Source organism: Leuciscus leuciscus (genome assembly GCF_965113295.1).
Source record: "Leuciscus leuciscus genome assembly, chromosome: 1".
NCBI lineage: Eukaryota > Metazoa > Chordata > Actinopteri > Cypriniformes > Leuciscidae > Leuciscus > Leuciscus leuciscus.
Genome location: NC_138725.1, coordinates 7116318 through 7173127, shown reverse-complemented (window position 1 = coordinate 7173127; position 56810 = coordinate 7116318). Strand labels below are relative to the sequence as shown.

The window sequence follows — 56810 nt, the reverse complement described above, 5'->3', positions numbered from 1 at the left end:
AGTGCAGCCAAACACTATACACAACCCTCACTGAGATAACACACACTGTCACTCAGAACACACTGAGAGTAAAAACACTACACACAACCCTCACTGAGATAACACACACTGTCACTCAGAACACACTGAGAGTAAAAACACTAGCATCAAACACCAATACAGAAAATACAAACTTTTCATCTTTACAGTTTGAACAATTTCAGTGACTTCATACAAAGTAATATTTTCTTCAAAGAAAAGAGTGACATTCTTTCACATGATTTATTTAAAATTTTAGAACATAATTCTTTAAGGTAAATGAAAACTAGCAGTTTGCTTCAATAGTCTGTAGTAATTTACGGAATTACAGTAATGAGAAAAAAAAGGTAGAAACTGAAAGTACATACTGTAATTCGAACAAATAATTGAGGGGCTAATCCTGCCTCTCTCTAGCATCAGGCCACAGGTTTTCATCAACATCACATCTAATGTTCTCTCTTGCCATGCACCTGTGGAAGAACCACTCGTGTCCTCACAGCCGGCACGCATGGCTTCCAAAAGAGACATTTGGTCATGTGGGTGGTGACCAAACACTTTCCACCTCCACCCATACAGAAAAAAAAATATATATATATTGAAATATATTTTACGTAAAGTGTTGAAAATATATGTGGCATATATTCCAAATACATTGAAGTATATTTGCATTGTTGGTCACTTATATTTATCATTTTGAAATATATTCTGAAATATAACAAAAATATATGATGTTACAGTAAGTGTGAAATATATTTACATATATTTAACTAAAATATATTTATTGGGCCAATTTCGAATATTTGCTTATATTCCAAAAATATATTTCAAATATATTTATTTTGTGTATGGGAGCCTTTCAGCTGAAATTGCAGTCATCAGTGTTTAAAAGGCACAAGGCTGAAACCTATTCTGTTTTGAATGTGTGGTTCACAGTTTTGACAGCAGTGTGTTAGCATTTGAACAAAGTGCTGTAAATCCACAGTGTTGTGCAGGTTGTGGTTTCACGAGTTCACACTTACAAATGATCAGAGAATAAATAGTTATGCGTATTTGGCGTGCTGTCCGGGGGGAGGGCTCCGAGCTCGGAAATTGGGCCCGAACCCAGAGTACTCCCCCCGTATCTCTTGGTTAGGAAGATAACCAGGTAAGTGTGAGGAGATGGGGTGGTGGAGGGATGCTGAAAACTGTCAAGGATAATGGGTGAGTCGACTGTGAGTATTTATAGGCCTTTAATCATGCTGATTGAGTGGACCTGTTCAGAGCCATAGAGAGAGAGAGTTGCGACACTCTTTGATGTCGCCGCTATGGCTGTCACGTGGTTCATGTAAGCCCCAATAGTTCCAAAACGTACGCTGGCTGTCATGTTCTTCTATGGGACAGACAGCAGCGATTGCATTATTGAACGGTAAATATAAAATAAAACACACACCCAAGTACTTTTTCAGCTGTTATAGCATTATTGCATTTTGTTAATGTCAGTTTTGCATTTGGAGATACGTTTTAGGCTATATTTTTGGAGGGAAAAGCTTATAGTGTTCATGTTCGCATGGGTAGTAGCACTGGCTTTAGCGGCTCTAACTTAACTTTTCCATATCATTCATCTGATGATGGACGTCTCATGATATTTATTTTAGCACAACTGGGCTGTATTAGGCTATTGATTCCCGTGATTTTGCTTATAAATTTTGATTCAGCCATTAGCCTACCTTCGTGATCACGCAAAGAGGTCTGCCGTGGCGGTCCGTTCAGAATTCGCTTAGAAGCTAGCTCACTTCTTCTGATGAAAGTGGCCACCCCCAGGACCACAACGTGACACATGATCATGTTAAGACTAAGAATATTATTTTAAGATTAAGCCATACACATTATCAAAACTATAACAGATTAAAAACGAATTTAAGCATGGCTGATACAAATGAAGGTTTTCAAATAAAATATTTTTTATTAAACAATGACAGATGTAACCCATGTTAAAATGACATAAATAAGAATAAATAGTTTAAAAGCTGCATAAATAAGTTTGAAAGTTAAGTGATTCATTTAATGTAAGTTTATTCATCAGAGTTAAAAATGTTAATACAACAATTTAATGTTTAAGATTAAAAGTATGCGGTCAGAAAATTCATGTCACTGCCCCTTTAAGGGACTAGTGACGTTAGACGCAGTACTTCAGTGACGCTGCAGCAGAGGCCTGAGGGAGAGAGCAGAGGAGAGATCGGAGAGAACGAACTGTGTTTAATAAGCAGAGAAAAGAGTGAAAAAGTTGATTTTGCAGTTGAAAAACATAACTTACCTGGTCGGGAACTGACAGGGATTTTATGAGAACTAAGCCACACTGGTTTTGGTGAGTTTGTGTTGTTTTCTTGCATTTTACCGTGTTGTATTTTTTTTCCTTCTCTGGCGGAGAGCTAACATTAAAAACGTAGCTGTTTACAAGGAAATGCTTCGCCATAAACTGTCTACCAGTTAATATTTGGGGTTTATGAAAACTGTGAATGTTATAAAAGTGAATGTATGCTTTGTAAATGAAAGATGTGTGCGGTAGTTGTGTGGAAACGGAGCCGTGAGTTAAAAGAGACCGCTCCGCCGCCATTTTAGAGGTGAAAAAGCACTGTAACAGTAACGTTACAACTCAGAGACTGTGAAACATTTATTTGTGTGATTTGAGGATTTAAAAACTGATTTATTGTGCTTATGACCTGTTACACAGGTCAGGTTTTTTTGCTTGGTTTGAGGCTCGGTCGGAGCGAGGATTGGCCTGCAGTGTGCGGGTGTGCACATGCACAGACGGGATTCAAGATGGCGAGCCAGACCCAGACTTTCAACTCATCTTCTCCATCGCATCAGTGAGGAAATCTGCTGCGTATGGTGACTCGCTGCCAGAGTGGTAGGAGTATCAGAAATTGTTTTTGAACTGAACTGGAAACCGATTGAACTATTATTTTTGGACTGAATCGAACTGAACAATTGAACTCACATTTGGACTTGAACTTGAGTTTAAGGTTTCACACTTTTATTTTCATATTGAGTTCATTTGTTTGAATGTTACTTGAAATGCTTGTGGTCCACTTTGATTTGGTTGTGTAAATTGAAGGTATTTTCTTACCTGTAAAAGAAAGGAAAAAGAGTTAACTCAGGAAGAAAAATAGGAATTCTAAAATAGATACAACCTAGGAAAAGACCGGTCTAACTTAGATTAGTCTGACTAAAATAACTTAGGTGAACTAAAGAACAAAAAGAGAGTGAAATACCTTTTCATTTATTATACAGAACCTGCAGGGTATTCTTTTTGTTTTGCATTCTGTTTATTCTATGTGTGTTTTGCATTCAGTAAATTGCCGGCCTTTTGTATTTAAAGCAACGGTCTCTGGTGTAATTATTTTTTGCTCCCCACTCCTTAGAACCTAGAACTGGTCCAGTGGCGCAGTAAGTGGTGTGATACCGGTGCTACAACTTGGCGAGCCAGCCAGGAGTGGCTTAAAGCATTTAAAACTAGAAACCAGAGACCGTATAGTACTGTTATCAGTGATTCATTATGGATGTTATTCAAACGAGTAGTGTGAAAATCCCTAACTCAGTCATAGTTAGTGGTATAGCCGGTACAGAAACTGATGAAGAACTGTATGATTTCCTGAAACAATATGGTTCCATTCAAAGGGTAATCCCAGTAGATTTCGCTGAGCCAGCGTCAGACAAACAGGTCGTAGTAGAGTATGTGTATGGTACAGCTATGCAGTCTCTCTTACCTTCATTGCCACACAGACTCAACAGTAAGACTCAGACTGATGTCATTTATCACATTAGAGCCTTAGCCAGTGTCTACACACCTGTAGCTAGCAAAACAGCTACACAGACTTACCTTTCAGAGTTAAAGGACATTGCAAAACTGACTGGCAAAGACTTTGCAGCTGTCCTTAGAGAAGAGCTCTCCGTCATCAGTGAGAGTGTTGATCTAGATCAATCAGAAACCCAAGATGAAGATATGGAACAGAACTCACCTGATGCTCCAGGGCAATATGGCCCTGAAAATGCTGCACAGGTAAGCCCCCTGCCCAGTACGGCCCCGGGGCAGCATGTTCAACATCATTGGTCTCCACCACCATCTAAAGAAAAGACACAGCCTGCTCTGAAACTTTCTGACGTCAACCCACCTGACATACAAAAAGTAATAGTCGAGCACATAGTGAGAAATGAAGATTCTGCTTTGCAGGTGCACACTTCTTTGAGACTCAGACCCTTCTCTGGGCGTTTCCCCCGATCCAACAATGAAGTGGATTATGAGACATGGCGTTCCAATGTGGAACTTCTCCTTAAAGACACTACGCAGTCTAATCTTTACAAGTCACGAAAGCTTCTTGAAAGTCTCTTATCACCTGCCATCGATATTGTGAAGCACCTGACACCTGAATCTCCCCTTAATGCGTACTTAGAGATCTTGGACTCCGCTTTCGGCACTGTCGAGGATGGAGATGACCTTTTCGCAAAGTATCTTAACACAATGCAAGATAACGGTGAGAAACCCTCAGCTTATCTACAACGGCTACAGGTGATGCTGAACACCACCCTCAGGAGGGGAGGTGTAACCGCAAGTGACCTTGACCGGCATCTTCTCAGACAGTTTGTCAGAGGCTGCTGGGACAACATCTTAATAGCTGAACTCCAGCTAGAACAAAAGAAACAGAACCCACCTACCTTTGCTGAACTTCTCCTGTTACTCCGCATAGCAGAAGATAAGCGTACTTCCAAAGCATCCCGCATGAAACGGCACCTCAATATTGCGAAGCCAAGAGTGTCTTCTTATTATCAAGGTATTTATGTGCAGAGTGAAGAAGACTGCAACCCATCTCAGCCAGCTCTTGATCACAGGTCCGAAATCCAAGACCTAAAGAAACAAATAGCTGATTTACAGTCCCAGCTCACACGTATCACACAGAAAGACAGTAGAAAGGCTAAACAAGCTGCCAGACCAGTAGCTCCCCAAACAGCGATCACTCCAACATCTCAAAGGCCGCACCACAGCCGAGATGTAAACAACAACACAAGCAATAGACCAAGGCCCTGGTATTGCTTTAGATGTGGAGAGGACGGACACATTAAGCCTCAGTGTGAAAGTGAGCCGAACCCATCTCTTGTAGCTGAGAAGAGGAAGCAGCTAAGAGAAAAGCAGTTAACGTGGGACATTGAAAATGGTGCTTCAAAGCCTGACCATTTAAACTAGACCCAGTTCCGGTTGTGGGACAAACGGGGACTGGAACACAGACAAAGTGTCCCAAAAAGAAGCTGCACAGAGCCCGTGTGTACTCTCACACACAAAAACAGACAGTGACCCTGCCAAAAGGGCTGATTGGAGCCAAGTGCACTGCACAAGTGACCATTGGTAACAAAGACTGCAGATGCTTGTTGGATTCAGGCTCTCAAGTAACAACGATCCCCAACTCTTTCTATTTAGAGAACCTTTCTCACTTACCTATGAATTCCTTGAATGACCTGCTTGAAGTGGAAGGAGCCAACGGCCAAAGCGTCCCTTACCTTGGCTATGTTGAGGCCACCATCAGATTCCCAAAGAGCTTGCTTGGAGCGGACATTGAGGTGCCCACACTGGTTTTGGTTGTACCTGACATGCGCTCCACCTTGTCATCAGTGCTTATAGGCACAAATACTTTGGATGTTCTCTATGAAAAGTATGCAGATATCGCACCTCAGAACTATGAGTCTCTTCCTTACGGATACAAAGTTGTCTTAAAGACCCTTGAAATCAGGAAAAGACAGTCTGTTGATTCCAGTCTAGGAGAGGTGAGGCTTCATAGTAGGGACTTTGAGACTATTGCAGCTGGACAGACCAAAGTCCTTGAAGGATCAGTGAGCCGCAGGACAACTGATGTTGGAAAGTGGGTGATTGTAGAGTCACCAAAGTCATCTTCCCTGCCAGGTGGCATTCTGGTGACCGATAGCTTGGTAAGCCTGCCACCGAAACTACCACGCTGCATACCAGTCATGCTCAAGAATGAGTCACATCATGACATCACCCTATCTCCAAAGGCTGTAATAGCAGAGATACACGCTGTCAAGAGTGTTTAATCAATTAAGACCCCTGACTCAGACCTTCCCACCAAACCTGACCAAAAATTAAATCTCAACCTTGACTTCACTGACTCTCCTGTACCCAATGAGTGGAAAGAGAGGATAATTGAGAAATTAAGTTCCATGCCGGAGGTGTTTGCACTGCACGAGCTTGATTTTGGTCGCACTGACAAAATAAAACACCACATAACCCTCAGTGACGAGACAACATTCAAACATAGACCAAGACCTATACACCCCCAAGATATAGAGGCTGTGCGTAACCATCTCCAGCAACTCCTTGATGCAGAAGTCATCCGTGAATCGGAGTCGCCCTTCTCCTCGCCGATTGTCGTCGTCAGGAAAAAGAATGGCGATGTCAGACTCTGCATAGACTACAGAAAATTGAACACCCAAACAGTAAAAGATTCATATGCCTTACCTAATCTTGAGGAGTCATTCTCAGCGTTGACCGGGTCCAGGTGGTTCTCAGTGCTCGATCTCAAATCAGGCTTCTATCAAATAGAGATGGAGGAAGCAGACAAACACAAAACCGCATTCGTCTGTCCACTAGGATTCTTCGAGTTCAACAGGATGCCTCAGGGGATAACTAACGCCCCTAGTACGTTCCAGAGGCTTATGGAGCGCTGTATGGGAGAGTTGAACTTGAAGCAAGCCCTAGTTTTTCTTGATGACCTCATCATCTTCTCCTCGACACTGGAGGAACACGAGGAAAGGTTGATGCGCGTGCTCAACCAATTGAAAGAGTTTGGCTTGAAACTGTCACCAGGGAAGTGCAAGTTCTTCCAAACTTCTGTAAAGTACCTCGGCCACATCGTGTCTGAAAGGGGCATCGAAACTGATCCAGACAAAGTAGCAGCATTAAAAACCTGGCCAAAACCAAACAACCTGAAAGAGCTAAGAACCTTCCTGGGTTTCTGCGGTTATTACCGCCGGTTCGTAAAAGACTACTCAAAGATTGTGAAGCCGCTCAACGAGCTCACTGCTGGCTATCCGCCGCTGAGAAAGCGCACTAAAACCACAGAGAACCCTGAGAAATACTACAACCCAAAGGACCTCTTTGGTGACAGATGGACGCCTGCTTGCCAGGCAGCGTTCGACACCATAATCGAAAAACTGACAACAGCACCCATCCTCGGGTTTGCTGACCCCAAGCTCCCCTACATCTTACACACAGATGCGAGCACCTCAGGACTCGGTGCTGCCCTTTACCAGGAGCAACAGGGACGGAAACGAGTGGTTGCCTATGCAAGTCGAGGTCTGTCGAAATGTGAGTCCAGGTATCCTGCGCACAAATTAGAATTTCTTGCCCTTAAATGGGCAGTGACAGAGAAATTCCAGGACTACCTATACGGGAATACGTTCCTTGCTGTCACCGATAGCAACCCATTAACATATATTCTTACCTCTGCTAAACTCGACGCCACGAGCTACAGATGGTTAGCCGCTCTGTCGACATTTGATTTCCAGCTACAATACAGAGCCGGTAAGCAAAATCAAGACGCGGACGGGCTGTCCAGGCGTCCCCACGGCAGATTACCTGATGACACATCATCACAAAAAGAGTTGGAGAGGATACAACAATTCACAAAAAGACACTTGTCAGAGACTGATTATCCACACCTGGGTGAAAACACCATCAAAGCTATCTGTGAGAAGCACTTGGTTCGCCAAGTGATCGACAATCACTCTGGGGAAACATCACCCGGCACCACCTTGGTTGTGTCACTTGCCCATCATCCAAAGGCTCTCCCACAAAGCTTTGAAGAAGAGGATCAGCTTGGTGGCTTACCTGTCATCCCTTCATTAGCACCAGCTGAATTAAGAGACAAGCAAAATGCTGATCCCTGCATCCGTGAAGTACTCAGGCAAGTGGAGTTAGAAGAGAAACCCCCACCATCCTTGAGGAAGGAACTTCCTGAGCTTGGTCTCTTATTAAGAGAGTGGGACAAACTTACTGTCTTAAATGGTGTCTTGTATCGCAAGCGGCAAGAGGGTGCTCAGACTCACTACCAGCTTGTGCTCCCCGAAGTCCTGAGATCATTAGTCCTAAAGAGCCTCCATGACCACATGGGCCACATGGGCGTAGAGCGCACTCTAGATCTCGTCCGGAAGCGTTTCTATTGGCCCAAAATGTCAGCTGAGGTGGAAGCTAAGGTCAAAACCTGCGACCGCTGCATACGACGTAAGGCTATGACTGAGAAAGCCGCACCACTCGTCAACATCATCGCTACAAGACCACTCGAACTTGTATGCATGGATTTTCTCAGTGTGGAGCCGGACTCCAGTAACACCAAAGACATTCTGGTCATTACCGACCATTTTACAAAATATGCAGTGGCCGTCCCCACCCCGAATCAGAAAGCCAGGACAGTGGCCAAGAGCCTGTGGGACCACTTTTTCGTCCATTATGGCATCCCTGAAAAACTCCACAGTGACCAAGGTCCCGACTTTGAGTCCCGAACAATAAAAGAACTGTGTGAGCTCATTGGCACTCAAAAGATAAGAACCACCCCTTACCATCCGAGAGGGAACCCTGTAGAACGCTTCAACAGGACCCTGCTCAACATGTTGGGAACCCTCGAGAATCAGAAAAAGAGTCACTGGCGGGATTACGTCAAACCTTTAGTACACGCTTATAATTGTACTAAAAACGAGACAACTGGTTTTACCCCTTACGAGTTAATGTTCGGGCGTCAGCCAAGATTACCAGTTGACCTAGCCTTTGGCCTACCAGTCAATCACCAGCCAGGCTCACACTCGCAATATGTTCGCAACCTGAAATCCCAACTCGAAGACAGTTACAAAGTAGCAACTGAGAATGCTAAAAAGACAGCCAGTCGCAACAAAGCGAGGTTTGACAAGCATGTTGTTGACTCCACCTTGAAGGAAGGCGACAGAGTCTTGGTCCGAAACGTCCGCCTTAGAGGCAAGCACAAGTTGGCCGACAAGTGGGAGTCCGATGTGTATATTGTCCAGAGACAGTCTGGAGACGTCCCAGTGTATGTTGTGAGGCCTGAGACAAAAGATGGTCCACAAAGAACTCTTCATCGTGACCTCCTGCTGCCATGCGGTTTCCTTCCTGTGACTTCAATCGAAAGTGAAACTAACCCGTCAATGGCAGTGAGACGACCAAGAACTCGACAACATCCTAAAAATGACAGTTCAGATGGAGTTGATGGGGATGAATCCCAATCTGACTCTGAGGAATATCACTATGATGGACACAGAAACCTAAGAGTGGAAATACTAGGGTTTGACCCGACACCTGAACCCATAGAACACTTACCAGAAAGGATTGAACCGGAGCCCTCCAAAGAGTTGACTGCTGTTAAGCAAGGTCCTTCAAACGTAGCCAAAGCTCTTCCTGAGGATGTTCCAGTAGAGACTTGTGACCTGAACTTACCTGATCCTGTAGACTATGACTTACCTGATCCTGCAGACTATGACTTACCTGACCCTGGAAACTATGACTTACCTGACCCTGGAAACAATGACTTACCTGATCCTGAAGAGAGCAGCTCAACCGTTGGACAGGAAACTGGAAACCTACCTGAGGAAGACCTGGATAATGTCCATCCTCCTACTCAACCTGCTCAGGAGGGCAAAGAAAACACAAGTGTTATGGACCAAACTGACATCCAGACAGAAGGTGACTGTTCTAGAAGACCTATCAGAGACAGAAAAGCGGCTAAAAGACTGACTTACCCTGAGCTAGGGAACCCGTTGGTTACAATAGTTCAGTCTTTATTTCAAACCTTGAGTGATGTGTTTACAGATTCCCTTAAAGAGCCTAGCTTTCCAAAAACCCCTAGAGTTATGACAGTATAGATTCAGAATGCACAGGGACGTGCATTAGGTAAAGAGGGGAGGATGTAACCCATGTTAAAATGACATAAATAAGAATAAATAGTTTAAAAGCTGCATAAATAAGTTTGAAAGTTAAGTGATTCATTTAATGTAAGTTTATTCATCAGAGTTAAAAATGTTAATACAACAATTTAATGTTTAAGATTAAAAGTATGCGGTCAGAAAATTCATGTCACTGCCCCTTTAAGGGACTAGTGACGTTAGACGCAGTACTTCAGTGACGCTGCAGCAGAGGCCTGAGGGAGAGAGCAGAGGAGAGATCGGAGAGAACGAACTGTGTTTAATAAGCAGAGAAAAGAGTGAAAAAGTTGATTTTGCAGTTGAAAAACATAACTTACCTGGTCGGGAACTGACAGGGATTTTATGAGAACTAAGCCACACTGGTTTTGGTGAGTTTGTGTTGTTTTCTTGCATTTTACCGTGTTGTATTTTTTTTCCTTCTCTGGCGGAGAGCTAACATTAAAAACGTAGCTGTTTACAAGGAAATGCTTCGCCATAAACTGTCTACCAGTTAATATTTGGGGTTTATGAAAACTGTGAATGTTATAAAAGTGAATGTATGCTTTGTAAATGAAAGATGTGTGCGGTAGTTGTGTGGAAACGGAGCCGTGAGTTAAAAGAGACCGCTCCGCCGCCATTTTAGAGGTGAAAAAGCACTGTAACAGTAACGTTACAACTCAGAGACTGTGAAACATTTATTTGTGTGATTTGAGGATTTAAAAACTGATTTATTGTGCTTATGACCTGTTACACAGGTCAGGTTTTTTTGCTTGGTTTGAGGCTCGGTCGGAGCGAGGATTGGCCTGCAGTGTGCGGGTGTGCACATGCACAGACGGGATTCAAGATGGCGAGCCAGACCCAGACTTTCAACTCATCTTCTCCATCGCATCAGTGAGGAAATCTGCTGCGTATGGTGACTCGCTGCCAGAGTGGTAGGAGTATCAGAAATTGTTTTTGAACTGAACTGGAAACCGATTGAACTATTATTTTTGGACTGAATCGAACTGAACAATTGAACTCACATTTGGACTTGAACTTGAGTTTAAGGTTTCACACTTTTATTTTCATATTGAGTTCATTTGTTTGAATGTTACTTGAAATGCTTGTGGTCCACTTTGATTTGGTTGTGTAAATTGAAGGTATTTTCTTACCTGTAAAAGAAAGGAAAAAGAGTTAACTCAGGAAGAAAAATAGGAATTCTAAAATAGATACAACCTAGGAAAAGACCGGTCTAACTTAGATTAGTCTGACTAAAATAACTTAGGTGAACTAAAGAACAAAAAGAGAGTGAAATACCTTTTCATTTATTATACAGAACCTGCAGGGTATTCTTTTTGTTTTGCATTCTGTTTATTCTATGTGTGTTTTGCATTCAGTAAATTGCCGGCCTTTTGTATTTAAAGCAACGGTCTCTGGTGTAATTATTTTTTGCTCCCCACTCCTTAGAACCTAGAACTGGTCCAGTGGCGCAGTAAGTGGTGTGATACCGGTGCTACACAGACAACAAAAATGTGTGCTTGTGTGTGTGAACAAGAAAAACAAAAACCAGGGGCAGGTGATCCATGAAACAGACAGGACTGGTGATGGCCATAACAATCCTAAAGGTCCAGCATTGTTCTCACAAGCCGCTTCACACAAGACAATAATAACATAATGAAAAGTTAGTATATCCCAAAAAATTAAATTAAATAAAAGTTGCTATAAAGGTGGTAGCGATTCATTACCGAACTCTTAGCTGACGAAGTCGCGCTAGCTAACTAACGTTAGCTAGCAGGCAGTGCTTGAAAATTGGTTGAAACAACCAACATAAAATATAAATAATTACGCTGTGCATGTACAAATGAAGACCAGTATAAGCATCGCAAAGGGCCTCTGATACAATATAGACAGTTGACAATTCAAAAGAGGTCGATATTTCGGCAACTTAACTCTGGAACAACTCGACGCGCAGCAATGTAAGTGAATGGTGTCCAACGCCCAAATGACAGTGTTTGGAACTATTCCGATCTTCATATCCCGGAAGTAGGCGGTTAAAAGCGCCGCCATTATTTACAACGGAGGTCTATGGGAGTGTCGCAACTCTCTCTCTCTATGGCACTGGACCTGTTGATTACTGATTGCTGACAGCTGGTTGGAATGACTTGATTGTTTGATCATTAGAACGTGTTCCTCCCGAACTTTGTTAATAAAACATCATTAAAGTCATGGGATAAGTGTGTAGAGTTTTGAAAACTGTGTTCAAGCAATGAAAAACGAACTAGAGTTTGGTCCACATGAACTGCTGCTGTGCAGACTGTTAGAGTTTTGCACATGTGACTCCAGTTGTGCCCACTGTCGTTTAGCAATCGAAAAAAACTGTAATAACACACAGCTGACACGGATGAACTAATAATGACTGTGACCAGAGATAGATGAGTGGGGGAATCTGAACAAAGACATGTGACAAATGACAAGAACCTGAAAGTCCATGAAAACAACACTAAACCGCACATAATGTGACAATATTGTTCACCACACTGGCTCAAACACACTTACGCTCAACGCTTCAGACTGAACACGATGAACAGGCTCTACTTTTGCACACGAGAGTATTTCTGTTAGTTCCACTTTCTTATTTTAGAGTTTCCTGCATGCAGTTCAATTCTATAAATAACATCATTAAATTATTAGTGATAAAATTGGTTTACTACTGAAACGTTATCCACTATCCATGACTCCTCAATTCTTAAACAGTTTTTAAAGTGTTTGCACATGATATTAAATGTCTTCTGGAAGAGTTTCTCCACATGGATTATAACGTTCTGCTTTACTCTCTCCAGCCCTGAGAAATATATCCGATCCAGACTCCTTTATTAACACACAAACACCGGTTCATTACTTGCCCTGAGCTTCTTGACACATTTCACATTTAAATAATGTGGCTTGCTAATTTCAATGTGCTGACGTTGCCTATAGTTCCTAGCCTGGAAATCCAGACCTAAATCTAAAAGATTAATGGTCTGGGGTCGACTGATGAAAATCGGCCAGCTCGAGGGGCGGCACCAAGCGTGCGTTTGAACATCTCACTGCAGGCAATAGGAGAACACTACGACCAATCACAACAATGAACCTAGGGATGGGGAAATGAAGCCTGGGCTGCGTTCAGCCCCGGCAAAACGTTGCACAACGTTTTTTAAACAGAAACGGTGATGCGTTGAACACACTGTTCTGATGACCCAAGAGTTGCAACTATGGCAGCTGAGAAGGCTCATTCTTTGTGTTCTTTGTGAAGAATTTTCTGAGCCTGATGAAGTCGGTATAAATATGTGTTTAATACTACAAAATATGCTCGATGTTACAGTTACTGCACTTGCCGCCCAGAACAAAAGAGAACATCCCAATCGAGTGAAGGGATTGCTGAAACTGAAATGGAAGCACACATCTTACCTAATTCAGACTAAAATACATCTATTTAGCCTCACATACTGACTTTATTTGTAGGTCATACTGTTTTAATACCCTGTATTTTCTTTCTCATTTTTAGGAAAAGCACTTAATTACCATTGTTTATTTCTATACCAAATGTCATACACTTGCAATGAAGCTAAAAATATAAACAACTACATCATTATGTTGATATCCTATATTTTTACAATAAAACTTACGACAAACATGTCTTCTAATATCCTCAGTTGTTGCGTATACCGAGCTGCATCGAACACATTTGTAAATTACTTTCCTTGAACCCATTGTGCGAGTTCACTTTAATACCCCGTGTTTTATATACATGTTGCTGCTGATTGGACTGCAGTTCTGACACACCCACCAAACAAGAGAAAACGTATCTCAAACCCCGTTGCACACCGGTGCACGCCGTTTCCAGGAAACATGACGTTCAACCCGGAAACCGTAGCAAAACGTTACGCACCGTTTTGAACTTGAACATGCCCCTGGTGAATCACTGAGGCTTTCCCCTGACTGTGGAGGACAGCGCCATCTGGTGCTTATTTAACACACAGCAGCCAGAAGCCTGTGTTAGAAGCTCTGGCAGATGAAGAACCACAACACACTCCATAGTTTCAGTGTTATGTGTACAAATAAAAGACTTACATGTTTGTGTTTGTTCATTAAATAAATTCAATTTCCCATTAAAGTGTAACAATAAAATATAATATAAGCTTATATGATTCAATAAGATTTGATGTAGGCCTTTTCTCTCTCTCTCTCTCTCTCTCTCTCTCTCTCTCTCTCTCTCTCTCTCTCTCTCTCTCCATGCACACACATAATGAATAAGGACATTGTCTGATAGAATCATCTGTTATTAAATGTGCTTATGACAAAGACACAGTTCTTGTTTTGAGGGGGGCATGTGTATCCAGAAGGCAGTGAAGAGAATAGTTGTAGTGTTCGCCCGATTTGTTGACTGATGGATGGTTGACTGAGGCCAGCAGTTTGAGATCAGAGTACAAGATGGCAGGGTTGATGTTTGTTATATTGCGAAAATGAATATCACGTTTAGGCTTGGGGAGGTGGGACGGGCAGGAATCGTCCATGGAGATGATGCTGTGATCAGAAACGCCCAGGTCATACACCAACAGGTTTTTGATGGAAGGAGAGTCAGAAATGACCAGGTCTAAAGTGCGCCCCCTGGTGTGAGTAGGAGCATCAACATGCTGTGTGAGGTTGAGACAGTCCAGTACATTTAGAAATTCAGCTGCCAACGGGGAGGAGGGATTTTCAATGTGAATGTTCATATGGCCAAGTATGATAGTATTGGAAGATGGAGAGCAGAGGGAGGTGAAGAGGTCATGAGTCTCTGCGATAACGGATGGGTGAGGTTTGGGCGGCCGGTAGATCAGTACTGTGTTTATCTTGGAGGGGAGGTTTGATTTGAAAGCCAGATATTCAAAAGAGGACACATCAGGTAGAGACAGAGGAGAAATCAATCAGATTGTTTATCGGTGTATACTGGAGAGATGTTTGCAATAATTATGGCAATAAGGTGGATTAGGGAAGCTAAAATATCCAAGGCAGTAATATGTTCAGATTGTAGTTCAGCTCTAATAAGTTTGAAGGAGATGAAGTCAGAAACAAGACAGGATATGGTAATAGAGATAATTCAAGAATTATATTCTTTGGACCTAGATGCCGACGCTATTGGACCTATATAGATGCCGACCAGCATCTCGCTCTGTTAAACTCTGCTTGGCTGAATGCCCTAAATGAAACTGCTCCGCTTAAGCCTTATAAACCTAAACCTAAATCTGAACCTTGGCTCAACGTGGATATTCGTCAACTAAGACAAGTTAGCAGAAAGGCTGAGCGCAAATGGAAAAAGGACAAGCTACATATTTCACTCCAGCTGTTTAAAGCCAGTTTGTCGACCTACCAGAATGCTGTAAAGTCGGCTAAAGCCACATACTTCTCTGACATGATTATGGCAAACCACTCTAGACCCAAGGTTTTATTCTCTGTTATCAACTCTGTTTTAAATCATCCGGTGAATACATTGCTTGGTGCTTCTGATGAGCTATGTGAAAGCTTCTTGAGATTTTTCATCGACAAAATATCCACTCTGAGATGCAAAGCTAGTCCCTCTCATACCGAACACTCTAGTCAGTTGTTGAATTCTGTTACCTGGGATACTTTTGAGCCTATCACTCTGAATCTCCTCAAAGAAATTATAGCAAATATGAAACCTTCGTCCTGCTCTCTCGACATCATTTCTCCTAAGTTTCTTAAATTAATTGTTGATTCAGTAGGGCCAGGTTTAGTGTAATTTGTAAATAAGTGCCTCCTCATCGGCTCCATCCCTACTGCCCTTAAGGTGGCCACGGTCACACCGTTACTCAAGAAGCCTTCACTGGATCCTGCCGTGCTAACTAACTTCCGTCCTATCTCTGCATTACCTTTTGTTTCGAAGGTGCTAGAAAAAGTCGTTCTTGGCCAACTCCAGTTTTTCCTAAAGTGTAATGACATTTCTGAAAAATTTCAATCTGGTTTTAAGTCTGCTCACAGTACTGAATCTGCCCTGTTGAGAGTTTTAAATGACATCTATTTATCCACGGATACTGGTGACTCTGTGGCTCTGGTACTTTTAGATCTATCAGCAGCTTTTGACACCGTCGACCACTCTATCCTGATATCCAGGCTAGAGCATTATGTGGGGCTAAAAGGAATTGTCCTCCAGTGGTTCCAGTCTTATCTCTCGGGCCGAACTTTCAGAGTAAAGTTAGGAAATTGTTCCTCTTCCATTGCGCATCTAACCTGTGGTCTTCCTCAAGGATCTATCTTAGCGCCATCTCTTTTCTCTCTCTACATGTTACCACTGGGCACTATTCTAAGAAGACATAGGGTATCCTTTCACTGTTATGCAGACGATACACAAATGTATGTACCTATCAAGAGAAACGATCCTTCTGCCCTTTCACCATTATTAAGTTGTCTAGATGAAGTTAAATTTTGGCTGGACCAAAATTTTTTATTTCTAAATGAAAACAAGACCGAGATCATTGTCTTTGGGTCCACTGTTAATCCTCAGGCTGCCACCCTCGACCTAGGTAGTCTATCGGCTTTTAGATCCTCACGTGTACGAAACCTGGGCGTTCTACTAGATGAGTCTTTAAACTTTGATAAACAAATCTCCTCTGTAATAAGCTCTAGTTTTTATCAACTTCGTCTGCTGTCGAAAGTCAAACCTTTCCTTAATCACAAAACTCTTGAGATGGCTGTTAACGCCTTCATCTCCTCACGTTTAGACTATTGCAATTCACTTTACTGCGGTATTTCGAAAACTCAAATTGCTCGTCTCCAAATAGTGCAAAATGCTGCTGCAAGATTCCTCTCAAATAGTCGAAAAAGTGACCATATCACCCCAATTCTGAGGTCTCTTCATTGGTTACCCGTTAATTTCAGAATCGATTTTAAAATCCTTTTATTTGTATATAAATCTTTATGTAGCCAAGCACCAAGCTACCTATCTGAATTGTTACAACCATACACCCCATTAAGAAGTCTGAGATCGAGTGATAAGAACCTGTTACTAGTCCCACATTCCAGACTGAAATGCAGAGGTGATCGAGCATTCGCTGTGGTTGGGCCTCGGCTGTGGAACAATTTGCCCTTAGCAGTTAGGATAGCCCCTTCCGTGATTTCTTTTAAGTCACTTTTAAAAACGCACTTGGTTTCCTTAGCCTATAATTAAGGATGGTCAGTCTTACTATATATATATATATTTTTTTTTTTTTTTTTTCTAAGTCTAATACTGCCATTTCTGTTTTTATCATTGATGTGTCTGAAACCGTTTTGCCATATCTGTTTTCTTATTTCTTATTTTTTTTTATCTTTGAAGTTCGACAATGCTTTTGCTATTCCTGCATAAGGCTGCTGTATTTGGGCTGTGCTCTCATGTATGGTTTTATTGTTTTAATCTTGTAGTTCTGTAAAGCACTTTGGTCAGTCAGTGGCTGTTATAAAATGTGCTATATAAATAAAATGAACTTGAACTATATTCAATCAAACAAGCTAGTTTAGAGGTACAGTTTGTGTGGGTTCCAGCTCATATTGGGTTAAGAGGTAATGAGGAGGCTGATGCATTAGCAAAAATGGCAATAGAACGAGAAATAGTAGATATACAGATTTTATTTAGTAGGTCAGAAATTAAGTCAATTATTAAAAAGAATATTCTGAAAATATGGCAGCAATATTGGGATAATGAAATAAAAGGTAGACATATGCATCTAATACAGTCAACAGTGGTTAAAGGAAGAATATCAGGTAGGAGTAGGTATGAGGAGAACATGATTACAAGATTAAGATTGGGGGATACAAGATTGAATAGTACATTGCATTTAATAGGTAAGAATCCAACAGGTTTATGTGAGGCATGTGAAGTTAGTGAAACAGTTGAGCATGTAGTAATGCACTGTAGGAGATATAATGTTGAAAGGAAAGAGTTGAAGGAGGAATTAAATAATATAGGAGTTAAGTTTACAATTCAAAATGTATTAAAGTCAGATAGGAGTATAATAAATTTAATGGTAAAATATTTGAGAAATACTGGGTTAAATAAGCGTATTGAAAGTTTTATTTTTATTTTTTTTTTATCTGTCATGGGGGCTGAGAGTGGGCGGAGGAGCTGAACACGCAGCGCCGGATGAAACTCTATGAAGCCTCTGTGCGGGTAAATAAGGGGAAGTTATGTTGGTTGAGAGGAAGTGTCAATGGTCCATTTCCAAGATAGGTGGCGGTAATGCACATATTTGTCTGCGATCCGCCGTAAAAAAGCAAGAAGAAGAAGAACAACATGCTTTTTTTTTTTTTTTTTTTAAAGCTTTATTTTCAATTAATAATATGTCATATAAACTTAAACTTAACATCAAAAACTCGTTTGAGGAAAAAACATGTGCTCGCATTTTAAACAGTACAAACTCACATCATATCAACAAATAAGATAAATAAAATAAAAAATAAAAAATAAAAATGTACAGGGGCTGACAAAACAACATAGTGCTTCAAGCGTGTTTAAGAACATAGGACTGTAAACTCAAGGAGCAAGAGACTCTGACATTGTTCCATATAACTCATTTATGGACTGGTTTTCTTCCGATAACACCTTTAGAGATGCTATATAATTTTTAATTTCATTCTTAAAACAGTTTATGTTGGGCTTGCTGTTATTCCACTTATTTTTGTGTATATGATACTTCCCCATAATGAAAATAATGTTCACCATTTTAGATACCTTTTTTGACAGACCATCCATAGGCTATATATCATCACTTGAAATTTGTTAAACAAAGAGTTGTTGATCCCAATATTTAACCATCGATAAACATCCTTCCAAAACCCCATTGTGACTGAACAAGAGAAAAAAAGGTGTTCAATTGTTTCGTGTTCTGTCATACAAAAAACACACTGATTAACTTCAAAATTGAACCTTTTCCTTAGGGTTTCAGCAGCAGGATAAATATTATGTATTAATTTGAACTGAATTTCTTTTACCTTACCTTTTACGTGAAATTGGCCATTTAAGATAGCTACAACAAGTCTTTGTTAATGTAACTTGATTATGCGTTATCTTTATTTTCGTTGGCTTTTTGATATCATAGAATAGTTTTTCTTTAAACACACTTCCAAGTATTTTGTTATTACATTTTCTTTCTCCAAATTTCAATTCACCAATTTTTAATTCAGGCAATTTAACAGTCACATTTGAATTTGTGAGGATATTTTTAATCATGAATTTTAAGGGAAGTGGAATAGCTCTACTGATTTGGTTAAATTCTCTATAAGAGCATTTTAAATTAAACTTTTCGACAAAGGAATTAAACTGCAACAGACTGCCATTTTTATCCATCAAGTCCGTAACATATAGAACATTTTTATCATACCATTCTTGTTTAAATAGTGTCTTTCTGTTAATTAATATGGTTCTATTATTCCACAAGGTGGAGCTATGCAGTGTGAAGTTGTGAGTGAACATCATTTTCCAGTAGAGCAGTATTTGTTTATGGGAGTCAGACAGTTTGATTGGTAGTTTAGTTATTTCAAAGTCACACCTTAACAAAAATTCTAATCCACCAACATTTTGGAAAATATATTTTGGTATGTGGAACCATATGGAATTTGGTTGTGTCAAATAAGCTTTAACCCAGTTCAACTTTAATACACCTCTCATGGATTCAAAGTCAGCAGCTTTCAGCCCACCGTGTTTATAGTCTTTAACCATCACAGACTTTTTAAGGTAGTGTGTCTTATTTTTCCACATGAAATTAAAAATGATTGAATTTACCTTTTTAATCATTTGGGGTGGGGGGGGGGGGGGGGGGGGGGGGGGGGGCATAAAGAGATTGACAAGGCAACCCGTGGATTAATGCTACAAACTTTGCTACAAACTTGCTCCTCCAGTTCTGTTTGCCACTGCCCGGCACGCTTACTCTTCCCCTGCATGAGCTCTCTTACTCTCTCCCCTCACAGTGACTACTGCAGTGGTGAGTGTTTCTCTACCCGCTTGCCTCGTTGTTGTCCCCAGTCTGTTCAGTAGTTGGCGACTTGGCGTACTAAACTGCGCTGATTACATTGCAGACTGGGTTGTGTTGTGAGCCTGGTTGGCTAACATGTAGCATTAGCATGGTGTTGCTGTGTTGCTTGTGGCAACTTTACTGTGTCGATGTCATGTTTCCCGCTGGCAGCTGGATTAATGTCCTCTCAGCTCGCCTTATGCTGTGCCTGTGTGTTTTTTGTAACTTGGCAATGGAGCCTGTTTACACCCCTGCTGCTCTCAAACTATATGGACGGAAGTTAAAAGTGGTGGGTACAAAATGACTCATGACGAAATCTGGTGGGTACGCGTACACACCCACCGCCCCCACCGAAATCGACGCCTATGTATTTCATATCATGTAAAGGAAAACATGATAGTATAAAAAGTACTGTACAGTAATGCAGAAAAGCGCATTACAACCATGTCAAAGCTATTAAAAACGCTCAGATGCAAAACGGAACTAAATGTAAAATTAGATAAACTAGTTAATGATATTGCGCAAATGCTCTCGGTCTCTTCAAAGGTCTTCGCGAATTATTGTGTTATAAGACTCAGTTATCATACATCACGTCTCTTCTACTGTAAGTACACAGAAAAAATTTGCAAATGTGCGTTTGAGTCGGATTTTTATGAAGAATATGTGACTGTTTATGTAACTGGCAAAAGAAAACTTCGCCAACCAAACGTTTGCCAAAAATGACATCAAAGTACTGCCAAAGCACCGAGAATCCCTGTCATGTTACTTCAATATCATACAGTATGCTCAGCATGAAGTCGAGCACACATACAGTATTGTCGTCAGTATGGCCACATGAAACACGACTGCCATCTACAGGTTTTAGTATTTCCTGCGTCCAACACCTAATCCCCCTTCTGCAGGATCCCGCAGAATTTCGGAAGTGCTCGCGGCATTCTTCTCTCTGAGACGCGCATTTTTAAATGCCACATCTGTACATGCATGTGAAAGTGGGACACAAGAAACACAAGATCAAGTGAATTTCACTGCGAGAAAGAACACAAATGTTTGCAGTAAAGCAGAGTAGATTGTAAATTTGTATATTTTGGATTTGGAATGATTATTTGTTACACATGTTTGTAAAAATATAAAAAAAAAAAAAAAAAAAGCTTCCTTTACTGAGCATTTGTTAAAAAATAAACTTTTGCAGCCATGTCATAGTTGAACTGTTTATCTAAATGTGATGAAGTGCTTGAATGTTTCTAACATGAATGTTCTTCAGCATCATGAATGAATGAAGAATAAACACCAACCTCTTTGTTCTTCAGGATCTTCAGTGTGTTTCATTCTGCAGGGTTCTGGATCACTCATGTTCTCTCTGTCCTCTTTAATAAACTCAGTCTTTGCCGATTTCAGCTCTTCCTGATGCTCTGATGCTCGTCTTCACTTGTAGCTGATGGGAATTTACAGCATTTATTGGAGAATTACTGTGGGAGGAGCTTCACTGATGATGTGATTACAGTGGGAGGAGCTTCACTGATGATGAATTACTGTGGGAGGAGCTTCACTGATGATGTGATTACAGTGGGAGGAGCTTCACTGATGATGAATTACTGTGGGAGGAGCTTCACTGATGATGTGATAACAGTGGGAGGAGCTTCACTGATGATGAATTACAGTGGGAGGAGCTTCTCTGATGATGAATTCCAGTGTGGGAGGAGCTGATCTGCCAAAATCAAAAATATCACTGAGTTTGTTTTTATAATAAATGACACTAAGCATTTATGTCTGTCTATCTATTAATCGTACAGTAACTGATGCCAATTCATTAATTATTTTTATTGCTAATCCTAACATTATTCTGCTTCTTCATTAAAACACAGGTATCTAGAAATCTAGAAAATAATATAAATAATTTTAATTCTTCCAAATATAAATAATGGTAAGAAAAACAGAACAAAATCATAAACACAGAAATAATAGGTACATAAAGTAGCCAACAAATCCCCTCAGTCTGCTGACACTAATGAAATGAGCTTTAAGTGTCAATTTACAGGAGATCTGAAGACATCAGCATAATAAATGAGGTGAAAACAGAAACTATTGTCATGAAATAAAGAGTGTTTTCAGCAGATCTGTTAATATTGATGAGCCTCAGACTATCAACACTCATTCAACAAGCCATTCAGGATCATCAGCTGATCATCTCACTTTATTCTGAGTGTTTGCTGTTAGAAACACATTAATTGAGTCAGGATACATGATAAAAGCCTGTAAAACTGCTCTACTGAAAGACAATACTGTTATTTCTCACAATATAACATGGATAAATCATCACTAATAAAACGAAATAATTAAATAACCTATCTTTATATGAACCTCTTCAGGCAAATAACTACAACACATAATATGTGAATATAAATAGTTCGACTTTATAATAACTATTAATTGCAATAAAGTAATTCCATCATTAACATGTTACATATTCATATGTTCAGAAACTGACAATGGTCATAAAACTCTAAAAAAATAAATAAAATGTAATGTTTCCTGTGCCAAACTTCATTAATATTCATATTCCCATGCATGTATAATTTGATATTTCCCACATTCATTACTCATACAGGGGCAATATAAAGTGTCTACATCAATTTTAATAAGTAAATGTAATCTGCCAAAGATAAATGTCGACAATAATAAATAAAGGTAAACATGAAACCGGCAACAGAAACACTTGGGATCGATTCCCCTCACAGATCTCAAACTTTAACTTGACATTCAGTAACAGTTCTCACTCCAAACATCGAGACAATCACACAAACGAACACAACATCGCTCAGGTCTGAATGAACTCAATATATTCTCCTCATGCTCGCTGCTGCTGCACTAAATGTTTATTTCAGAAGGAAGACGCCAGAAAAGACGCACAAGTATCGCTGTGATCGATGAAAACACTACAGAAATGAGCCTGTCGCTTAATCAAACTGTATAAAGTGTGTGTGATGGTTGTGTAAATATGAGAAATACCGTGAACTGCTCTCCTCACCTCAGAAGACTCTGCCTGAGGCCACGTCCACACGAAGCCGGTGCGTTCCCTATCCGATAATCTTTTTACCTCGTTCTAAAAAAAAATTCCGTAAACACGGTGTCGGCTCAAGAAATATCTGCGTACACACGAAACCACTGAAACCGCCTGAAAACGGTGTAGTATATATGCCAGACCAGTATGGGGCGCTGTAATTCTGCCACAGAGATACACTATACACGGAGAAGAAGACTTTGAGCATGCGCATAACCTTGCGCGCAGTATACGAATCAAGAAGAAGAAGACGAAGATGGCGAACGCAACAAGCTAGTAGACTTGAGCCCCTTTCACACAGCGCTTTGAACCCGGGAAATTGCCGGCAAATTGCCAGAGCGCCTTCTGTGTGAACGCAAACTCGACCCGGGATTTATGCCGGGATCGATGCCGGGTCGGGACCTAGTAACATTGCCGTGTTCAGTCCCGGAACGCGCGCTGTGTGAACAAAAGCCGTAATAATGCCGTGTCGTAGTGATGACGCTGAAGCCGGGATCGTTCGGCAGCTGTGAAACGGTACGTAATGCGCAAGTTTATGATCGAATCAGAGAAAAAATGCACAAGCGTGGTTTCTAGAGAGAGAGATCGCAGCTCATACGCAAACTTAAGACACTGCTGAGATTACAAGTCACATCGATGTCACGTGTCTTTACGGCATTTTTACGGGTTGTGTGTGAACGCACTCTCTGATTCTGGAAAATCACTGGCAGTGTGAATGAACCAAAATCAAACGAACCCGGGTCAAATCCCGGGTCACTTTATCCGTGTATTTTCCGGAATCTCTGTGTGAAAGGGGCTTTAGTAGGCATTTCTCAATGTCAAGGAAGGATCCTTGACATTGAGAAACACCAGCCCGTTCTCATCCTAGGGCGTCATATATTGACGCTTTTGACATTTCGTCTACATCGAACGCACATGGCACCCTTTAGCGTCAATATGAGACGCAGATAGAAATGGGCCAGAAGGTGCCTCCTAGCGGTCTAACCCTATCCCTACACTAGACCTAAACCTACCCATAACCGAACAAAGCTATGTGCGTCTCATATTGACGCTAAAGGGTGCCATGTGCGTTCGATGTAGACGAAATGTCAAAAGCGTCAGTATTATGACGCCCAAGGATGAGAATGCGTTGGAAACACCTAGTAGCTTCTGCAGCACCATAGCTATGCTGCAGCACGAACACAATCATGTAGTCCGCCATTATTGTTGTTGCTGTTACATGTGATGCAGCCGGCACGTGATGTGATGACATCATCGTTTCACAAAATATATACGGATTGGCTGTACACACGAAACCGCAAGGGTGTCGTTTTCAGATTTATCCACTTTGGGACCCAGTTTAAAAAAATAGCGGTTTCAGTCTCCTAAAACGCCGGATCCGTGTGGATGAAACGCCAATACGATAAAAAATGTATACGTATACAGCGAAACGCGTCTCTGTGTGGAAGGGCCCTGAAACTCAATGAGGGAAGAGACGGCGCGAGCGAGCGGTGACGTCATCGGCCCTCAACGCACGCGCGTACGGGACACCCCCGCAGCCAATCAGGGCCACGCAGATTCAGCTTTACTAGTAGCCTTCCATTATTATTATTTTAGAACTGAAGTGACTCCAGTTACTAAAGGTGAAAGGAACTTTTTCATAGATGTTACTGTATTTGTCAAATTCATTGTTGTGATAACGCGGCGCAGTTTTACGTGTTCTAAACAATTGTTGTAAACGTACATTCGAACACCCACATCATTTGCCAAAATACTGAAAATCTTTATGTATAACACATGCTATATTTAGTTACATGGCCATAAACACCAGACGTGATAAACAATGTCAATAAACTAAACACAAACCTAAAGCAATAGTACTTTCCTTACATAAAATAACTATTACGATTTCTACATTTGGAAAATATAAAATTAGGCATGCTTTGTCGACAGAACCAGCTGCAATCGGTAAAGAATAATTGTATTCCATAACGACTGCACGAAACAAGCTAAAGTTTGTAGCTTGATAGACGCTACAACTACAACTTCCGCATTTGTCCAGGACTCCACGCAGTACGAGCGGAAACCGAGGGTAACGCGGATATGACACCATTGACTGGCGACTCCCAGCTCACCCCTGCTCTAACGCCCTGTTTCCTTGGTTAAAATCGCAATTTTCTCACGATTTAAAAATAGTTGGAAACATTTGGGATATTGTAAGTAATCAACTTAACAAAATATATAACACTGGCCTTGAGATTTGGGGATATTTTAATGCAAAAATCTTACATATTGTACCTTTAATGACTATTTAATATTTCATATTTAAAAGAATGTTGTGGTCAATGGTGTCAAATGCAGCACTAAGATCGAGTAACACTAATAGCGAGATACAACCATGATCGGATGATAAGAGCAAATAATTTGTGACTCTAATCAGTCCCCCCAGAAAAACGCGGAGTTTTTTTGTGATTGTTGCGGGCAAAAATCCTTGATTATGCGGCACGTTTTCTTAAAAAATGCGATGGAATATGCGGGATAAAATGCAATTTTATGCGATGAAATTGCGGGAACTTGCAAAAATTGCGGAAACTTGCAAAAACTGCGGTTTGATGAAAAAGAGAAAAAAAAGTGATTCCCCCAACACCAATTACATTAATAGTGTAATAAATGTCTTCATTTTAGTTTGAATGAGAAAGAAGAGGTGTAAGCTATTCACCCTGCTTAGGGGGATGTGATCAAAGCCTGGAGTGGAGCAAAAGCATGTTCCTCTCTCCACTCTAAGCGTTCTGTTATCACTCCGCTCCTGATCCACTCCGGGTTTTCCAGTCCCGCTCACGGAAAAAACTGCTCCGTGTTCACTCATTTTTAAGAAAGTTACAGAAAACAACTTCTACAAACAATTTTAATTTGCCAACAGTTAATAATAATTAATAAAAGTGCATGACGTGCAAATCAGATAACAATCAAGTGCAATATAAACATGTTTTGTCAGGGCATCACTCCCGAACCAGCATCAACACTCCATTTTCAACATCTGCTTACTCATTCACACCACAGACACGTCTTTTTGCCTTCTGTGTCTGACGTGATAACTTCTCCCCAGTTGTTCCATGAAAACCTGCAAAGCACGGCCTGCGGCGTAAGATATATACGACCGGATTTTTGTGAAATAGGCCTATCGCGGGGTTTGCACAACTTTGCAGCTTTTCAATGATGTCGCGTAAATACGTCACTTCATAACGTTCCCATGGCAACAGGGGAAATGGCTGCGCTTGTGTGAAGTAAACGCAACATTTGTCAACTTTCTGCTAAGATATATGTGACTTTTTGCAACGAAAATGCGGGGATTATGAAATCATGCAAGCCCGCATATTTTGCACGCGGAAATCTGCAATTTATGCGGCGAAAGTGCGGCGTATTTAAAAAAATGCGTCCCCCGCATAAATATGCGGACTTTGGCTGATTATGCATGGAATCATGCGATCGCATAATCGCGTTTTTCTGGAGGGACTGTCTAATGAGAGCTGTCTCTGTACTATGGTACGGTCTAAATCCGGACTGGAAATCCTCGCAGATATCATTTCTTTCAAGAAAGGAACACAGTTGTGAGGATACTGCCTTTTCTAGTATATTTGACAGAAAAGGCAGATTCGAGATCGGCCTGTAATTGACTAATTAGGATCAAGTTGCGTTTTTTTTAACAAGCGGTTTAATCATAGCCAGCTTAAAGTTTTTTGGTACGTATCCTAGAGACAAAGACGAATTAATGATATTAAGAAGAGGATCTATGGCCTCTGGAAGCATCTCTTTCAGTAGCTTAGTCGGTATAGGGTCTAACATACATGTTGTCGATTTAGATGAATTAACGAGTTTAGTAAATTCTTCCTCTCCTATAGCAATAAATGAATACAATTTTTCCCTGGTCTCACAGGATTCCGTGAAATGTCCACGTGCCCTTAACTCAAAATCCGTGGAGCCATCACGGAATCGCCCCAAATTCCGTGATGCGGCCACGGATATTACTCCAATGCAAGTCAATGACACTGACCTTCCGTGGTCCACACACGGATACCCGTTTCAATGACGGAGTACAGATCTCACTCAATCGACGTGCTTTCTCATTTGGAAACGCAACATTTGAAGTATTTGTGAACTTTTCCAACAACAAATGCCATAATGACGTTAACCTGACTGTTATTGAAGCTATTGCATTGTCCTGTCATCATAAAATGTCGGTTTGTTTCAGTTAGCTTAACCAAAGTCCCGTGATGGCACCACGGACCTCAACAACCTGACCTCACTCATGGACGTTGTAATGTTGCTGGCTTGTTTAGGAACTTATAAGCTTTAGGTCGACTGTGTTGCAATGGCATGTAATTAACTTGACATTTTGTCTCGTCCTGTCATCATAAAATCCAGTTTGATGGCGTTTTACACCTATTGCTCGCTTGGCTATAGTCAGATCTAAAATCTGTGATAGGAGCACGGAGTGAGTCTGTGGTGAGACCACGGATAACTCCAACACGCAAGTCAATGACACTCATCTTCCGTGGTCCACACACGGATACCCGTTTCAATGACAGAGAACAGATCTCACTCAATGGACGTGCTTTCTCATTTGGAAACACAACATTTTAAGTATTTATTTATTTTCCAACACCAAATACCATAAAGACTTTAACCTCTCTGTTATTGTAGCTATTGCATTGTCCAGCCATCATAAAAATTCAGTCTGATTCTGTTAGCCAAACTGAAGTCCCGTGATGGCACCACGGACCTCAACAACCTGACCTCACTCACTGGGATGGTGTGATGTTGCTCACTTGTTTAGAGACTTGAAAGCTTTATGTCGACTGTGTTGCAATTTTGTCTTGTCCTGTCATCATAAAATCCAGTTTGATGGCGTTTTACACCTATTGCTCGCTTGGCTATATAGTCAGATCTAAAATCTGTGATAGGAGCACGGATTGAGTCTGTGGTGAGACCACGGATAACTCCAACGTCCGTGATATGGTCACGTAATTTAATCTATTGATTCGTGCCACGGACACGTTTATTTCGTAATTTTTCGTCTTTCGTGATTACAGCTCGATTATTTCTGCCTGTCGGCTGCAGCAGAGAAGCTGTTTAATCAACATTTATTCACGAGATCTTATCGTGGTTTATGTGTTTTTTTTTAATGTTATTATTTCGGTCTTATTGCCAGGGAAGCTGGATTGTTTTGCTGTTTATTGATCTTTTTAAAATGATATTTTATTAGTAGGAAATCGCGCTGAAGAAGTCTCGTTCCGAACACATCGCGATATTTGGCATCAGTTCACGTGTGTCAGCTGTTGGTAAGTAGCCTAGTAAATAAATACATAAATACGCTGTCCTAATAATGTGTGATATAATGTCTTTTCTGTTTGTCGATATTAATCTGCCAAATATATCTGCCATTTCCACAGAGACTTTGCGTTTCATTGCTTTCTAATTCAAAATATATGATTAAACACTGCCTGTCACGTGACGTGCTATAGGCTTAGATATTCATATCAGATTAAAAATAGTACAATTAGTTCCAAAGTTGTATTTGTAGTAGAAGCACAGTAAAAACAACACTTACCATGCTTTTACCACAGTAACATAAGTTTTACTGTGATAGGGTGTGGTAAAAGGACAGTAACCACAAAACTTACCATGCTTTTACCACACTATTGGTAGTTTTAATGTGATACTTATTGTAAATGCACAGTAGCCACAACACTTACCATGCTTTTACCACAGTAACCCTAGTTTTACTGTGATAGGGTGTGGTAAAAGGACAGTAACCACAAAACTTACCATGCTTTTACCTCTGTATTGATAGTTTTAAAGTGATATTTGATGTAAATGCATATTAACCACAACACTTGCCATGCTTTTAACGCTTTATAATGTAACATCCAATATTTGTAAGGTAAATCAGTACTTTTTCCTTTAAATAATCCTATATATTATACATAATTATATTTTCTTTTCTCTTTTTCCAGCTGAAAAGACCAAAAGGGCCTTTCGGACTCAGTCAGCCCATTATTGTTTGAGGAGAAGTAAACGGAGGAGACGGAAAGCTGCAAAGGCAAATATTCGCAATGGTATGTATGTGTTGGGTTTTAACCCTAAATCAAACATTTTATCAAGCATTTGTTGTTTCTTAAAACTTTTCTCACAAAACCCATAGCCCAATCAGTACAAACATAGTCTGAAAGTCTTAATAATTCACAAGATTTAACAAGTTGTCAAATTCGTACGATACTCGTACATATTTGTGTACTCGTACACAATCCTGCAGCTTTTACTCCTAGTGCTGTCATTGGCTACTGCCTCAATTCCTGTACATATTTATCGCGATATTTGTAAATCAGTTGCGCCACTTCTTGGAAAGTTGTCGGATATCACACACACTGTCAGAAAGTTTATATTAATTGCAAATTGGTCCCTGTCTGTTCATGTTCCAGTGATACATGATGTCTCTCCACACCTCATAACCTACCTCTGTTTGCAAGAGTGGAAAAGCTTATCTGACTTGTCACATGACATCAGATACTCGATTATTTTGTCATAATCAGAATGTTACACTGCTGATAACTGTCCCGTTTGCATGTAAATCATTTTCGTATGATTATTGCTTGCTATTAAAGACATACTTTTATTCATAGAAATGCCCACATATCAGTGAACTTATAACATAAAAATGCTTTTAACATTTAATTATGCAACACTCTTTACAGAAAACATATCCCACGGTTATGGATAAACTCACAACGTCATCATCAAGTGCTGTGCTGGGCACATTGGGCAACAAGTGTCCTCCAACGTATTCGATCCGTGGCCAGGTTCTTCACATCTTCCCATGGGACACTGACATTCTTCAGGTCTTCATGAAACATCTGTCTCTGTGTCTTCCTTGGTCTTCCCTGTCTCCTGCATCCTCCTGGTGGTGTCCACTTCATCACTGTGTTTGGGTGTTGTTGTTTGGGCATGCGTAGGATGTGTCCAGCGAGGTGCACCCTTTGCTCTGTCTCAGTTTCTGAAAGTCTTCATGTGGAGTCCCACTCCTCCTCAGGATCTCTTTGATATATGCAGAACCAATACTGAATATAGTGATTTATCTTTTTCCATATTGTTAAAGCATTTTGTTTTCTCTTTTCAGCTTCATAAACTGTACTTGATTTCTGCCTAATGCCTTTATAAAAAAGGGTCAGTGCTCATCAGGTGTTTTGCTAAAGGACATATTCATTGCATAGTTAAAATAAAAGTGACCAATAATCACAAGGATATAGAATGAAAGTTGAGAATGTAAAATGTTGTGCTAATGTTTTTGCCTATTTGTTCTTTTAAGCGACGAAACAAATGTATTTCCACATAACAAAGTTGAATCTCATCTTTTGGTTTGTAAATATATAACTTCATCATAGCAATTTTTTTAACGTTAATGTATGTGTCACTATAATAGATTGCTCCTGTATCTGGATATTTTAAATTAACTGATTTTTATACTGTTGTGCAGTAGTTTTGGCGCTACATTTGTCTTTAAACAGTTTGACATTAAATATTGGAATAAGCTTTCAAAATTGTGTCCATTCATTGTGCTTTTGTTACATTTATTTGAATATAATTGATATATCTTTGACTATACATACACTGTAAATGTTAGAAGCACTTTAGTAGGCCTACATGCAATTATCTTTAATTAAAATACTGCAAAACTACTCCTGCTGTAGGCCTTTGCTTAGAAAAAAGTTTCTCTTTCAAATGTATTTATGCATCAGTCTAATCAAATAAGCAAATTTGTGTCATTGATCATGTGAACTCGTTTTTGGACGGTAACCACACAAAGAGTCTTTTGTTTTTAAATATGAGTGTTATAATTTAATTAGAAATAATACATGTTTAACAGCCTTAATTAAATATTTAAGGTATCTATCCCTGCAGGCGGAACCAGAAGAGATCTGTCATCATTTGCCATAAATGGGCATGTAAGTGTGACGCATTTATTCAGCTGGGTTTGTATTGGCCGTGACTTTATCGCAGAACTCGCTGTGATTGGACAATCGTTTAACCCATATAAACTGGCGCTTCATGTTACAAAGTATGGTTTGGTGTTATTATTACATTAGTTATACATTAAGCTAACTATAAAGTGTCTCTGTAATGTGAGAAATTACTCCTTTACCGAGATCCTAACCCTAACCCTAAGCATGTCTGCACATTTCAATGAACTACAGAACAATGCTTCCTGTTCCACTGATAGAATGACAGAGATATGTGGGTAATGTAGTATAAAACGTTTAGTAATAAAACAATAAATGTTAAATAAATTATATATTTAATGGACAACTGGATATCTTCATTGCGCAAACCTTTATGACATATATGAGGGACAGGCTGAAATTTGATATTTTACTGTGAGCACTTTAAAAATAACCTTTATGCCAGCTTTCCATATATATCTGAAAACTGTGGCCAACATTATTTATTATACAATAGCATAAGCAGTCGTCCTGCCGATTTTCTCTTTGATACACTAACCGGACTTCGAGTTACAGCCATTTGAAATGTGCATTTGTTTGCTCTTCTGGGGGCCATTGCTGGGCCATACAATCTACACAGATCTACACACACTATTACTATTACACAAGGGTAATGCACCATTCAGTAAAACAACAAAAAAACAGTGCCAACATTTCCTTTTCACCCCCTCTGATTGCTGCTTATATGCCTGACATCAGTGATATATGCTTTCATTCAAAAAGCAGTTGTAGATGTGCTAGAATGATCAACATGGATCATCTTCAATTAAGCGTTAAGTATTTATAGCAAGATAGCCCACTGTAGCCTCTTGTTATTCACATAGCTTCCTTTTATTTCACTGCAAACTGGCATACATGCAAGTATGTGCAACTTTTGTTGCATTGTTGTCCCAAATATCATTAACCAGATCTACATTTTTTATGTCCCAAGTAAAAGAATCATGGTCATTAATTATATGTAGTAATTTATAAGTTATTAATTATATGTAGGCCTAGTTATTTTTTAATTAATTAAACTAAAGAAATAAGAAATTAAAATTTCTCAAATAAAAATGTCTATTTACTGTACCAAACACCACTTTCAATACACAATAGTCACCATACTTTATTAAACAACACTTTATTGGAGGACACAGAATAAAGTTAATAAAGTAGCATAAAGACAAATGAGATTCAAGATAAATAAAAATGTGTCTTCAAAAATACATTAACATCATAATAGTCCATTCACAGCTGCTGAAGCCATAAAATTAGTGCCAGAGAATCATATTCAGTCACCTACAGAAAACAGATTTGATATTGTGTTGGAAAATAATGATTCATTATCACAGCTAAACTGGTTTCTTGCTCTTCCCTGTACGTCTCTATCATGTTCGTGTTTTTCTTCCTCGTCTAAACAGTTTGTTCAGTTGAAGAACAGAAGATGTGATCACTGATGTGGTGTCGCTTTTTCTCAACCAGAAGAAGAAGTCTCAACATCCCATTGTCAGGCGTTCTCCAGTCCTGGTCTGAAAGTAAAACAGAAAACAGAAAACATTCAAATGAAGTTGTTTAATGGACAGCCGGGTCAGCTTATGTTCTGCGTTATTTAAAGCAGTGATGGTTTACTCTGGCCCTCAGCGTCCACTGTCCTGCAGATTTAGCTCCGACCTCAAACCCTCCTGCCTATTGTCTAGAAATAAACCTGAAGACTTTGGTTAAAATTTTCAGATGTGCTCGATTAGGGTTGGAGGTTAACTCTTAACTAACCTCAAAAAGTAGAATGCAAAGGGCCAGAGTTGCCTGTTCCTTACATAAATTTACAAAGCAGCAGTCAGTACATTATATAATATACACATTGAAGTATTTATTATATATATATATATATATATATATATATATATATATATATATATATATATATATATATATATTGGAGCACATAATATAAGCTAAGTACTGAACAAAAACTGTTTTACCCATATCAACAGCAACCTATTTTAAAAGATTTTTAAGAAAGGCATTGTCTCTTTTGAGCCTTTGCCAGTGATGCTTGATTTCTTTCCAGACAACATACTCTTCTGTCACTTGTTTCAAGAGCTTCACATGATCAAAAACCAAGTGTAAACCTGTACAATGTAAAATTGTCAACATCAAATTATGTACTACATTTTACAGCATTGTTTCAATTCAAGACATACCAATGGACTCGCTCACTTTTCTGTCTTCTTTGGGCACCAGATGTTCCTTCCTCACCCGAAACAAAGGACTTATTCGATTAGCTTGCGTTGATATAAGGACTGGTCTTCCTTCTCTGCTGTAAAACAAGATAGTCTCGACTTACTCTATGTGCAATTACTATTGTTCCTGAAACATAAATTAAGACAGTATTAAATAAGTTAATTTACCATATGATTCAGGAGAGAACATTTGATGAGTAAATACTGATTGCAATATTCTAGAAACTTCACCTGGGAAGGGCTGATCACGGCAAGATTCGCTGCGACTCACTAGTAGCTCTTGTAATGGTTGGCTCCTAAAAGAGCTGTTGAGTTTGATATTGTAGAGCTTTAAAAAAAAGGACTAAGCAATCCTGCAAAACAGAAAGGAAGGTAATTTTAATACATTACTTGCAAATAGTCAGTTTATAACTGTATGATATGTTTTCTGTAAAGAGTGTTGCATAATTAAATGTTAAAAGCATTTTTATGTTATAAGTTCACTGATATGTGGGCATTTCTATGAATAAAAGTATGTCTTTAATAGCAAGCAATAATCATACGAAAATGATTTACATGCAAACGGGACAGTTATCAGCAGTGTAACATTCTGATTATGACAAAATAATCGAGTATCTGATGTCATGTGACAAGTCAGATAAGCTTTTCCACTCTTGCAAACAGAGGTAGGTTATGAGGTGTGGAGAGACATCATGTATCACTGGAACATGAACAGACAGGGACCAATTTGCAATTAATATAAACTTTCTGACAGTGTGTGTGATATCCGACAACTTTCCAAGAAGTGGCGCAACTGATTTACAAATATCGCGATAAATATGTACAGGAATTGAGGCAGTAGCCAATGACAGCACTAGGAGTAAAAGCTGCAGGATTGTGTACGAGTATACAAATATGTACGAGTATCGTACGAATTTGACAACTTGTTAAATCTTGTGAATTATTAAGACTTTCAGACTATGTTTGTACTGATTGGGCTATGGGTTTTGTGAGAAAAGTTTTAAGAAACAACAAATGCTTGATAAAATGTTTGATTTAGGGTTAAAACCCAACACATACATACCATTGCGAATATTTGCCTTTGCAGCTTTCCGTCTCCTCCGTTTACTTCTCCTCAAACAATAATGGGCTGACTGAGTCCGAAAGGCCCTTTTGGTCTTTTCAGCTGGAAAAAGAGAAAAGAAAATATAATTATGTATAATATATAGGATTATTTAAAGGAAAAAGTACTGATTTACCTTACAAATATTGGATGTTACATTATAAAGCGTTAAAAGCATGGCAAGTGTTGTGGTTAATATGCATTTACATCAAATATCACTTTAAAACTATCAATACAGAGGTAAAAGCATGGTAAGTTTTGTGGTTACTGTCCTTTTACCACACCCTATCACAGTAAAACTAGGGTTACTGTGGTAAAAGCATGGTAAGTGTTGTGGCTACTGTGCATTTACAATAAGTATCACATTAAAACTACCAATAGTGTGGTAAAAGCATGGTAAGTTTTGTGGTTACTGTCCTTTTACCACACCCTATCACAGTAAAACTTATGTTACTGTGGTAAAAGCATGGTAAGTGTTGTTTTTACTGTGCTTCTACTACAAATACAACTTTGGAACTAATTGTACTATTTTTAATCTGATATGAATATCTAAGCCTATAGCACGTCACGTGACAGGCAGTGTTTAATCATATATTTTGAATTAGAAAGCAATGAAACGCAAAGTCTCTGTGGAAATGGCAGATATATTTGGCAGATTAATATCGACAAACAGAAAAGACATTATATCACACATTATTAGGACAGCGTATTTATGTATTTATTTACTAGGCTACTTACCAACAGCTGACACACGTGAACTGATGCCAAATATCGCGATGTGTTCGGAACGAGACTTCTTCAGCGCGATTTCCTACTAATAAAATATCATTTTAAAAAGATCAATAAACAGCAAAACAATCCAGCTTCCCTGGCAATAAGACCGAAATAATAACATTAAAAAAAAACACATAAACCACGATAAGATCTCGTGAATAAATGTTGATTAAACAGCTTCTCTGCTGCAGCCGACAGGCAGAAATAATCGAGCTGTAATCACGAAAGACGAAAAATTACGAAATAAACGTGTCCGTGGCACGAATCAATAGATTAAATTACGTGACCATATCACGGACGTTGGAGTTATCCGTGGTCTCACCACAGACTCAATCCGTGCTCCTATCACAGATTTTAGATCTGACTATATAGCCAAGCGAGCAATAGGTGTAAAACGCCATCAAACTGGATTTTATGATGACAGGACAAGACAAAATTGCAACACAGTCGACATAAAGCTTTCAAGTCTCTAAACAAGTGAGCAACATCACACCATCCCAGTGAGTGAGGTCAGGTTGTTGAGGTCCGTGGTGCCATCACGGGACTTCAGTTTGGCTAACAGAATCAGACTGAATTTTTATGATGGCTGGACAATGCAATAGCTACAATAACAGAGAGGTTAAAGTCTTTATGGTATTTGGTGTTGGAAAATAAATAAATACTTAAAATGTTGTGTTTCCAAATGAGAAAGCACGTCCATTGAGTGAGATCTGTTCTCTGTCATTGAAACGGGTATCCGTGTGTGGACCACGGAAGATGAGTGTCATTGACTTGCGTGTTGGAGTTATCCGTGGTCTCACCACAGACTCACTCCGTGCTCCTATCACAGATTTTAGATCTGACTATAGCCAAGCGAGCAATAGGTGTAAAACGCCATCAAACTGGATTTTATGATGACAGGACGAGACAAAATGTCAAGTTAATTACATGCCATTGCAACACAGTCGACCTAAAGCTTATAAGTTCCTAAACAAGCCAGCAACATTACAACGTCCATGAGTGAGGTCAGGTTGTTGAGGTCCGTGGTGCCATCACGGGACTTTGGTTAAGCTAACTGAAACAAACCGACATTTTATGATGACAGGACAATGCAATAGCTTCAATAACAGTCAGGTTAACGTCATTATGGCATTTGTTGTTGGAAAAGTTCACAAATACTTCAAATGTTGCGTTTCCAAATGAGAAAGCACGTCGATTGAGTGAGATCTGTACTCCGTCATTGAAACGGGTATCCGTGTGTGGACCACGGAAGGTCAGTGTCATTGACTTGCATTGGAGTAATATCCGTGGCCGCATCACGGAATTTGGGGCGATTCCGTGATGGCTCCACGGATTTTGAGTTAAGGGCACGTGGACATTTCACGGAATCCTGTGAGACCAGGTTGCTTTAAGATATCTCCTGAAACCAGGTGCTACCCCCCTGAGGTACATGGATTGGCCCAAACAACTCTAAACAACATTTGTTTAACCCCTGTTGTTCTGGTCTGGTATTTAAGGTGAGGGGACAGAGCAATCTTTGGGAATCTTTTACCAGGATCACCCCCACACAGTAATGCATGTCAGTATTTTCCTGTTGGAAAACCCTGACACATTACTGTGTGTCTCTGTCAGGAAAACATTACTTACTTTTAGAGTCATCTTTGAGTAAATGATGTCATATATTTTTTGAATTGGCTTTTAATAATTTACTTCTGTAATTGGCATGAAACATTTTTACCTGACAAATAAATGTTAACCTTGATTTATTCTGTATTCTTCTGAAATCATTATTTCCAGTAGATTAATGTGTAGTCTGGTGTTTCCGCAAACTTTGTCCAGGATAGATCAAACTGGAGGCACTTTGAATGGACCATGGGGCACATCTTAGGAAGACCTTCTGATTTCTGACTATCTCCTGACTTAGCATGTTGTACGCTGCAAATATTATAAAAATTACACCTATGGGTCTGTAGTGCACGGCTGCATAGGGTAAAATACTTGCACTGCACCCTCTGACTATTTCAGGACTGGCTAGTTTGTGATCGTGAGCGCGCAGTCGCGACGTGACGTCTCAAAGCGACACTAGGTCCGTAATGAACGAATAATTGAAAGTATGAGATGCCCAGAATAATCAAAGATCTAAATTAATTCATAATCAATATTTATGATTATTTTCTAATCAGAAACACAATCTAAATTTGATTATCATTTGAAATTGGAGTCAGATTACGCATAGAGCTAAAGTAATACTAAAACTAAGTTCCAATAAATTAAGTGAACTTCACTGGAGCGCTGAAAAGACATACACGCTTTAAACCTTCGCCAGGCCGTTGGATTCCGTCGTTGGGCTAATGGATGGTCCTTACAAAGTGGTGACAGTCCCTCCGTGATTCTCCAGGTTGCGAGTGTCTTTTCAGTGAAATATTGGGACTTGCAACAAGTAAGAGAAATAAGATGTCCTTCTCTTTCTTCAGCCGTTTGGTAAGTCAATTCTCTTTTGCCTTTTAGAAGTGTTGAGGGAAAATTCAGACGCACCTCATATAGACACATTTGTAGAATGGGTCGGCTTACCCAGTTAGACCGGAGACCGCAAAATCCGGTGGGGCTTGAGAATTAGATAAAACCACATATCAGGGACATGATAGCGGCAGCGTAGATGAGAAAAGATATCCCTTGCTTTAAATTTAAATACCTCCTTGTTTGCCCAAGCAACAAGTGATGAAACCTAAATTGGAATAACATCATCCAAATTTTATTCTGGTACTCAACAGAGGGTTGAAAACTAAAAACTAAAATTCTGAGGTAAATAATGTTGTTACATGTAATTATTTGTTTTGTTGCAACAACATTGCAATAATGGAAATAAGAAAATGGTCACGTTAACTTGTGAAAAAATCTTGTGATTTGATGAGCTAAAAGATAACAAGGAAAACTGTCTCACTTGAATCCTTTGTGTGTGAAATGTAAAGTTGGACAAAACAGTGTAATTAAATTAGAACATTTCAAAAGAAATGATCTGAGAAAATGATCTCAGTCCTAGAGAACAGCTGCTATGCAAAAGTCCTAGAGGCTGAAATTTGGAAAAATACGCAAATTTTAAAACTGATGCATATAATGACAATTATTGTATTACTAGAGGCTTGTAACCAGGCCTGATACTGTCAGAGGACATGCACAGCTTGTCCTTGTCTCATGAGATAATTTAGACAAAGACCAATATGAATTACATCAAAGTAATCATTGTTCTTTGAAAATCTTTCAATAGTGTCAAAAAGTTCATAACTGATGTCCCAAATATGGTTTAAACAACACCATTTAAGGCTCAGTCTTATAAAACATAGCTTTTAATTTGGTCTTTTAACAGACTTTACAATCACTGCATTCTTGTATGTTTTCGAGGTCTCAAAAGAGACTGACAAAAGTAACAAACCATAAAACAATCTTGGTGCCCTCCATGAGACCTGTTTGCCCAACCTTTATTTCACATTCAAAGAAGATTCTTAAAAGAATGCAACTGATAACATCTCAGTCTAAAACAAGATAATTGTGACCAATTCTAAATTGCAGTCACAAAAATCTTTAAATTGAGCAATGATTTGACCCATGTTTCTCAATGCCTGCAGTCCATTGAATGTTCACAGCATCAAAGCAGCTGTAACTGGTTTCCAGTTTGGTTGTTGCTGTGTACACAATGCTAATGCCAGCACAGCTGGAGCTGCAGGGCCAAACACCTTCTAAAAAGATCAGTGAGAAGATAACAAGTCAGTTTGGACAAATTACTCAGTAGAAACCCCAGAGACCAGTAAATAAAATTGGTTTGATTTATACAATTTTATAAAATATAATTTATATTATGACCAGATTGTAATATATATTATATTGTAATGGCCAAGAATGGCTTTAATCTCGTGATGATTCAGCATTGGGTTAGAAGAGGAAAGGATGTTTAATGAGAATGAAAAGAATCAGAATGTAGACAGATGGTACGTGTATGTAGGGAACAAGAAGAAGGAACACTAGTGTTGGGAGGAATGAGATAATAGATGGTTAGAGAAAGTATTGGTAAGAAAGGAAACTGAAAGGAAGAATGAATCAGAAAGAACTTATTTACCTTCTATTTGTGCAAGAATCTTTAATGAGAGAAATTACAATGCCCAGTATATACCAACTAAAATGATCAACCTGATTGCCATGTCTTGAATATCCATCCAAATCCACAGGATGATTTTATTTTGATCTAACAGAGATTTAACCCAGTAACAAGGGGGGGTACAAATTTTAATTTTCTCTTGCAACAAAACCACAAACGAAGTGGTGCAAGTGTTAACAAACTCTTCATGGGAGCTTTAGGTCACATGGAATCTGATCAGGGAAGGTATTTTACTGGACATGTACAGTTTGTGTGAAATGTAAACATCAGGCAGAAAATCTACAGTCTTTATGGACCACAGAGATCCAAATGGTCAAGAGTTTGAATAACACCATAAATTCCAAAGGCTAAAACAAACAAGCACAACACCACACCTGGTGATCGAATCGCTCTAAACACAGATCTGGCTAGTGTAAATAAACAGCATCATGTAAAGAGATTTCCCTAGCAGACTTGAGGGTCCTAATGCTCACAACACAGCAGACTGTGTGAGTTTAGATGCAATAGCAGTGAGATCTGATCATCATCACTGTTTAATTGACCTTTTCTTTGCAAACACATGATCATGATAATGATACATGTCTTTGTAAACAAAAACAAATTTTCTTCTAATGGCGTAAAATCTTAACAGATCAAAGCCATCAGTAACAACTGTCTGGCTAAGGCCATCAAATAAATATTGAGATAGACCGTCTATCTTAATGCAATTTGTATAAAGGCTCAAGATTAAACTGTGTTTTCCTCTCTAGGTCTATTTCCCTTACAGGCTGACAAATGACTTTCTTCAGAACCAGATTCCACAAGGATCTGGTTTTGCCTGCCTTAAGCAGGACACACAGCTTTACATGTAGGAGATGGGGGTGGAGAAACTTCAAGGGGCCATTCACACCTCACAACACTACAGAAGCAGCTCCTGTATGTGGCCTCCCAGTTTAGAACTGGAACTAAATTATGCAGCACAGATTATGTTAGGATAAAACACCACCCATCTCCTATACACAAACATACATAATACACACCATCACTATGGCAATCTTAGAACATCTCTACCTGGCATAGATCATAAGACTATCCAGGCCAAAATTATTCACCTTCATCCATATAGGACAAGGGAAATTATTTTAATAATTTATTTTCAACATTACAGACTTGTCAACTTCCTGTATGTAAATACTGTGCTGTGCATAGGACATGCATGGCTGTGGTCACACATCAATTGACTTAAATCCTCATTAAAAATCGAATTAAGACCCATTAAAACAACTGGTCTTTGGACAAAACATTTATTATGTCCAGTCGTTGTTGAAAATTGGGAGGGCCCCCTAGTTTCCAACAAATGACTAATGACAATAAAAGATGATCTAAACCGTTAAATCTAAAATGCAGGCATTTCTATTTGTCAACTATACAATTCAGACCTGCACTATTGAGTGTGACCTAGCCTGTACATCAAATGCACAGAGGATAATTACAAAAGTTAAACTAGAGAATTTAAATATCTGTTTCTATACATTTCATTCTCTAATTGAATCTATTAAAACATTCAGTTTCATTGATGATTTGCACTTATAACAACTACCCAGCAAACATTTGGACGTTTAATGACCGTTGAAAAGACGTCCGTCCGACACGTCCCGTCATGGTTGAAAAATAGTTCCAAAATGAAAGTTGAACCGACGTCTTTGACGTCGTCCGGCCGTGAATTCCACGTCTTTTCTGGCCGTGAATTCCACGTCTTTTCTGCGTCTAAATGGGTTTATTTTTTTAGTTCTTCTGGATGTTTATAAGATATATATATATATATATATATATATATATATATATATATATATATATATATATATATATATATATATAATCCTGCATATAAAATAATCACACCCATATTGTGTAACATCGTGAAAGGCAATTATTAAGGCTATTTTTACACATCTGAACTTGACAAAGGTTCTAAAAAGGTCCAAAATCGGTCCGGTCAGACCTGAACGTCTATAAAACCGTTTAATCACGTGTACATCAACACATTATTTGTGGACTGAAGCAAAAAATAGTGCTATAATTTAGCACAACATTTTATTGTGAATATTACATTTGAAATGTCTTCCAGTTGTTAGATATAATACAATGTGGTAAATTCTGTGGGAATGGCATTTTCTCTAACAGTTTCACATTAACGTTAAGCAGACATTAATCAAACCAGAATATAACAAAAGTACAGGAACAGTCAACGCATTCTATTCTTAGAGTCTTCCTATAATATTCCATCATTGATGAATAGAAGTCAGAGCTGTGGCAGTACTAAGTTTCAGTTACTAACAGTCTTGCATTACTGTTAAACAGCCATAAATAAAAGTTTTTAGAGTCTACGAAGTTTATGAACCAAACCATAGGTTTTTGTTTTATGGCTCATTTTTAAATCCACCACCCTCAGCTGTTCCTGGAGCGTTCTTCAGGTGTTCCTCCACTGCTGCATCAATGTCTGAGTCTGGAGCATTTGGGCTCCACCTCATCACAGCATCTGAGGAAAGAGAATATGGTTTAAAAAAAAAGAAAAAGGCTAATTTCTAGGTAAATGTACTTTTTTTTTTTTTTTTTTATGTTGGAAAATAACCATGTTATTTTACTGCATAATAATCTTATGCCAATAAAAGATGTTCTGCATTAAATGTGTTTGAATAGTGAAAAAAACTAAACAAAACAAAAACAGCATTTGCCCTCTTCAATACTGAGCCCTTAAGAAAGACCCTTCACTAGGTGTGTAACTGTAAAAGTGAAAAGGACATTTCTGATAAAGACAGGTGGTCTTTTAAAGAATGTCCCCGGAATAGATAAAAGTTAACAATAAAAATGACATTAATATTAAACAAGGAACAAGAGATTTTTTTTTTAATGTCATAAGGCCAAAATTACCTTGAATTACATCGTACAAAGTGTAGCGTTGAATGACTTCTTTTGAATTTGGCCACCACTTCTCATATTGAAAACCGCCATTAGAGCATTTGACATGATTCTGTGAAAGAAATCACACAGGATTACTTCACCTAAAAAAAAAAATAAAAAAATCCAAGTAAAGGTCATTTTAGGGGAGACTGAATTGACAATGAGCGAAAACAATGGTGTCAATAATCATTCAATACTTGGTTAAATACTTGTACTTCTAACAAAGGTTGACAAACTCCAAATAAGCCAGTGTTTTAAACACACCATATATAGTTCGTTAGTTAAATTTTATTTCTGTGTCATGCCAAACATTTGGCCCATCCCACATGGGATTACAAGACACCACAAACTTATTTAGCAAACATCTTCCGGTCGCATATACAAATCATTCGGAGAAATACATGAATACAAATATATACATGCACATATACACAGCATATACAAACAAATCCTCATCTACAGATCATTTCAATAAAGAGCTTTTTTCCTCTTCTCCCAGGCTCTCTCAAGATAATTGGCTAATTTATGTTTCACATGTGAACAGCCAGCTCAGTCTTTGAGCATCATCCATATTTACCAAATCAATCTATGATTTTATCTTACAAAAAAAAAAAAAAAAAAAAAAATCACGCTGTTCACAATAATTAGAAATATATAATATTTCTTTCACTTTCAGTTGACATGGGGTAAGCGCTCCTTGAGAGTCTGATGCCAGTTATTTCAAAATGTAAAGATTTGTAAAATGTAAATTCAATATTGGATAGGACAACCCCATGGCTGGAGAAGAGCATTAACACACATACCCTCACTTCTGTGCTCTCTCCCGAATGCAGCGGTCAAGAGGCAAGACAACATTAGGAAATTCTGTTAATGAAAACAAAACACACACAAACTTAAATAAAAGGGTAGTTAAATAAAAACAGTAAACGATATTGTTTTATTTTAACTACTTTGTGGATGTAGCAAAGATTTAGACTTCTTGTAATCCAATTGGACATAGTCAACTATTGTAGCCAACTAGCCATATAATAATCATTCACAATGACTAAATCCAAGGTAGCCAACCCTGGTCCTCGAGAGCCACTCTCCTGCTTGTTTCCAAACTATCCCTGCCCTGCTTACTGCTGACTAATAATGGATCAGGTGTGCTGTCAGTCAGAAGCTGGAAGGGCAGTGGCTCTGGAGGACCAGGGTTGGCTACACCTGGTCTACATATTTTAAATTGTGAAGTGATAAGACTGCTGTTCAAATATACACTTCACAGTGTAATACTGCATTAGTTACTATAAAATTAGCTGGCTGTACTTTAGCTTTTTCTTGAGCAATGACAGACATTATAGGCTCTATATTTGTAAATGTATGAACAATTATTAAGAAAAATTTATGTTTGTATTTAAGGTATATTGTGTATAAAATAAGATGCAAATCGCAAAGTTCTCACATAAAATGGGGTGTCCTCTGGGACTGGGATGATAATGCAGAATTTGGAACTGGAGACATTAAAAACAAATGGGTGACAAATATTTAAGGTAAGAAAGGACACTTTAATCAATAAACACCATAACTATATGGTAAAATAGAAAAAAACACCTTTATGAAGGACATTAAACAAGAAACAAATGCAATGTCTCTTCGGTTCTGCCAGATGGCCTGGAGAAGGATTCCTGAATTCTACGTCTGACAGATGGCTGTTCGTTATGTGACCCTGAAAGAAAAATGGAAACTTAATGTAATTTCGTCAAGTACAACAAACAAAATCACGTTTTAAACATTTCACTTAAGTGATTACAAAATTGGTAATCTTAGAGTATGGTTAGAGAGCAACTTTGTAACAGAGCAAACCTGAGCCAAACACATTAACTGCCTTAATATAGAGAGCACATTAAACTGCCCTCCAAGTGACAATAATACACTCACAATAAATTTCAAATATGATAAAAAACTGAAGATTCGTTCTTTGCATACAGACAGGATTTATATTCATTTTGCAAAAAGGCACGGCCATAAAGCATTGCTTAAGTATTTAAAGCTGAGGCCATAGGTGAGGAATCAGGTAAAGTTAGTCTCCTTCCTGATACTTGACTATTTTCATTGTGCATTAACCTCACCTGCACAAATAGTTGATTTTATAGTGTAAGATATAAACACAGTAAATCACAGAAACATTTTGGGATATTATGTTAACATTTATGCAAAACACCTCCTGACTCATGAAATATCCGGAATGGAATGGTCCGAACTAATAAACGGTCCGTAAGCAAAACGAGTAGCGCAGTTTCGTTCCGCTTTCATTTTTTTTTTTTACCATTCGCTGCTGGGCAAATGTTGCAATATGTTGCTATAACAAAATTTGGTCTCACCGGCAGAAAAAAATTAGCCTGGTTCTACCAGACTCTCGTACATTTCATTTGTATTTGTAAACTCTTTGTAACCTAAAGAGTCTGTCCCCTCTCCATTGACAAGCGTTAACTTCATTGAAGGCGGATACTCTGTTGAAGCAGAGAATGTCTAATGTTACATTTATAATACAAAATGTACTTACCCAACAGCAGATTTTTAGTAATTTGCCAACACAATGCACCCTCAAATCCTGCTCGCCTCGTGGTTGCTATGCGTGGTTGCAGAGCCCGTCTGGTCTGGTGGTTGTTGAAAAACGGGAAAATGGCTGCTTTATCGCGAGATAATATATCATATCGTTGGATTTAGCAATATCGCGAGATTTGCTACAACATCTCGGTGGCACAGTTTTGACCTGTAAAGCACGTCACTGTACGTCTTTTTAGTGTACGAACCTCTTAAAACTACTTGGGGCACTTAAATTAATTATTGCAGTATCAACCAGTGTAAGCATAATTGCATATTTCATAAGGATTTCATAGAGGGTCATGATGGACTATAAATGCACGTGTAAAGGACGTCACCTACTGGACGTCCACTTAAAACGACTAAAATGCAGTGGCTTTGCAATCACTTAACCATACTGGGCACTTTGTGATTATAATTTATTTAAACAAGATAAAGTAAATATACTTTGTATACAAATCGTGTATTTCATATAAAGATAATTCCTGTTTTTTTCTGTCTTGCTAGACGTGTAAAGGACGTCAGTGGACGTCTATTCACAGCCTGACTAGACGTGTAAAAGACGTCAGTGGACGTCTTCACAACCTCTTAAAATCTAATTGGGCAATTAAATTAATTATTGCAGTATTGACCATGCAAGGATTAAGCACAGCTTTTGCATATTTCACAAGGATTTCATAGAAGGTCATGAATGCACGTGTAAAAGACGTCGCCAGGTGACGTCCTCTCACCCGATACACTATTTATTGAACTACACATAGCTAAAAGTCAAAATAACAATTATACATGCAACCCCAGAGAACTAGACATGTACAAATGTATCTGAATGCATTTTTAGGAAATGTTCGGTGTTACATATTTTTACCGATTTATGCCGTCCTACCGCGACTATTTTTGGCCAGGGACACGACTTTGCCGTCGGACCAATGTTTGCTGGGTAATGTAGACAATTTTATAATTATGAAATTGTGTATTTCCATGTTTAATTATATGATATACTCTAATTACTCTAATTATGCATACCGCTAGTAAATATACTAGTTATGGTGACTTTCTGCTACCCTCCCTTGATTATCCAGACCAAGTCTAAATTCCACTACCAGATCACTGCGGTAGTGAATAATTTGGTGATCAAATTACACCTGTTCATTAAATATATGATTCTGAAAAAGAGACCTTATTTACCACTCGCACCTTTGACTTTTGAGTTTCACATTTTTGAGTACATCATGTTTTGTTATCTTGTGTTCTTGTGTTTATCCAATAACTTTTTTCTCATCTTACAATAACCACAAATACATCAGTGTTCAATTATTGAATGGTCATTCAGAAGTTGTTCAGGTGTCTCACACGCAATGGAGCGTCATCAGTAAATGATTCCTTCAACAATGGAGTTCTGACCTGCCCGGCAAATAAAACCTTCTGCTTGAAGGGGACCGAGGACTTCTCAAAGGGTCAGTTAAAACATCCTAGGGAGGACAAAGATGTTTCCGCAAAGCGTTATAATGACACTTTCCACTGACACTTTCTGATCATGCTGACCAGCGCAAACAAACTTGATACAACGAGATCATTCTACAGACTGAATACCAACGCAGCCAAGTGCAGGTGGAAGCAAACCCGGCCAAGAGGGTCATGACACCCTGTCCAGCTGCTGCAGCATCCACGCATTCTGCCATGCTTTCATTTTAATGTTCAACCTGTCTTAATGCTGTTATTTCAGGTGACGACTGAATTCCTGCACCAAGCGACTAACACTGCAAACTACAGTGGTCAGCCCTATGAACACTCAGAGAATAACACTGAAAATGTGGAAACAGGAAAATGTCCAAAAAATGTCCCCTTAGGCCTGATCTAAATCTGTCCCAAGAGGGCCAGGGGCCGTCTGTAAGAACTGATTTTCCTGCTAAAACAAAACGCACCCTGCAATAAAGCCATAAAATGCTCCCTGGTCAGCAGATAGCAAAGACAGAGCACAGAACCTTGTCCTGCCCAAACTTATCTCCTTGTCCCCTTGTTTGACTTCAACTCATCCCCCCTCTCCTTCCTCAAGGCACTGAAAGTTCATTAAGAATGTCTATATAACACATATGGTGTATCTTGTGAATATGTTGTTTTTCCTTTTCATGTTTGGTGTCATTTTAAGGATCACAGTGCGATTGGTAAAATGGTCTTAATTTCATTGCAGTCATTGGTTTAATGAAAAAGATTGCGAACTTAGGAGAATCCTGTATCTCCTCTCTGGCTGATATCTCTTTAAGATATCTCCTGAAACCAGGTGCTACCCCCCTGGGGTACATGGATTGGCCCAAACAACTCTAAACAACATTTGTTTAACCCCTGTTGTTCTGGTCTGGTATTTAAGGTGAGGGGACAGAGCAATCTTGGGGAATCTTTTACCAGGATCACCCCCACACAGTAATGCATGTCAGTATTTTCCTGTTGGAAAACCCTGACACATTACTGTGTGTCTCTGTCAGGAAAACATTACTTACTTTTAGAGTCATCTTTGAGTAAATGATGTCATATATTTTTTGAATTGGCTTTTAATAATTTACTTCTGTAAGTGGCATGAAACATTTTTACCTGACAAATAAATGTTAACCTTGATTTATTCTGTATTCTTCTGAAATCATTATTTCCAGTAGATTAATGTGTAGTCTGGTGTTTCCGCAAACTTTGTCCAGGATAGATCAAACTGAAGGCACTTTGAATGGACAATGGGGCACATCTTAGGAAGACCTTCTGATTTCTGACTATCTCCTGACTTAGCATGTTGTACGCTGCAAATATTATAAAAATTACACCTATGGGTCTGTAGTGCACGGCTGCATAGGGTAAAATACTTGCACTGCACCCTCTGACTATTTCAGGACTGGCTAGTTTGTGATCGTGAGCGCGCAGTCGCGACGTGACGTCTCAAAGTGACACCAGGTCCATAATGAACGAATATTTGAAAGTATGAGATGCCCAGAATAATCAAAGATCTAAATTAATTCATAATCAATATTTATGATTATTTTCTAATCAGAAATACGATCTAAATTTGATTATCATTTGAAATTGGAGTCAGATTACGCATAGAGCTAAAGTAATACTAAAACTAAGTTCCAATAAATTAAGTGAACATCACTGGAGCGCTGAAAAGACATACACGCTTTAAACCTTCGCCAGGCCGTTGGATTCCGTCGTTGGGCTAATGGATGGTCCTTACACTACACCATTGCTGAGACGAACGTCAATGAGTCTACTCCATGTAGCAACCGAGACTGTGCTTCCCAGTTTGCGCAGCACTGAGCGCAGGCTGGTACGGGATCCTGAGAGGGCTAAAGCTTACTGCAATGAGATCCAGAAGTTGGAGGCGGCTGGTTATGTGGCTAAGATCACTCTGGAAGAAGCCAACAAAAGTGAAGAGTCTTGGTACATCCCGCACCATATGGTGCATCACAACAGTAAAGACAGGATAGTCTTTAACTGTTCCTTTAAACATCAGGGACAATCCTTGAACGATCAGCTGCTGCCTGGGCCGACTTTGGAACCTTCCTTACTGGGTGTCCTCCTGAGATTCCGCCAGCACACGGTTGCCATCAGTGGGGACATCAAAGGTATGTTCCATCAGGTACGCTTGCTGCCTAGGGACAGGTCAGTGCTGCGGTTCCTTTGGAGGGACATGCGTCGGGACGTGGAACCTGATATATATGAATGGCAGGTACTTCCGTTTGGCACTACCTGCAGCCCATGTTGTGCTATTTATGCCCTCCAAAATCACGCCCAAGGACACAAAGATGACATGGCTGACCTAGTCAACATAGTAGAACATTCCTTTTACGTTGACAACTGCCTTCACAGCACACCAACTGCAAACGAAGCAAAAGAAATTGTGGATGGGCTGCGCCAGCTGCTCGCCGATGGAGGCTTCGAGATAAGGCAATGGGCAAGTAATGTACCATCTGTGATCCAACACCTTCCCACAGATGCCAAGTCCGCTAATAGCGAGCGCTGGTTGGCACAAAACAGCACAGACCTCCAAGAACCCACTCTTGGGCTACGGTGGAACTGTATCAATGACACCCTGGGGTATAATTTACGCTCTACGGAGACCACTGCTCCTACCATGAGGAATATGTATAGGACATTGGCAAGTCAATATGACCCTTTGGGGTTCATCATCCCATTCACCACCAGGGCCAAGGTTCTCGTCCAAGACCTTTGGAAGAATAACCTTGGTTGGGACGACCCCATTGAACCTCTGCATTTGAGAGAACAGTGGCTGGCCTGGGTAGGAGAACTCCCGACTCTCCTTCAGTTGCAGTTCCCTCGTACATACACCTCTGCCTCAAATGACAACAGTTCGGTCATCCGAGAACTTCATGTCTTCAGTGACGCATCGGAAAGAGCTTATGGTTCGGTTGCATACTTGCGTACCACAGACAGTCAAGGACAGGTCACTGTAACTTTTGTATTGGCCAGGTCTAGAGTAGCACCGAAGAAATGTCTGTCCATGCCTCGTTTGGAGCTGAGTGCAGCACTGACTGGTGCCCAGTTGGCCAAGGTGATCCAAACAGAGTTGACCATTCCTATTCACAAGGTTACTTTCTGGTCTGACTCCACGACTGTGTTATACTGGCTGACATCGGAGTCTTGCCGCTACAAGGTGTTTGTCGGAACGCGTGTAGCAGAAATACAGACACTCACCGATATGGCTGAATGGAGGTATGTTGAGTCGGTTAACAACCCTGCTGACCACATCACACGAGGTCTTACACTAACCGAGTTGGCAGGTCCTCATAAGTGGAGCTCAGGACCATCCTTCCTGAACCAGTCAGTTGATCAGTGGCCATCCACACCTAAAATTGAAAAAGAGCCAGATTCCAGCGAGTTAAAGAAGGCTGCCTTTATTGGCACTGTTTCCGTGCCTAATAGTTCCCTTCCTGATCCAAGCCAGTTCCACACATGGCAAGAGCTTGTCCAGGCTACTGTTAGATCCCTGCATGGGGCGGCTGGCACAGATAATGACACTCTTGTCGGGGCTTCTGATTATATTGAAGCAGAGAGGCTCCTCCTGGCACAGGCCCAAAGTGATTCATTCCCAATTGAAGTCAGGGCTTTAAAGGCTAGACAGTCAGTTCCATCTGACAGCTGTTTGAGCTCTCTTGCCCCCGAATATGATGGGCACACTGGTCTCATTAGAGTGGGTGGAAGGCTACGTCGTGCAGGTGACCTTGACCTGGATACTATACATCCAATTGTGTTAGACCCTGGCCATCCCATCACCAAGCTGCTAATTAAGGAGACCGATCAGCGACTTCTTCACCCTGGCTCGGAAAGGGTCCTAGCTGAACTGCGTCGTCAGTACTGGGTACTTAGAGGCCGAGAAGCAATTCGTAAACAGCAACGCAACTGTCAAGACTGTCAGCGGTGGCGTGCTAAGCCTCAAACCCCACGATTGGCTGATCTACCGCCCTGCAGGCTGAACCTTTATAAGCCACCTTTCCATTCTACAGGTGTAGACTGCTTCGGCCCATTTGCAGTCAAAGTTGGTCGCCGCCAAGAGAAAAGATGGGGGATTATCTACAACTGTATGACGACACGGTGTGTGCATCTGGATCTATTAGAGCATTTGGACACTGATGCATTTCTGCTCCCTCTACGTCGATTCATAGCACGAAGAGGCAAGCCCATGGAACTGCTTTGTGATAATGGCACTAATTTCGTCGGAGGTAATCGAGAACTACAAGAGACCTTCACTGCCATGTCTCCAAAGCTCCAGGAGCTGCTGGCTGGGCAGAAAATCCGGTTCCGCCATAATCCACCAAGTGCTCCTCACTTCGGGGGAACCTGGGAGCGTGAGGTAAAATCAGTCAAGACAGCACTGCGGGTAATCCTGCGAGAGCAGTCAGTCCCAGAACCAGTACTACAAACCCTTCTAGTGGAAGTTGAAAGCATCTTAAATGCCAAGCCGCTCGGCTATGTATCCTCAGATGTCGCAGACTTGGATCCAGTGACACCAAACTTGCTTCTTATGGGTCGCCGTGATGCCTCTCTACCTCAGGTCCTGTACGACTCTAACAACTTGCTAGGAAGACGGAGATGGCGACACAGTCAGGTGCTGGCTGACTGTTTCTGGACTGCCTTCATTCGCCATTACCTCCCAAGCTTACAAGGTCGTCACAAGTGGAGGACGGATGGCAAAGAACTGACAGTGGGTCAAGTAGTGCTTATTGTCGATCCCCAACTTCCACGGGCGCTCTGGCCCGTCGGCACTGTGATGGAGACCCTGGCTGGGGCTGATGGTAGAATACGTATCGCCAAAGTCAAGGTTAAAGAGAAAACCTACACCCGTCCAGTTGTCCGACTGATACCACTTCCTCATCTTGAGGATTATGACACGGACACTGCAGACAGACTTTCCTAGACTGTTTAATTATCTTGACAGATAATTGGGGCGGCTGTGTAAGAAAGCCTGTCCTAGGAACTAATGTTTTGTTTATTGTTTCCTACACGTTCCTATATTAGCGACGCACCCCGGTAGAAGATGACGGTGAATCATTGTTTATGCTGGTGGTTTCATTCTCTGTAAATGCGTTCATGCAATACATGTAAGTGCATATATTTATATATCTATACCTTATTAGTATGTGACACGCATGTTATTGGTAATTTCTTATGTTTATATTGCTTGGATTTGACCGTTTATTTCGGCCGTAATCTGCCGAACTAATCTGATGAGTCATCACCAGACACTTTAGTGTTTTTCTCCGACACAGCGCAAGTGTTTGTTTACCGTGGTGCACTACTGTATTTTGTTTACTTCCTTGTGATTAATATTGACATTTAACTGGAATATATTTTTTGTTTGTTTATTTTCTGAGTGGAATTAATGCAAGGAGACATGTATATTCAACGAATATTATTGTAAATTATTTCTCTTTATTTCTTTCTGTAGACCATATACAAGCACAGATGCATAACCCAGATGCATATACAAGATAAATAAATGCCTTATTATCAAGAATCTCTTCTCCACTCCTGATTCTCTGATCGGAATCTGATCCATATTTGGCCGCCTCAACCAGCTAACTTTCAATTGTAGTGGTACTTCGCTACAGTAATGATAGCTTCAGGATATCGGGTGACAGAGCGTATGTCATGTTAGTCTGCTAACGCCTTTCCATACTAAATTCATTTCAAAACATAACCTTTACGTTAACATTAGATATTTTAAAAGATTGATTAAATTAAATCTTTAAAGTTTGAATCCATACGCATCTTCTATTTATCTTTTAGAAGACTTATGTATGATATAAATTATTTTGCTTAACGGTGACCTAAAGTATAATTGTTATTAAACAATGTCTGTTCAAAAACTGTACTTGGTCATCTTAAATCTCATTTATATGAAAAAGATACAACCAGCATTTTTTGTCCATCTGGGGGTTTCAATTTTTATGGTTTTCCATAGCCATCCTGTACACCTAACAGAAAACTACATTTTAAAAATGAAATAAATAATTTAATAAAATGTAAACAAAGTTTTAGCTAAATAAAAACACCTTACATTTCCAGAGAGGCGAATTAGTTCTTTATGCAATGATAAAAACGATCCAAAAAAGCAAATAGTTTAAGTTGTCATATAACAGCCCCAGACCCTTCAGTCAGTGGCGTCATGCCCATTCAAAGTGAGGGGGCACGTGCCCCCTCAGATTTTTCCTCCCTGATATTTTTTTTGTCACAACTTTATTCCTATTATGCTCCATAATATACCAGAGCCTATAACGACTCAAATGTATTCTTCTGGATGTGTAATAAATCGGTCAGCATCAGCCCGCCCCTTTTTCCTAATATGGTGTCTGTGCATCAAATCTAGAGCGCTACGCGCGTAGCGCTCCAGAATCTTTGCTGTGTATGTTCAAGCAACTAATTCGTCTCGCACGTTGAGCTGGCAATGTTTTACAGATGGTCTTGAAGTGGTAAGTGGGCAAAGCAACAAATCGGCATTGAATTAGTTATCGGATGATATTAAAAGGTAGTGGGATTATTTGTGGTTGACCTGGAAATTTTAACTTGATCAAAAAGTTATGGATGCATTTGATATTAGCTGCGAATTCAGAGCATTAACTTAAGTTGTGTCAGTGTAACGTTATCGATAGCTAGCCTAGTCTAACCGTAAACTAGTTGGCTAACGTTACTGCCATACAAAGCCATAGTAAATATTAAAATAACTTAATTTCAGAGCACCACAAAGTCAGACCTCAGCACCTTTATGTACCTTTAATGTAAGATCGTTCTTAGGTCACATACCAATTTAAAATCATAACATAAAAACTGCAATGGTAGTGTTTTTAAAATCATGTGTAGTAGGCCTAAATGTACAGTAAGTGTGTGTGTAAACATGCTTTAATGAAGTAGACTTCAAAAGCTTTTGAATTTGAGCTTACAGTTCTTTCATCAACCTGTCTTTTACATAAACTTACAAAATGGATACTTTAACTTAGTCCTCAGATAGAGGAGGGTTGCTGCTAGCTCCGTTAAGGTATTTCTGTCCCTCCCAAACTGCATTGAAATGGTATGTTTAGCAGCCAGAATTTAAAAATTTTCAGGGGGAGAAACCCCCTGACCCCTCCTAACATGATCCATATTGCAATTGCAACGTCTCAGATTGTGCCCCCCCAGAATTTTGGCTTGCATGACGCCCCTGCCTTCAGTGATAAACTGCGTTCTGCGTTCCAGAGTACATCCAGAGTTTACACTAAATTCATTTAAAAGCATAACCTTAAAAGTTTAAATCAAATCTTTAAAGTTTTATTAAAATCATATTCTGTTTATCTTCTTAGAAGATTTATGTATTATTGTTACTAAACAGCGTCTGTCCAAAAACTTTAGATTGTTGAAAAACTGTGCTTAGGCGTCTTAGATCTTTTGTCCATACAACATGTTGTCAAAGTTTGTCACAATGTTTTGTTGTTTTTAAGAAATCCGAGGACTCCACATTGCTCTTATTTAGACTAAGTTGTATCATTTGGAAAATCACCACACGATTTGAGAGACGCAATGTGTGATAGACGATCTGCAAATCCGTCGATCTGGGCTTTGTTTATAAAACAATCATCGTCGAAATGCAGGGAACAAACAGTCTACACAACTCCGTTTATGCTCAGGAAAAACAAACTCCATCCACTGGTCCCTTAACGCCGGGTTCTTTAGGAATCTGTGCAGGGTTGTCTTGCCCTGGCAACCAAAAACACTTCTTTGGTGACATTGGCTTCCCAAAAGCCGGGCAGGGCGCTTTGATGGCGAACTGCTTTCGCTCTCTTGCACTGGTCTACGAGTGCGCGCGCGCCCGCGATCTTACCGGAGAAGTGCCCTTAGGACCCATATAAGGAAATTCCGCTACATCTGACGTAACATAGATCCAAACTCGAAAAAAACTTTCCGAAACTTGTGACAAACCGGAAGGACAATTTTTGCCACATAAATACTCCTTCAAACGTACAATTTAATTTTTGAAACTTTGTCCATGTTTAGCATGGGAATCCAACTCTTTAACAGTGTAAAAAACTCAGTATGCATGAAATATCATTTCACCCCCCCCCTTTAATCAGTGTGGAAATATATCAGTGTGAGAATATACTATCGGTCATCTACTCAAAATACATGCAGAAGTTTCAAATGTTAGCATTAGCTGATGGTGGCCGCATGAACAGACTTTGCGGAGAGCTATAGCAAGGAAGCATGCCCTTTGACCTCCTCGATTTTGGAGGCTTTTTTGTTAAAGATTTAAAAAGATTCCCATCTAGCGGTTCTCCCATCTACTCACTTTTTCAAATGCGTGTTGCAACTGCGGTAGCCGTTATGCGTCAAGAATCTATGACAACATGTCTTCCAATAGCGCTTCATCGAGTTTAATTGTACATGTTCTACCGTTATGCTGCCTATATAATGATTTACACAACCAAGCTTGTCATTTAGACCGTACCTTTGACTTACCCGTCGAGAAGAAATCAGGCAACTTCCCTTTCAAAGTCTTTCTCCGTCATTAGCTCTTTCCACCTGTGAAAAGCTATCCCGATATTTATTTACATTCCGATAAATTAAATTTGAACTTTTTGGTGACGAGGATTCCTTCTCCGGCATAAGTATGATCTTGCATTATATTGTACCGTGCAGTGCAGCCTTTCAAATGTGCCTGGGGCCAAGGGCGTAGATTACGCGGGGGACGCGGGGGACGTGTCCCCCCCACTTTTTATAAAATGTAAATTCGTCCCCCGCACTTTTTCATAGGGCAAGTGTGTCCACCACACCCGGTTTTCGCGGGTGTGCATAGCCTACATCGAGATTTAAAATCCAAAGAGTCAAGTCTATCTACATACGTGACTTTCACGTTTCCATGGTAATCAGTCACTCGTGCATCACGACACGCCCATGCTCGCACCCGCGCCCAATCCATTTTTTTTCATAGAGGTTGCAGTGAGTTCAAAACGACAACAAACTCTTCAGTCTTAACTCGATCCTTTTTCACGAAAAAGTCAAGCGCTGTAAGTAAGTTGTCATGTGGTATCTGAATTGTGTTGCACAATGATGAATAACTCTGCCTATTTCTCTTGTTGAATAATTAACAAGTTTCGTTGTAAATTGAAAATATTCACTACCCGCACAAACGTGCGTTTATTTTCAATCTTTTTTTATTCGTAATGTCTTTTATTTTCACAGATGTTATCAAAGCCCTTCAAATTAGAATAAACATGGTGATTGTTAGCCTAATGCTGAATTTGTATTTTCATGCATTAACAGCCTGCTTGAATCAGGCAGCGTTGTAACATGTGTACATGATGACAAAAATTAAGTTCTCTTGAAAAAGCCTAACCAGAAAGTTTGAAGTAGTTTTAAAAGCTTGAAGTTTGAAGGTTTTCAATTGGAAAGTTTTAGTTTAGTAAGACAGACAGGCAGATAGATAGATAGATAGATAGATAGATAGATAGATAGATAGATAGATAGATAGATAATAAATAATATTAATAATAAATAGGGAATCACAGATAATGCAAGGATGATTCTGATTTAATTTAATTTAATGTTAAGTGGCGATTGATAGCCTATAGTTGATAATAATACACTGACGGTAACAAAGTTTCAATTTGAAATGAAAGATGGAGCATAGGCTACATTTAATAAAATTAAGGAAAAAATGCCCTTTATAAAGGTAAAAAACTTATTCTGATAAAAATGTTTTCCAACAGTGATGTAATAATTGTAGTTTGAATAATTGTAATGTGATGATCAAATATCATAGGTTTGGGCGGTTGGCGGGTGGATTATTTATTTTTAACAGCAGATTCGGGTGACTCAAAGTGCACCAGATTAATGCATTTATCTTTAAAATGTACACATTTTCTTCCAGGGGGGCATGCCCCCCGACCCCCCTAGGGGTACCGAGCTCCACCCACAAACACAGTGCTATATGATGGTCTATGAAAAATACAAATTTCATTATCTTATTATTAAAATGCATGATCAGGATTTTACCACTTCCGCCTAGTTTTGAGCCAGGAAAAACCCTGCATGTGCAATATAAAGTAATGAACATCGTTCTTTCTTTCTGTTTTATTGCTTTAAAAATAAATAGCATATTAAGCCAATTAAGCAAAAACCTGTCAACAAAAGTCTGAAAAAAACTGGTATTACACTTGACATTCTGTCCCCCTCACTTTTGAAATGATGGCTACGCCCCTGCCTGGGGCAGTATCAACGCTTCCCATATGGACTAGCGGTTAGGATTCCTGGTTTTCATCCAGACTGCCCGGGTTCAACTCCCGGTATGGGAAGACAAAAGTTCATCAATAATCATTTTTAGTTATTCATAGTCTTAGAGGCCTACATGAACTGCAGAAACAAGCAGAAGATACGTAAAAACTCATAAATGCTGTTTCAGTACTGAATCATTTTCACAAATACAATTATATTGAATTCAGAAAATTTCACTATGGAACATTTATTTTATCTAT

At 39.6% G+C, this 56810-nt stretch overlaps 3 long non-coding RNA genes across 7 annotated transcripts; 1 reads left to right on the top strand and 2 right to left on the bottom strand.

Annotated features, from left to right (window-relative positions):
* Nucleotides 1–28004: 28004 nt before the first annotated feature.
* LOC309511083 lies at nt 28005–30326 on the top strand. Its single transcript, XR_014210496.1, has 3 exons — nt 28005–28346; nt 29022–29123; nt 29760–30326. It is a non-coding gene; the product is annotated as an uncharacterized lncRNA (long non-coding RNA).
* A 1359-nt stretch (nt 30327–31685) lies between these two features.
* LOC309476599 lies at nt 31686–35462 on the bottom strand. The gene is made up of 4 exons (XR_014198292.1): nt 35121–35462; nt 33512–33633; nt 33242–33357; nt 31686–32569 (listed from the first exon to the last, which is right to left on the bottom strand). It is a non-coding gene; the product is annotated as an uncharacterized lncRNA (long non-coding RNA).
* A 5879-nt stretch (nt 35463–41341) lies between these two features.
* LOC309486401 lies at nt 41342–45754 on the bottom strand. 5 transcript variants are annotated; one of them, XR_014201524.1, is made up of 5 exons: nt 43429–45754; nt 43029–43291; nt 42196–42295; nt 42000–42088; nt 41342–41803 (listed from the first exon to the last, which is right to left on the bottom strand). It is a non-coding gene; the product is annotated as an uncharacterized lncRNA (long non-coding RNA). The 5 variants fall into 5 exon arrangements; XR_014201527.1 differs by lacking the exon at nt 42000–42088 and having other exon boundaries at nt 43029–43089; nt 43667–43715; nt 43816–45754; XR_014201523.1 differs by having other exon boundaries at nt 42000–42295.
* Nucleotides 45755–56810: the final 11056 nt, after the last annotated feature.